Consider the following 72,089-nt stretch of genomic DNA (forward strand, 5'->3'; position numbering starts at 1 on the left):
CAGAGACGTGATAACAAGGACAGAGGCGGCTTTGACAGCGACCGTGTTGTACGCACGGCCAAACACACACAAGCATCCATGCATACTGGTGGATGTCTGAAAGAGAACAATGTTTGCTTGGGTTTGAAGTCAACCCCATGGGGTCAAAACTCTTAAATGGTAAGACAGCCTTCTCATAGTTTTACTGGTTTTCCTTTTGAGCCTCATTTGAAACCAACAAGATTTTCCATTTACTTATAACAAAACACATCTTATTTTTTTTTTTTAGATAAAACAATGCATTTAATCACCCTCGCAAGAATAAAAGGCGATGACACCGACACACAATCCCTTCTATCTCTTTCTTCTTTCCCCCCCCCCCCCCTGTCTGTTGGCATGGGTGGGATATCTGCGTGTATCAGTGCCAGGGGCTCTGAAAACGATATGGTTCAGGTCAGGGAGAAATCGTGAAAGAGAAGTCACGCACAAAACCGGCGGAAAAAAAAAAAAATTGGGGAGAGGAATGTCCAAGTCGTTATGATAACACTCATATACTCATAAACAAGAAAGTCAGAGAAGCGTTATACCAGATACCAGAGCACAGGGACTGAATACAGGGTGTGGCCGGCAGCTACCAGGGTGAGGGGGTATCACAGTTGCTCAGTTTGACATTTTTCTTTCTTTTCTTCACATCGTCGGCCAGTGACAAGTGGCAGAACTAAATAAATTCCTGGCTCCACCAGACCATCAAACTTCTGTTTGTGTGAATGCATGCATACCTTTGGACTGTACAAAATGAACCTGTTTTTAGGCCGTTGAGGGATGTGTAAATTTACAAGAAACCAGCTCTTAGACTTTGACAACGTAAGGATTTTATTAAAAGAATTGTTCTACTAAGCTTTTTTTCCTTCGCCGAGGAATAGGTTAATTGCTTATTTCAGAAACTGGTCCAAGGCTATCTAAGAAACGCTATCAGGGTCCCTCAACAACCTGATCGACTTGAAAGTGTTTCTGCTCCAGAGAGGAAGGAGGGAAATGACATGAACTCCACCGGCGCTAGGACCCGCAGGGAGGCGGCAGCACTGGGAGTCACGCTAAACTTTAGATCACCACAGACTGTAGGAGGCACACAGACTGAAGTGGATGGCCCTAGACCTGGATGCAGAACTTTTTTAAAGCAGGAGCGGGATTTTGACTTTGGGATAATTCTTCTGCAGGTCTGGAAAAAAAAAAGTGAGGAGGACTATAGCTGACTTCCTTTTCAAGTCATACCCAACTGTGGAGAGAGGAGAAGGAGCAATTACAGGGTGGTGAGTTTTGTTCTTCAGAAATTGAAGGTGAAGTAAACATCAGGAGTATGAGTGAAATTTATTTCAGAGACTCTGTTTTTTTACCCCTTCTTTACCTGCTTTTTAGTGAAAGTGAAGTCCTTCTGAGTTAGGATTAAGTTAAGCAACAGGCAATTAGTCCTCCTTTGCTGGAGAGAAAATTCCAGCTGGAAGCAGCACACAGGAGGTGCCATAAAAAAAAAGTTTTACAAGATCACGCTGCTAATATTTGTGGTGTCATGTGCTGTCAGCATTTCTGCATCACACACAGTCGTTTTCTGCGTTGCTTCAAAGAGCCAGAGGGGAGGAACGGGGTTGAGGTCCAGGAGAGCAGAGAGAACAGACGTGAAGGTTAGAGGTAAAGAAAAAGGGGGTTCTTCAAACTTCAATGGGAACTCATTTACTGCTCAGTAAACTCCTGGGACATCAGGTTACCTTGTCCCCCCCCCCCCCCCTCCCCACTTCTTTTTTTTTTCTATCTGTCTTTCTCTCAACTCATGTTACACAACCCTCAAAAGACTTGTAGATTCTGATGAGCTCCAATGTCTAACATGAAGTTACGGAGGTTATCTGTGGGTGGGGCCTGGTGCTTGTATGGGTGTGCTTTTGAATTTGAGAGAAAAAAAATGTAACAGTTGTTTAATATGCAAAATGATATGTCTACGTCTCGAAGCACGTTGGTGAGTTTAACGCAGAAATAATGCCTGCCACTCCTGCATGGAATTCTCTTCGGGCTTTGACAAGGCAGGAATGTCATGACGAACAAACATTTACTCACACAAACCAACGTTAGACACCAAGGGCTTCAGTAGTAACCCAACTGCACAGTTGATTTGGTTTTTAAATAAAAGATAAATCAAATAAAAAAAAATAAATAAATAAATAATATATATATATATATATATATATATATATATATATATATATATATATATATATATATATATATATATATATATATATATATATATATATACATGGAGGGTGTCTTTTACACCCATGCCAAAGCAAATGTAATACAAGAAAGCATATTACTCATACCATTACTTATTTCTGCTTTAATATCAATGTATCTGTGCTGTTAACTTGTTGGGTTATTAAAGAGAATCAAACTTCAGTAGCAAACATAAAGCTGTGAAAGGTAAAAAAAAAAAAAAAAAAAAAAATGTCAGTGATTTTTGCAGCTCGAGTTATCCAAATCAGAAGCTGACAATTTTAAATACTTCTCTTTAGGACACAGACAAAAAGAAAATCAATAGTCTGGTTCATCAAACATCTCCTCAGGTTCACTTTGCCTCTGTTGTTACCACAGCTCGTTACAAATCCATCTTCTAAATAGACTTCCCTTTATTTATTTTTTTCTTGATTTATGAAGTAACGATTAAAAACAAGAAATATGTTTTTGCCCGGGTAAAAGTTTGTGATTGTGAATGGGAGGAAATTTCTTTCCAAATTCCGATTTATTCTTTTCATGTGGTGTAACTCTCCTGTCAGCAGTGTATCATGGCAGCCTCCTGCTGGCATAAATGTTTAGTTTATTGATAAATAGGTTTGAAATATATTATTATAAAGTTGATGTTTCTCTTTTACGTTAAAATGGATGTGCAGCAACTTGTTGCGCTTGCAAAGACTGACATCTGTGCCCAGAACCAGCGCTAAAAACAGCTTCAGCCATATGAACTCGTGTTTCTATGTGTATGGAGGGCAGATGGACAGTGCTGTTTTCCCCCTGCAGACAAAGATGTCTGTGATTATTCATGACCCTCTCAGGTTTCTCTTTGAAGTTGAGTTACTGCTTTCTCTGTGTTAGCACCAGCGTATTTCTGTGTGCATTGTTTATGCATGTATTTTTGTGCATTTGTGTGTGTGTGTGTGGACTATATTGCAAAGATGGAGCGAGGGCCATAAAGAACTCTGGAGCGAGGTGCACAAAATGCTGAAAGGCCTGCATGGTATAGTGAAAAAAGCAATGGCGTTTCCAGATTTGAGGAAAAATATCCACTTGTTACTAACAGTTTCAATTTTTTGGGGTATTTGTCACTTTGAAGTCACACTATTTCTAAGTTCAAAATGTAACAATTTATTTATTTTTTGTTATTTTTAGGTAGGATTAAAAATGGCCCGCTGATAATATAAAAATCTTGCCATTTCTGATATTTTTAGCATTTCGAAATCTAATTCTAGAAATAAGTGTTAGACAACGCTGCTTTCTGAGTGTTTCTTTAATACTTTTTAACAAAACAAAACAAAAAAGTTAGCGTTAGCCTGTTTTCTACTTTTTTGTATCCTAGTTGTTTCCGCCTTTTGAAGTCAGGTAATTATCAAAATAAAAAGCAATTCCCCATCAATTTTGCATCTTGTGTGCAAATTATGATTAGCAACATATCGGCTTGACAACAGGTTTTTGAAATAAATATCCTAAAGGTTTGGGTCTCACTATTAGAAAGTGGTGCTTTTAGTGTTGCAGGGTCAAGTGTTTTATCTGTTTGCTGATTGTTCTGAGGAAATTGCTACCATTCATGGTCATCAGTATGTTATGGAAGTTGCTGATCAATATGTGATTTATACAAATAAAACACAGCTTACAGTCATGGGAAAAAATAGGACACCATCTTTCAATTCTAAGGCTTTAATGCATGAAGGATCTGGCTTTTACTAGGTCTTAAATGTATTATATCACTTAAGTCAGACCTGTAATCTAAATTGTGTGAAAATAAAATAAAAAAACAAGCCAACGATGTTATTTATTAAACAAATAAAAATAAAAATGGTAAAGATGGTGAAGAAGTATGTACATCACTAAAACTCTACTACCAAACCATCTACTTCCTGTGATGTCCTTGTTGAAATTTTAGTTTTTCAAAATGGTAAGAAGGAAAGAAAAATACATACAAAGACATATCATATGGCATTACCATTTAGAATACGATATATTTACCAATGTGCCTTGTTGGCGTTTATACTTTTTAAATAAGCTGCACAGTGCTTGATATTTGATCACTACTGTGTTCATATTATTTCTAAACTAGAAATTATATCTTAAAAATGCAATTTGTTGCAAATCTTCCATCTTTTTAAGGAGGGAAGGTTTATAATTTCACTCATGCTTAAAAAAAAACAACTAGAGACCTGGTCTCTTACAGACTCTTTCCTCCCCGGTTTTACCTTTCATCTGTTTTCACCCATTATTTGGTTGGCCTCCTGTGTCTGAATTAATGACTTAATTCCCCAGTTTTAACTAGCAGTCAGACCCCCAGCAAAGTTAGGCACACAGATCTGGGCCCTTAAAGACAACATAGAATGATTGGAGCTCTCTAGACTGTGCATAGGACGCCTGGGAAGGGACTAGGTTGGGATCGTACACCTGAGGGTCAATATAATATGTGGATTCACTACCTGTCTACACTCAAAGGCCGACATGCACAGAGCATTGTTTTCGTTAGATCAGGTAGCACATGTCAATGCATGTTCCGTATTCAGATATTTTTAGTCTTGGATGTAGAGGGTCCTTAATCACTTTGCACAGATGAATGGGTTTTCCATCAAATGTTGCATTCAGGAGCATAAGTGAAAGTGGAGAAAGGTACAGTGACCGCAGTGCAGGTAAAAACATTTAGATACTGAATGTGTGTTTTTCATGAATGATGCCAGCTGTTCAGTTTCCCATTATCCAAAAGTAATCTGAAATGTGAAAAATGTGACAAATAGTTTAGAGGGAATAGGAAAGAAAAGTGATGATACTTTAATTAATTAATGTAATTATTATTTTTTTGTTTATTATTTGTATATCATACATGCTCTTTAACATTCTGATCTAATCTAAAGCTGAAATAGGAGAATATTCTAACAGACCTCATGGTTGTAATCTTAATGGATCTTTGTTGTCTACTGACTCAGAAGCAGAGTAATCCATAATAGTGCTCATTTAGTTTGTAAACTTAAACTTAGTTTATAAACTCATAAATCTAATTGAAAAATATGCATGATCTCACCGGTGAATGGGACATAGCAACATTTTATCTGAAATGTTGGTGATGGAAATATGAGTTCCAATTTTATACACTGATTCACACTTGTAAGTTTGCATTATAATTTAATATTATGGAAATAGATTAAAATTCATTTGTAAAGTCGTTTTTTTTTTCGCGCACAACATGTGCATTTTCTTAATGCAACTGGATTTCAGATCTCATTTGAAGTTTTAAAAATATCCTTACTGGCTTTTCTAACACATTTGCAAAGGTAAATGATTTGGTCTGGGTAAAATGAGTCTGAGAACACTTCTCTTTTGTTACCAAGTGTTGCAGGTTTTAGAAAAACTGAAAAAAACTGCATTTCATTCAATGAACACACCTCAGATCTCAGCTAATTTGCTTGAGTGGTTGCTGTGAGATAACAGTAAATTGATAATTTTATTGAGCTGCACTGACCAAAATTGTGACTTTGTTGTTGTAGCACATTCCAATTTCTCTTTGATAAATGTAGCAGAAGAAGATATAAACACATAGATCAGACTTCCTGGCCAAAGCTTTCACTATGGATTTCTATTAGAAGTGAAGGAGATGTTGCACCCCTTCCTGTTATCTACCAAAAATCTTGCCCTCCCTCATACCTGGAATGAACTGCAAAAGTGTCTCGCGTCAGTGTACGCTACTTGACAGTTATCTTTCAAATCACTTTGTACGTCTGTATGCTTTCTCTGACTTTATTTTAAAACACCTCACTGATACTGAAAAGAGACTTTTTCATGTAGTAACAGCTTCCACACCATAAAGTGCTGTTGTCAGCATGACCTGTAAGCGCTTGCTGGGAAGGAACTGGGCAGGGAAACTGAGGGAAGACGACTAATTAATACAGAAATAAAAAAAAACAGAGGGAACTAAACGGGACATAACAGGATCTTACTAACTACAACCTAAAGACGAAATCTAAACTAGGAATATGAACCAATACCTAAAGTACAGAACAGAAGAAAGAACTAAGCTTCTCAACACAAAGGAATGAACTATAGGACACCATATCTGATTGAAATCAACAAGCCAAAATAAGCTAAATACTAAAATAACAAAGACCCACACCGTAAGACATTTTTTTGACTTTTGCTTTGGCTGCATGGTATCAGGAAAACATGTAGTGCTTTTGCTGAATATGAATGTGATAGAATATCAGCTATGATTAACCAACATTTGTTTTTCTTTTTTTTTTCTTTTTTTTCCACTACACTGTCCACTACAACGTCAACATTTCCTTATAGCTTTAGCATCTTAACCACCAAAAACATAGTCTGCTGTTAACGTTAAGGGGAGTTAGAGTCCATCCATCTGGCCAAAAATATTATAGGCATGCAGAGTGTGAATGCATGGCACCTAAAATATAATATACAACCAAAATTGCATCCAAGCCATGCATTGCAATTGCAATTTTGCAAACATCAATGTTGTAATGATGATTGTGATGTGGTATGTTGCAGAGATCTGCTGTTGTTTTATTTTTGCAATTTAATTCCAGTCTTAACTGGTGTCTTTTTAGTTTTTATCAGCAACACGCACATAAAAGAAGTTATACATAAACCTAAAACGTGATTTTTTTTTCCTTCATTTTTTAAAACCATTTCATTGTTTTAAGACTGGAATGTCTTCTTAACCGCCGTTATTTTACAATAACGTTTGGTAGTTAACATTTTGCAACCAAAACATTTTCAGGCTGAACAAACTCAAGATTGCACAAAAGTTTACTCTACAAGCAAAGGATGTAATTAAGCAAGGGAAATCTCTCCATCTCTCAGTCTGTAAAAATGTTTGAACATATACAGGAAAAGCATCTATTTACACAAGGTAAGGAGGCGATCATTCATGGCCAAAAATGTATATCGAGCACTTCGGTAATCATTCTGTTCAATGAACACACAGAACATCTGGTGAAACGTAACCACTTGTATGGTCTGTCTGGGCTCCGAGGGAAGGCAAAAGGTCAGAGTTCATCCCTAGGATTTCACGTCTGAGCTTATGGTGGAAAACGGGCATCTGCTGGTCAGGGCAGGTCAGAATCTAAAACCATAAACACAGGAGCTCAGAGCAGAGACTAGGGCAGAGAATAGGAAACATGATCAACACTAAAGCATGAAAACCGGTTCTTTCTGTGATTTTCTTTCCTCATATTTTAACCTGTTCCCTTCTCTTGTGATAAAAAGACAGCTTGTGTTTCATTACCTGGAGATCTTTTTGAAGATTCTTCACTAATATCCATTTTTTCTTCTGCTGTTATTCTTGTAAAGCTATTTTGTTATACGATCTCTTTTGCTGTTTAAAAGTAAGATTGGTTAATAACAGCACAGGTATTCTTTGACATCTAGAACCTTCTGGTTTTGGAGAGACAAGTTTTCTAACACAAGACAGTTTCTTCATCCAGACCTGTTTTTCCGCCTCTTCCCACTGTACAAAAGGACAAAATAACATAGTCCCATGTTTGTATTTTTCCAAACAGAAAAATGAACCCAGGGCTGTTTCTGCGAGTCAGTGTTTGACTTGTCGAAGACCTGACTTTTTCACAGGTGCCGTGACTAAGGTTCCTGTCTGCCTCTGTGTGCTGCTTTTCTTAGGTCTGTGCATGCACATGGGAGCACTGTATATAGTTTAAAAGCGACTACTAAGTGTGCAGACATGTCTGCTCATTCTGCATTAAATGCCTTTCTGGTGCTTAGCTGCGAGTTGCAGTCTTGTCATGCATGTGCAAACACAGTTGCTGATAAATCATCAAAATGTTGAGACCTTTCCCAAAGAAAGAATACCGGTGTAGTGGTGCTAATCTGTTGACTTAGTGAACACGTTCTGTTTTGAATTGTTTCACTGCAACTCTTTTTGTGTGTGTGTGTGTGTGTGTGTGTTTGTGCGTATGTACATTTGGATTGTTTTGATGACACTGTCTTCTGCTCCCTCTCCCTTACCCTTTATCCTGAATGGTAGTTTGGCTGGAGCTTGTCTGGACATGAACCTCTACCTTGTTGCCATCATCATGGTAAAATACTTGCTGCTATACGCGCTGCAATTCATATGCAAAATCTTTATTAACAATCAAGTAGTATTTTTACCTTCACACAGTGACATACATCCATAAATTTCCTCTCTCGTACGCTTCCGGTCAGATGTCAAACAAGTTATAATGGCATAAACTAAAAAGGCATGTCATTTCTTTTCAACAGGTGTGTGAGTTATGCACATGTGTGTACGTGTATGTATGTCTGTCTTTGTGTTGGATACGTATTAAACACATGCACACACCTTAGCCCCAAGGACCAAGGGCGAAGCCACTCACAGCGCACTTATTTGGATTGTTCCGATTGGAGAATGCACAGAATGTAGAGGGATGAGCCACTGGCTAGTTGTTACAGACCGCTCTCTGCCAGCAGACAGATTTAAAATGCCGTTCCCTGCTTACGGTTGTGTCAGCCAGAGAGGATCCCTAAACCCTTAAGACTTCGAGGACTTTACAAGCGCTTTTTTCTTGACCCCTACTTTCAAATTTGCTGATGAAACCGTCCTCTAAGATCTTAGGATGAATGGCTTTTCGTTAAGATTTTTCACTGAACATTTGGATTTTTTTCTGCCCAACCTCTGAAAAAAAAACGTCTTCGAGAAGTCTTGGTTTGTCAAAGATCGCACGCAGAGCCAGAAAACACCAGCAGCTGAACTGGAAAGCAGACGCGTTATCTCTTTCACCAAAACTCCACTCACACACTTAACATGGCATGCTGCTTGCAGACAGAGAGGATGGGCCTGGGAGGTCCCACACAGACAGGTGGTTGACATCAGCTGGAGGGGAGGGAGGAGGGACAGAGAGACACAGAAGCACAGAGAGAGGGGGGGGGGAGAGAGAGAGTGATGACAGAGTGATGTAGAGACCACACAGAACCGAAAATGGTGGGGTCAAGTCTTTAGTAAGCGTTGTGACGGTAGACTGACAAACATCGGGAGTAACATTGGTGGGTTTTTTTTTCATTCTTTAGTTTGGTTGATTGTTCATAGAAGAAAAAAACAGTTTTTCATGCCAAACATGAATTACCAAATTTTTTTACAATTTTGTTTCATATTGACCAGCAAATTTTGAGAGGACATTTTACAATTGGGAGAAAATCTTCTCACTACGGTCTCTGCTTAAAATGGAGAAGAAAAAAGATTATACTACGATACTAATGAAAATGCACAACTCATGTCGCTTCTACTAGAGTAGTTAGCTTCATCTTATTTTATATAATTTATGTCCAGAATAAAACATTATGTGTTGGCAATCCAATAAGCAGAAATGGAAATTCTAACTATATATTAATGCTATTTATATTCAGCAAACAACCAGGATTTTGTTTTAGCAAAGGTATTCTGGGATCTCCGCATCTGGACACAAATTAGAAATACTTTCAATAAAATGTATTTGGCATGTACTTGGAGAAATAATCAAATTGGCTGGCACATAAAAACTGAGACACAATTTCTGTTATGCAACAAGAATAAAAATGTCCAACTAGGGCTTCTACACACTGCTCCTCTGACACATCAACAACATAAACTTAGCATTAGGGTCCAAAAAAATAACCCACCTGTTTTTTTTTTTGTTTTGTTTGTACTGGTATCAAAATGGGCATTCACTTGCTTTACAGAGCTATGTAGGGTCAAGTAAAGCCTGGTGGGCAACCAGGCTAATAATATGGTGGGCGAAACCCAGCTTGTGTCAGGTAGGCACATGGTCAAAGTTTAGCATGAGAGCCTAGTGAGGGAGAACCAGAGAAATAATGGTTTGAAAAGAAATTAAATTGGTTTCAAAGCCGAACACGACAGCTGCAGGGTGGGAGTTTTTTTTGTGTGGATTTAAACCAAATGACGGCACCCTCTTAATTTGGCTGAACCGTTAGGTCGAGAGGATATGCGTTACTATGCCGTTATCACGTTATTGTAAAAAGGTCTTAAATAACAATATGATTAATCGCAATAATTTTTTGAAAGATTTTTCGCCCAGCAAAATTTGTTATGGTGACAGGCCTAAACACAACATAAAAGAGGAAAATAAAAACAACACACAGCAAAGTGATAACATTTAGATATAGTAGTCTTTGGTAATTTCCTGCTTAAATAAGCTTCACTTAATTAGACATTGAATAATCACCATAAAGACAGTTGTAAAGATGTAAACAGCATCTGGCTAATATATGAAGTGATGTGATGGTGCTTCAAAACACAGGCCTGATGCTAGTAGCTTCAATTAGCTACAGAAAGCTTCAAGCTACTAAGCTACAGCTCAAGATAGCGACTGCTCAGGCGATAAGCTAACCCTTAGCCACAGTTAGGTGACACACCTGGAGCTACCGAGGGGCGGCTAACTTGAGACAAAGATGACCCAATGAATGACCTTCAAACATAATCTGCGTGAAAACCAAAAGCAGCGGAAGAGAGAGAGAGGAAAAAAAGTATTAGAACCTAACAATAACGTTCAGTATAATAATGACAGAATCCACAATAATAACCAACCATTGGTGTGGTGGTCTTAAAGGAACCAAATAAAAAGAATTAAAAAAAAGAAGAAAAAAAAGCAAACAGCTAGCTGATTTCAGTGGATCATGATGGAGTAAAAAAGTTAAACGCAGCAAGAGATATTTCCCGTTTCCGTGTAAATACGCCTTCCCCGCCTCCTTCAGTATTGCAGATCGGGCAAAACAAGCCAACCCCCAGACAGAGATTCTGCAGCAGTTGTTCAGGTCTAGGTTCAGCAACAGTATGAGCTCAAAGAATGAGGTCAGCTGACTACCTGAAAATACTGAATGATCAGGTTATTCCATGTATGGATTTTTTTTCTTCCCTGATGGCACGGGCATATTCCAAGATGACAATGACAGGATTCATCGGACTCGAATTGTGAAAGAGTTGTTCACGGAGCATGAGACATCATTTTCACACATAGATTGGCCACAACAGAGTCCAGACCTTAAACCATTGAGAATCTTTGGGATGTGCTGGAGAAGGTTTTGGGCAGCAAGCAGACTCTACCATCATCAATTCAAGATCTTGGTGGAAAAAAAAAAAACACTGGGTGGAAATAAATTTTGTGTAATTGCAGAAGCTTATCGAAACAATGCTTCAGCAGATGAGTGTCATAATCAAAGCTAGAGACAGTCCAACGAAATATTGGTGTGTGACCTTTTTTTTGGTGGCAACTTTTTTTTTTTTTTTGGCCAGGTAGTGTTTTTCTAAATGAAATTTCTGCCCAGGCAAATATCACTTTCTATATAACAAATGGAAGGTGGTCTTTCCTGGTCTTGCTCCCAGACTGGAGAATCGTCAGATCTTAACTTGACTCTTTATCGCGGCGGCGTTGGAGATGCGTTGCTCGCCCGGTTTGCGCAGGGATGATTCTAGCGGTCTCTGTGAACTGCTCGGCCAAAAACATAAAAAGATGACGCCTTGTTTGTTGACAGAAAGTGGGAAGAAACTCCTCGTTCATCATTAGTTCAGTGCTCCAACCTAATTAAACTTCCAAGACCTCTCTTACCAATCACACAACAAGGGGTAAGGTGATGTTCAGCTTTGTCCAGCAATGTGTCGACCACCGGTTCAACACGTCTCCAAACGTGAAGGATTCTCAGCTGATGACTTTGAAGTAGCCGGGCTGTGTTTGCACAATGGTTTTATCACCTTGGAGGTGTGGTCTCAAGCCGTGTTGCCTGCTGGGAGCCATAGTCTGATCGGCTATTTTATGGCATAACACTATTAAAGTGAAAGTGTTGGATCCCCTTTATGAAAATCACATTGATCTAGTCCTTCTATTTTTATAATGAATAAATGTTCAGTCACTTGTGTGTCAATCACTTGTAATTAACATACTGTGATCTTGACAGCATGTAATTTCCATGCTCATATGCAACTTAAGGCCACAAGGCTAAAAATAGTTCAAGCCAAAAACAATTAGTACAAGAATTTACAGTGGAATGCATGACATAACCTAGAGTTAACTTACAGTACCTTGATTTTGGAGATTAAAAACAGCATACACAGATGGAAATGCTGATTACCACAAAGTGTCAAAAAGGGATTTCAATCGATTATTTTTTTACTTTAAACAGCCCACTAGACTTAAAGATTAGCAGTTTAACTGTATAGTTAAAACTATAGATTTACAAAATATTGTTTAAATATCCTAATTTACAATACTGCAATATATATATATATATATATATATATATATATATATATATATATTCATTTATTTATTTTTGTCTACAGAACCACACCCGTGCTCGTGGCACCAAGACAACAGCTAAGTAGGGAAACGGCACAATGGAAAGTTTTGGGCGTTTGAGCGAGCACATCAATCTCTTTACGCCCATGTTTGACGTGCATATTTTACCATCATTGTGGATGCTGTGAGACATCATTAAAGCACCGATATATAGGAAAATGAGCCAAGTTCAACTCGGGATCGGTGATCTGCGTGACTCACCCTTAGTCAGCGATCTATATCAGAAACCCAGCTAAGATTTTTTTCATGGAATTACTAACATTCAAATTAGACTTGTTGGATTTATGTTAGTGAGAAGAATCTTGAAACATAAAACATTTCTCTGTCAAATTTTTTTGGGTAGAAAAATTGTGCTCAAACTCAAACCTGGCCTCTATCCAGGAGTGCTTCCTAACTCCCTGTAAGGTCCTCTAATTGTGCCCTTAACCTATATCTCGGTCACCCTAAAACCAATTCCACTTTTTTATGCTGTTGTGCTATTAAGCCATGAGGAAAAATCAGACTGAGTTGTAAGCAAAATAAGTTTGACACTCTCACAGGCACCAAGAAACTGCCCCCCTCAGCAGGCTGCTGTTGCTATAAGGGCTTGCTGCCCACAAACAATCATCCTCATTCCCGCTGTTTCATTGGAACGGCATTGGGGGGTAACACCCTTCTCTTCTTGCCTGTGTACATCATAATCAAATCAGTGGTGGTCTGTCTAAGCTGTGCAAGAGAGAGCTGACTCGAGACGGTGCAGAGCGGTCTCCTTTCCTCGCCAGGCCAGGCTGAGATGAGTTGCTGATCTGAATTTGCCCGCTGCAGTGCTGAGTTGCACATGCCAGAGACCCGACTACGACCTGGGGCCGCCTTCTAACACCTACGTTTCGGCTAGCCCATAGCCGCATGCCTGTTGCTGAGTTAAGCGGCCTTCCCTTGGAGTACTTCAGCTCCTTCCACCTGGATGCCCAAAGTGAACCGACCTGACATGGAGGAACCGACAGGTTTGGCAGAGAAATAAACAGTTAAATGGTTTTCACTGTGTTTTTAAAACACCTGGAGCTAACAGACGTAGCTCCCGCTAGCTTCTTCAAAACCACCCCATGCTGATATAATTCAAGTGTGTTTTTACAATTATGACCAACGTTATTTATACATTGATGGGATATTAATGTTTGTGTTATCCAGTCTGCTCATTACGACCAAAACTAAGCTGAAGCTTTTTGAAATTAGCACCGAATATCCGCTAGCCTAATGCTATTAGCTTCCAGATAACATTTGCTCTTCCCGGATATGCGACTGCGGTTCGTTTCAAACATAAGGTTTTTTTTGTTTTGCTCCACCATAGTTCTATAGTGCTATTAGCCTTATTACCGCGGTATTATGAGTATTAATGCCGATTTAATGGTGTTTTTATATAACTTTAGGATTAACCAATTTTAGCAACCGATTGCTACAGCGACCCCTAGCTTCCCAGAGGTATAATCGCATTAATAAAGTCAAGCATTCTAAAGTTTACATATTTTTACTGAGCAAATCATTTAAATCATTTAAAATGTTATTTCATCAAATAATGTTTGCTTAACTCAGGATTTGCATTGTGAATGTGTTGAAACACATACCAAATGTTGTTGTAAATTAGTTAAGCTAATTTAACCTCATTCCACTTTCTTTAAGATGAACTTTGGTTCTTTAACTTAGATCTGCAGTGAACCAGGATTCACTGAATTATTTTGATGATGATGAACAATCACTTTATTTTGTCTTTTTGTTTCTTTTGCGTGTACATAGTTCCTTAGCTTCATTTTTATCTTCATTTTGCTTATTAGTTTTAGTTTCACTAGCCTAGTAGAGAGGATTTGTTGATTGAAATATAGTGTTAATTCAGATGAACAGCATTCTATAGTGATGTTTTCTGGATGTTCATTTTATTTCTGTTAATAAATGATTGAACTTACAGAGACGTTGTCACTCCTTTATTCTATATGTGTGCAGAGTTTACTATTAAAAGAACGCCAATGCTCAAATCATCCCTTTCAACTATTGTTCCAATATCAGCCCTTGGGGCTGATATTCAGCGTACAATACCTAACAGACAGAGAGTTATTTATTAAACGTTAAATAACTTTAAACAGTGTGTAATAGTACAACATTGCTATTCCCAGTGCAGTACTGTATTCCCCATCTCTATCCCCCCTTATAACCTGTTGACTCACTCCATCCACTGATGTCTTTGACTTCTTCCTCCCCATCCTTCCAACTTTATCCTTGTCTCTGGCCAAACAGGCATTCTTGCATCTGGCCCTCTTCCCTCTTCAATGCTGTGGGATTTTAGTTTTTCTCCAGGAGGAGGAGTTATTGCTATGGCAATGCTAAAAGATTAACCACTTGTCATGAGAAGATTGTTGAATGTCAAGGACATAAAAGCTAGGGGTCTGGAAAACATGTTAATCATTTTGTTCATCCTGCCTTCAAGGCCTGGAGAACAGGACTCCCACGTCTGCTGGTCCACTTCAGGGAGAGGGTGGGTTTACTGGGGCTGTGCCCAATTATAGTGACGGGGGGAAGGGGAGAGAACAAGGCCTTCCTCTGATAGAACTGGGATGCTGTAGCTGTGATTGTCTTATTGTCCAAAGAAACATACCCCTAAATGTAGACCATTGCTTAAAACAGGAAGCAATTGTGACTGACAGTATTGCATCATTTAAACTCAATTGCCTTTGAGGAGCTCTGATTTAGTGAAAGGGTACATAATTATTTCCATTTTTTTATTACAGATATTTCCAAGCTTAAAACTCACACTAGTTAGGTGTCATTCATAATTCTCTCAACATTTTCAAAAGTGCACAAAACATCCTCTAATTAGTTGTGTTTTGGAAGTCGACGTGCATGCTCATTTCTTTTCTAAAGAAACTTCAGCCATCAGCTAAGCAGTTTTTCTGAACTTTTTCTGAGTTTTTCTGTTATGTTTTGTTAAACTTGATCAAAATAATATGATACAAATACTCGCCTATTGATTTTATTTTGGGACCTTTTGCAATGTGCCGGTAGAGAAGGTGGCCGAAGCAGCTCCACAGAAGCTGGGAATAAGGCTACTCTCTGAACAGACAGTGCAGTGAATGGATCACTAGACATTTTAAGGTAGAGCAGCAGAATGGGCCAGTGTCTGTGCTGAAATTAGCCTTTAATACAACTACATACCACAAAGTTTTGATATTTCTTCGACCCAAACTCTTTTTCAGAAATATATAACTTTAGGCCAGTTAGACTACGTTTACATTTCAAAAGAAAAAGTCCAACAAATTTTCTTTAAATCAATTCAAGACAGACCTCAAATGGTCCTAAACCTATAATGAAAAAAATACACTGGAAGAAAATGACTCTGGACAAAGAAATGCCCTCATTGTTTTTACTTTATCCAAATGCAATTACTCTTGAAATGAAAGTTAGAAGAAAATGTTTATTTTGGAGTTCTTCAGATGCCACAATGTGATACTGCTATGTTTGTTTTGGTTTCCATTCACGAAACAATAACTCAATCCTACTGTTAAAATGATTCATTGTTAAACTTACTGTAAGACAGTGCCTTGAGGTTGTGTGTGTGTGTGTGTGTGTGTGTGTGTGTGTGTGTGTGTGTGTGTGTGTGTGTGTGTGTGTGTGTGTGTGTGTGTGTGTGTGTGTACTTTGAACCAACGTTGCTGTTTAAAAACCCACAACTCTGGAGTAGTAAATTACCTCTAGGATTTTTTTTTTTTTTACATTAAACAGCAGATGAAAATCGGATTTAAAAAAACAAACTTCAGGCCAGAGATGCATGGATTCCTGGAAGAGTATGTGCTTGTTTTCAAAAAATAATCTTATTTTATTGTGAAATTAAACATGAAATTTCCAATCAAAAGGAATGTGACTTATAGTTCACATGTCCATTATTTTGCTCTTAAATGACATAGTAGCATGCAATTAGGCATGGAATAGTTACTGATATCAAGATCCCCCAAGGTCCTAAAAAGCTAGTTTCAAAACTCCTAAAATGTTCTGCTTTACTGTTCCTCTCATTTAAATTCATTTCCTTATGATGCCAAAACTAAGTGTTTTCAGCTGGCCGAAAGAAGACTACCAGTACTATCTTTTTTTTCTTACTTACAAGTAATTACTTTTCAGATTATTAACATCGAAAAACACAAAAAAAAGTTATTTTGTGTAAAACAAAGTTACAACACCAGTTCTCAAGAGCCAATGTACAGCAACTTTTAGAAGAATCCCAGCGCCAACACACCTGAATCAAATGACTGAATCACATCCTTGGTATGTTCTGCACAGGCCTGCAGTAGATTAAGAAACCACAGTTTGGATCATTCTTTTTATGCTAAAAGGTAAAATCGCATAACGTAGTCCGACAACCCCAAAGCGCTTTACACTACAATCAGTCATTCACCCATTAACACACACATTCACGCCGTGACGGTGGTGAGCTTTGTTAGTAGCTACAGCTGCCCTGGGGAAGACTAACAGAAGCGAGGCTGCCTTACATCGACGGGTTGGGGGATTGAACCGGCAACCCGCCAATAGCATCTGCGCTACTGTAGTCCATTTGTTCTTATACTTAACAACTTTTTCCAACTCACTCTGGTCAATAGCTTGTTTAAGATAAGTTTTTAGCCGATTGATATACTGTGGAAAATTAAACAAGCACAAACACATGTAGAGAATATTTGGAGTGCACCGGGTTACTTTACACACATTGTGACGGTTAACAGCTGATCGCGCCTACGTCAAGAGGATACTTCTCAAAGCAGAGAATAAAGCAGGCAACACCTGTGTTAGTCAGTGTCATGCTGTACAATGCCATGGAGAAAGACCAATGTTTTCTGATTTGGACAAAAAAGCAATTATACTTATTTTAACCCAACAACATTCTTTACATTTTTTCACCAAATCATTCTTAGATAATGAGATTTCACCTCTCCAGTTTTGCTCATTTTGAGCACATTTAAAATGCGTCCCCCCCCCCCCCAAACTTAATGTTTTCACTCGCTCTTTAAACACGTGAAAACGGCTGCAGACGCAGATGCACAACGGTACAGGCGTACATCTTTGATCCTGAGTCAGAGAAGTTTACAGAAGTGTAGACTCCTACACTGCAAGCAAGGATCAGCCCATTCAAAACAAAATTAATAAATTCACACATACAATAATATCACAGGACAGTTTCCTGTGCTTGCGCTCTGCTCTTTTATTTCTTGTTTTTTAAAGGCAGCCGTCACTCGGCTCTCCTTTAATGGCACGCTCAGCTATCGCAACAACAGTTGTCATGTCAAACATAACACTCAAGACAAACCATTAGGTACTTGCATCTCTGTCATCTGCAGATTTCCAGGAAACAGGAGGGACAGAATTTTCCGTCAGTAGAATCCTTTTGGTAAAATCCTGCCATGTACTGTCAGTAGTTTTCAAAACAGTCCTTCCTTGGCAATGTCAAGGAAGGTTGTCTCTGGCTGGGTCATTGCCATCAAAAATAAAATGAAGCCACGCTGTGCACAGACACATTGCTGCCAACATAAAAACATTTGTCCTCTCCATTGTGCAGTCAATGTGCTCCTCTACTAAACTTGGAGGAGTTCGTTGAGGGGAAGTGCCCATGCCTATTGTGATGCAATAATCAGGAGGTGTATAAAGCAGCTTATTTTTAGGCACCAACAGAACATTTACGTATGGCCAAAAAATGGCTGGATGTTTTGTTTTTGTTTTTTTCTTAGCACTTGGACTGTTTCTAGAAGCACTGGAGACCCAAATGGAAGTATAAAAATGTGCAAAAAGTAAATTTTTCATTAAAGGTACTCTTTAACATACTAATTAAGCTGTATTTATGCACATTACCAGAAGTGTAGTCTCAACAACACAGATGTCTTGAAAATGCTTAGGAGATACATTGTAGGATACAAACTGTCTTATAACGTTGTCTTTAAAGAGGTCTCTTTAAAACCTCTAAGGCAGGCAGAAATCATTTCTTCCCCATCTTAGTTAGGTTCTCATGGTGAGGGACACATAATCTAACCTTGAATAAGCAGACTTCTGGATTTCTATCAGACACATTGACTATGTAGCTTTCCTCAGAGACGAGACAAGGCACTCTCCACCTGCACACATGAACTTGAGCGGTTCAGAAATCTGTTCTCTGTTAGACACACAATCTGCTATGTACTCAGGAAATAACCTCTGGCTTATAACTGTGAGCAGTAGGTCAGATTCCAGGAGCAAAAAGTGGGAAGACAGATAAATGAGAGACAGGCAAAGTATGAAAGCAAAGACTGAAGACATTTCTTTTGAAGATTTTTTTTTTTTTTTACAATCCCTTGCTTTTATTTTCCACACTCTAAGGCTGCTCTGATTCTCTCAAGATGTCGCTCAAATACACTTTTGTTCACTTTTCTACAACTAAATATGTAAAAAAAAATGTAACTGATTGTTTATAATCATTACAAACCTTTCTCAACCTAATAATCAGAGTCTCAACTTCCTTTGTTGAAATAAGGACTTTATTGCATGAATTTATAATTGTTTTTGTTAGGGGCAATGAGATTGCAGAGACTGGACTGCAAAGTCGGTTACCATGGAAATTATTTAGAGTTGGTTAAAGAAAGCTGCGATAGACTGGCGACCTGTCCAGGGTGTATCCCACCTCTCGCCCATTGACAGCTGGAGATAGGCAGCAGCACCCCTCGCGACCCCACAAGGGATAGACATGTTAAAAAATGGATGGGTGGATGGTTAAAGAAAAATTTAACTTGCTTAAGAAGTACATTGGCAGAATACAGTTGAATTGAGAAGCCTTCAGATAAAATGTCACACCTGCGTGCTTAACTAGATGTCAGCAGAGATTCAAATAAAGATCCATCTTTTTGACATTTAATTGAAAAATACATTCTAAGGTCTGAAATCCAGTACCTGTGGGCTACAAAGTTTAGGAATGTTGTAGAGCCCCACACAGTAAATCCATCAAGTTAATACAAGTTGATGTACAGAACTGGTGTCACACTGTTTTTTTCTTCCTTTGGAGCGGTTTGACTCTATAGCACTTTGGATAGTAAATGTTGCTTTGTACTGCAGAAGTTGCATTCTTTGACATTTCAAAGGGGAATAAAGTGCTTTAGCAGGAAATGTGTGTCTGTCTAGTTGACACTGGTTGTCTCATTCTTCCGGTGTCCAGGACTTCATGGCAGAAAATGTAATGTTTCCAGTATTTCTGGTTCATAACAGGTCACTTGAGTCGCCCACCTTTTAAACAAAAAGACATGGGGATAAAGATTTAAACATGAAATATATTAAAATTCTCTTAAAATAGGTTTGTTATAGGCTCAATTACCAGGAGCCCATGAATCCAATGTCCTGACCATTGTGATGCACCCAAGTAAAGATTTTCAACAAACATACAGATTTACACGTTGACTTCCTTTGCATTCTCACCCAGTAGCAAACAGACTTTGATCACAAGCATTTGGCACTGACCATGTGTTACATGTCAGAAATCTGCTGAAGAATCACGGTAACAGAAATTCAAACATCAAAGCAAGGACCAGAGGCTGAGATTACATAATCTCAGGATGTGCTGCTGTTACCAAGCAGTAAATAAAGGATGCCTCCTAGGGCCAGACCTATCATTGTTGGTACCATAGCGACCACATGCTAGTGACTCACAATGTGTTTAACACAATGTAAAGTCATGGTTTAAAAAAAAATGTGTGATTCACATTCAATTTTTTAATACCTTATTACCAATTAAAATTGTTATAGCTACAAAATATTTGATACTGAAACTGGTGTTAACAGGTCTTATTTGGCTGTTTATGCCTGTTGCTATACACATTATTGAAATCAAAGAATCTTTATAGTTCATGAAAGTGATTTGCTTTAAATAAGATAAACTTATACATGATACATTTAGTACATAGCAATGGAAGTTGTGTTTTGACTTTTTTAAATACAAAAAGCTTGCTGAAATTCTCATCAGTGTGTTAGGAGTCAGAAAATCATTCATTTATCCAGCTTTACAGTATTGCCTTCCGTAACTCAACCAATATTTATTTGAGTTAACTGCATAGATAAATGCTATTTTCCAGATTGATTTATCATAATATTGTTTCATAGAAAGTTTATGTTCTTCTCTTTGGGAATCATCTACACATTATATAAATGCTCAAGTACCTGAATATTTTTTGACAAATGCATAACAAAAGTTTAGTCTAAGGCTTCTAAAGTGACCAATTTACGTATTAAATACGTAATTGATAAAGAAAATTATTTTGGAATGTATCCGTCCATCCTCTTCCGCTTACTATATGTAACTAAAAATGTACATGTTAAGAAAACACACTGAAGTTACATACAATTTAAATCTCAAGATTAATAAACAAATCCCAGAGACTACTTAGCTGACATTACCATATCAGCCTGAGGAGATGCTGAGGCTGGCTATGAAAAAATGATGACACTTTTAGCTGAAATCTCATTCATCTGGATCTGCCGCTGCACGTCTGTCAGGCTACATGTGTCTTTAATTTACTGTTGGCTTTTAAACCTACTCTTCCAGACTTTTCTATACAAAAAGGCATCACATAAACATCCATATAGTTTGAAGATATAATCCATTGAGCATGGAAGATACAATATTTTGTCTACTGGTTGCTCTCGTTTAACCATAAAGGCCTGTGACTAAATTTAGATGACTTTTTTTATCCAAGTTCTTTAGTCCATCCATCTTTCTATTTTCCAAACTCCCTTTGTCTTGTTCAGGGTTGTAAAAGTCTGGAGCCATTGCCAGCTGTCATCAGGCGATAAGGAGGGAACATCCATAACAGGTCAGCAGTCCATCACAGGAAAAGCAAAAACATGAGCCTCATCCAGACCATAGTTCCAAAATTAGCACTGAACTACCAACCGGCCTTTAAGGATTATTTTGTCGTTTACATCATGCAAGTCAATCCAGCAATGTTACAAGGTTGTGTGTGCTTTCACGACATGCAGCTGGGAATGTTGACTCGAAAGGCCGTGGTCTATAACTCATTAGCCCCGACACGACAACATGCGTGTGTATCGGGCATTTCTCCTGGTAATATCTAGCTGGGATATGACTCATTATTCCCATGGCAGCAGTCCAAACACATCCAATGCTTTATGCAAAGTTCTACCATCTGCATATTTTTTTTTCTGCTTTTGGTTCTGTGTATCACTGGAGGATCAAGTTGCACAACTCTCTGCCTGCACCTGCAGACTGCGCTGCTGCTAATTGTGTGTGTTTGTATCATATCACGACAGGCACTTTTACAAAACATGGCGGTCATAAAGCGTCAATGACAAGCCCCTCGTAAAGCAGCCTCTGTTCATTCATACATCCCATTAGATGTGAGCTACCATAAATAAAAATGGCTCGGCAGAGCCTGAAAGAATTGCAGAGTGTTACCCAGTTGGGTAAGTATAGACAGGAGTATTGCATATGAAATGTGGGCTGAATATCTGCCTCTCCAAGGAGTCAGATACACCTGCTGTTGTTTCGTTCTCTTCACAGTCATGACCACTTCTGAAGGAACTACCTTAAGCTGATGTGCAGTGATTTTTTTTGTTTACCTTAAGCTACTTAACTTCAACTGACAAATGGGAGTTAATGGCAATAACTTTTTTTGAATGACACATTGCGCTATTGCCATCACTCGTATATTTTTGCCTTACACTCCCTGTGACTATTTTGTTTGGCAGCTCCATGACACAAACGCACAAAGAAAACACCCAAAAATGGCAAAAAGGCTTCTCAGTCTTGAATTTTAGTGTTTTATTGGAGATCCTTACATCCTATTGTTTTTATTTTTTTTATTTTGTCTTACCTTTATTTCTCATGGCCGTCATGGCTACCTCCCAAAGTGGATTAGCGGTAAAACAAGGGTGCATCAACTTTGGCGCCCCATTCTGTGTTCAGAACAGCAGAACATACGTAGACTTACACTTATCTTTATTGTTATCCATCATCAAATACATGCTGTATCTGGAGGAGATTTTGTTTCAATGGTTCTGGAAAGAGGCAGTAAACAAAAACAATGGTGCCATTTCAAATTGCAACAAAATTAGCTCTAAAACAGGGAAAATGTGTATGAAAAATATAAATAATGTCCAAAATATTAAGAATACTACATGTTGCACTTTGTGAAATCATTGTGAAGCAGTTTTTTAGAAGTATCCTCTAAAGAAGGTCTTGCAAGCTCATATTTATTAAATAAATATCAATAAAATGAAGACATGTGTTTTTTTTAATAAGCAGTATGATATTGTAGTTGTGGTGGGATAGTAAATGGCTCCAGTTCTCTTCCCAAGTAGGTAATTGTGTTTTAATTTGTTAATCTTTGTGAAATGGGAATTGAATGCAAACATTGAATCTATATAATTTTATGCAAAACTAAGCATTTTATATGTTTTAAAAAATTATAATTGAGATTTTTAGCAAAGATGTTTATAATAGTTTTTTTTTTCTTTTTTTCCCAGGTGTTTGTTAAACAGAAATACTAAATCAGGTTTCCCTTTTGGTTTTACCTAAGTTTGTTTGAGATTCAGCTCCTGCACCTGAAGAAGGACACCTAGTGGTTATTCAGTGCTTTATATCAGATTATTAATTCTGAAAAACATTTCTTTACTATACTGTAGGCTGTCGATCCACTTGTCTAGAAACTATTTTAAATGTGTCAGAAGATATTCACAAGCAATAAAACAGCCTTTAAGGAAGCCTTGTGTCTATCGAAGAGACTTGTTCTTGCACTAGCATTGGACTCCATTACTTTTTCAGGGTCAGAACTTAGGTGTGAAAAAGATGGCATACCCAGGTGAAGAGTTGCAGTGGGAGTTCAAAATCCAGGGACATTTTCATATGTGAAAACCAGCATATTATCAGCAACAAGGGTTTAATAAATGTTTATAGCAATCTATTTTTCAGCATTCAAACAGTTGCGACACTGGCAAACAGTTTCTAGAGAAAAAACTGTAGGAATTGATAGGATACAAACCATCAGAAGTGCCTACTCACAGTTTATCACTGCAGATTTCACTAAAGTTTGTATAATTTCTTTTTTGAATTTTATTTAGTCTGAATTGGTGAGAAAACTCCTTTTTGCCTACTTGGAATGCTAGATTGAAGAGAAATTCCAAGTATAAACAGAAGGCCCCATACAGCCTTTGTTTTTGTAAGGTTGTGAAACTCAACTTTGTTGGATGATCACCGCAAAACAATGAATGAATGAATGAATAGCTTGCAAACAGTCCCAAAAAATCAATGTTCACACTTTAACAATGCTCAGCATTTGAAAAAAAAAAAAACACAATTGTTTGCACATTCTTAAAGATTTCATTGCACCTATTGTTATTAAAGATTTGTTTTAGCAGTATGGCAGCTCAGTAAAGGCCTATGCCTGGTTCCTAGAGCAGAGTGCTATAAAATAAGTGATATAGTTCAATTTGGGACTTTTAATGCTTGCATGCTTGCTTTTTATTCCTTTTAAATGTATAGAAAATTCCTTTTTCACAGAGAAAAACATTGTTTCTTAACATTACAATCATGAACACAACAATTGCACTTCTACACCCTAACAACAGGAAATATGGACCTGGAGCTCATCTCTAGCTTAATGTTATTTCAATATATAGAGCCTTGGATCCATATAAATTATTTTTCAGTTGCCATTTCAATTATTTATTACATTTTTACCTTACTAACTAAAGTAGTCCTGCAGTAACTATCCATTGATTATGACTCATATGTCTGAAGTTCTTTACAAGGAATGAGACAAAGAACTGCACAGTGAACGTTTTACTGAAACATTTGAAATTTGCAAATGAAAACACTCCTAATTTAGAGGTCACAAATGACCTTATTTTCTTGTAGGCTTTAAACAAAGAAATCACCATTTGATGAACATTAGTGTATAAAGCTTTAAACATCACTGGTATTGGTTTATTTATAAATAACCCATTTGAAATGTAAAACTTAGCAAAAGTGGACAAATATTGTCAGATTACTGGAAATATTTTTTTGTAAATTTCATGCAAACCTAGAAAAAATATTTTTGTGGCATGTTAAGCCTTTGAAAAACTGTTGTTAAAATGTTACCTTTTAACTAAGTCATTACATGGCATCACGTATGAACACTAACATTTATCTTCAGGTTGGCCGTTTTTTACCGTCTGCCTCTCATACCTTAAATGTGCGCACACCATATGGCATCGTGTTACGTGACAAAAACTGGATTTGCAGCAGCCTCTTGGTGATTGAACTGAATTTGCACGCCTGCTTATCCAACTGAGAATTCATTTCCAGAAATGAAAAGCTCTCATCACAAAGGACCGTGAAACACTAAATAGATAATAATTACAGCAGTAACATTTAATTTGAAATGAGGGCTTTTGTTTCCAATAAAACAATCCTCATAAGTCAGCCTAACTTATGTGAAAGGGAGCAAGCTGACCTGGCAGTCATCCCGCTCAGTGATTATTTCCAGTGGTTGACAGCGGGAGGAAATGCACTACACTGAGTTGTTGAGAGATTCAGGAGAACTGTTTACCTTTCTCACTTTTTCCTCTGCAAGCCTCCCTCTTCATCCTCTTCGCTCTTCCTCTCACCGCCTCTGCTGCTGTCAGTCTCTCCTTCTCACCCGCTCATAATCTGATGCTGTTGTCATCACGCCGACAGATGCGTGTGTTTTGTTTGAGCGGACCGTTGACACAACTCTCCTGCTCATCTTTTAACAGGGACTTGTTACTGATGAATAATGCATCCCACAGATAGAGGGAATCCGTCGCTTACGGTAAACTAGCCTCGAACTGATGGAAAGTGATGCTCGCCTTCCATGGTTTGGGCCACCTGGGTTTCCTTAACCTTTTGCCTCAGCCAAATGTTGTAATGTGACGCACCATGAGCGCAAGAGCCTCATCCGTAGATCTTTTTTGCTGACTGGCTGGCAAAACAAAAAAGTGCTGCCGGCAAACACTCTGTTGTGGGGTACCAGTAACACTGTGGCTGTGCTCCAATGCTGCTGGCTGAGTGATACATCTCTGTCTGAAGTGTTTCCGTCTCCTGCTTTCCAGGGCGTTTTTTATTATTATAACTATTATTTTATTTTAACAACCACGCAGCTGTGAAACCTGTGACTTTTCCCAAGTTACATAAACTTTGATCATTAGAGGGAACCCTTTCCAGCCTGAACAAGAGCTTGTTTATCCTGGTGGTGCCTTATCAAGCTTATGTCATTGTAGCATTTGAAAAGGAGAAATTACACAATGAAAGTGCTTTTGATTCACTGGCTGGCAAAGCATTGCATGGAGCCCATTGTGAAAAGGGAGTCTCCTCACTTTCCAGTAAACTACGCAGGCCCGCTTCTGCACAGAAATCATCCTTGGAGGCTCCCGCTTATTGTGTGATTCATGACAACCTATTAAACAACTGCTTTTTTGAATCACTGCGTGAGCCATGAATCACACGCAGTTGTTTCTGTTGCTGTAAGGGTTTTGGAATTCCTTTGTCATTATTTCGACACAAATAGCGTTCCTATTCTTTCAAGGCAAGGCAAGGCAAGGCAAGGCAAATTTATTTGTATAGCCCATTTCAGTACAGAGACAATGCAAAGTGCTTTACATGATTCAAATACAGGGGGAAAATACAGAATAAAAGCAAGTAAGAATAAAATGTGGATACAAAATAGAAAGGCATCAAGGCATCTCCCATTGTGTGGTGTACAAATGAATGATGCCTTTACAAGAAAGAAGAATAATTTAATTTGTGATAATGGGTATGGGATGTTACACTCAGCACAACTTTGAAAGTTATCATTTAAATTGTTGTGCCACATGTCATTGCAAATTTGACACCCGATAAAAATGAGTTCAAATAAGTAAATGTTGCTGAAATAAATAAAATAATAATATAGTCTCAGGTGAGCCGTAATATTTCTCAGTTTAAACATCTTTAGATATTTAACTAGTCTTTTTTTAGAAAGCAGGATTGGCTAACAAAGCTAGAAGACCTTGGTTCATACATGTCGCTCTTAAACTCCGACCAAAGGATTTAAATCAGATGCAAATATGAACTCTTACTGGTCATTGCACCACACGGTTTGATTTCTTTTGCTCTGCTCGGGATGTTTTAGGTGCTGAGTGAGCCGTTTTCAGCCAGCTTTCAACAGTGAGACTAAGAAGTGTGGAAAAGGTTGACAATAGTTCACTATTAAGAAAAAAAACGTATGTTTCTGCAAGTCTGTAAATGCAAAAAATAGAAAAGAAAAGGAAATCTTTTCCACATTTAAAAACAGAATCCCATGCTTTGCTGTAATCCACATTTGTTAGCCTGCGTACAGTATCATTGTGAGAGGGTCAGTCGTATAATCAGAAAACTTTTGAGCAAGTCCCGAGGTAATCCTATAACTCAGAGGTGTTCTGTAAACCTCTATGACCCCTGTGCTCCTGGGATGCAGTGTTTACGCTGGCTCCGCCGGCATTAAACACACACCACATATTTTTAACATTAGGATCCTCCAGGCTCACCTCGGGCTGTGTAAATAGCCGGCTGCCCGTCAGCCTGGATCTTTCAACTTGCTGCATGTTTGGACCACCTCCTGATGTGTATACTATGCGAAGCTGAGTGTGTTTGATTGTGTTTATTGAAGTCAAAAGATATCACTGTTTAATCATGTTGTCAAAACATGATTAAACACCCAAGATTACTTGATTGTTTTGCAGAAACAATGCAAACTGACCTTCCGAGTTTCAGTACATATTTACGTTGCTCAAGACATTAACAGAGTCGGAAGGAATTTGGATACCGATTCCTTGCAATTTAAAGTTATTCTTGAGGAAAATACTACAGGATATTTCCAAAGGAAAGCAACAGGATGTAAAGGCCTGAGACAGTGGTCAAGAGTTTTGACCACTAATCATTATTACCTTGGACTAAAAAACACTGTTTCTTTCATAATTGAAGTAGGGCGATAAATGTACTTAATTATTTAATTAAAAATTTAAATAAACTACTTTAATACATTTACACTAGAACTTTGCACAATTTTCTACATTACAATAACAAACTGCATTGTATTTTATTGGGAACTGCTTATTAAAGACCAATGTACAGCAGTGTATAGTTGTGAAGTGGAAGGGAAATCATACATGGTTCTTAAAATTAGTATATATATATATATATATATATATATATATATATATATATGGATATATATATATATAAAATATATGAAAAGTGTGACCGGCATTTGAATTCAGTCCCCTTTCTTATGATACCTCTAAATAAAATCCAGTGCAGCCATATCCCTTCTGAAGTTAACTTACTAGTAGAAAACACTGTGGAGAAGTTTAAATGAGGATTGGCTCTGAAATAATATCTTAAGTTTTCAACATATCACTGACCAGGATTCAACCTGTCATTCCAAAACAGCATGGCAGCAAAAAAAAAAAAAAAAAAAGAGTATAGCATGAGCCACGAATGGGACGCAGCGCACATGTGGAAGATCTGCCCTGGCCAGATGAGACCAAAACTGAAAACACTGCGAATGGCAGAAGACTAACTCTGCACGTTACTGTGAGTGGCATAAAGAGGACTACAAATGCACTTAATGCTTTTCTTATTTTTATTTGGGGGGAAAAGGGTAACTAAGTTGCTCTATGACAAAGTTCTGCTAAAATGCGCTGAAGGTGGTTGAAAATACAAAGGACCAGAACTCGCTGTATACCAATTCAGCCAAAAGGCCAAATTACTCACATTAAACATAAATTAGACACACAGAGAGTGCTGGCCCTGAATATTTTCGATTTCCTAAAAAGAAAAACAGCGCACCCATCATCAAGTTTTAAACTTTAGCACTTTTGTGTGCTTGTCATCTTTATTTGTATTCTTTATCTTCATTATCATCTTTATTCAAATGCGTGGCTGTAATGCGACAAAATCTGAAAAAGTCTTACCAGTTGTACCTAACTGCCTCGTCAATGACCAAATGGGGGAATTTTGGTTCAAAGAAGAAGAAAAAAGTCCTCATAGCCTTGAACAATATTAGCTTGTGGGAAAATTCCAGAGCAGGAGATTAAAATGCCAAATTTCTCCACTCTAGCCCAGTTAAGATTTCTGAAGGGAACAGAGCCAGTGACATTTTGATACGTCTCAGCTGCCTGTCTTTGCAAGCTGATGTACACGATGCAGGCAGTTCTAATACCTAATGGATCTTGCTGCATAGCAGAAGAAGATTTTCCAGAGGACCTCTGTGCCTCAGAAGGTGAAATTAAAAACACGAGTGTCCGTGTTTTTCCAAAGAAATATACCATTGACCACTAACTGCTTACAGAGCTTTGCTATATCCAACCAGAAGGCTGCAACCTTCACAACAAGGCAATAACATTAAACTTCTAGAGGTAAATATTTGCAGCACCCGTAAACTTTGTGGTATTCCAACACTGTCTCTGCAACAGCATGATGGATGCAACAAATGCAGCGTAGATAAGTCCTGACAGCTCAGCTTCAACTCACCCCGGTAACCTCCTGGATGTTTGCATGTGTGCAAGAAATACATTTGCAAACATCGCAATATCTAAATATGCAAACTATTCCTACAAATATCCACGCACGCATTCCTGCATGCACATGCATGGGCTGTATGCCGGTGGGGGGATGACAGCATTTGAATGCGTGTGTTCATTTCCTTTGAGCGGCGCAAGTTGAAAGCCTGTACGATAAATATAGGACGTAGCATTTAATGAGGTGTGAAATGCCACAGATACCAATGAAGTGATAAGTCTTAGCTTTACAAATTAAAAATCTGCGAGTGCGTGTACTTAGATTGCATTGGATCAATGTATGAAAATTGTACTTTTAGTTTTCCTGCTTTTCTAAATTCTATTCAGCTCTAGGCAGCTTGTTATTTTGAGGCCTAAATGTTGAAAAAGGTGACAACTAGGTTACTTATCCATGGTGTGTTTTGCTTTCGACTGAAAATTAATGATTGTAAGATTTAAGAGATTTAAAGATATAGACACAGTTGTTATGTAATTGTGCTATATTTGTTTAAAAATTCCAACTGAATTGTTCTCTTATTTTAAAAAAATCTAAATTTCCCTTCTTTATTCTGTGTATGTGTATCATAGAGCCGCCGTTCGGAGGGTCCAGATGGCAGGTATGAGGGGCCCAGACTTCGTTGGAGTTTGGCTCTAGAGTCCACAGGAGCTTCCACTTCAACCGGACACATTCCACAGGTACACATATACGCCTAGCACAGCGACACACACACAGCAAGACACAACAACAGCAGAGACAGAGCTGTTGTGGTGTTAGCCCAACAGTTCTAGCCTGCTGATTAAGTTCTCATCTCTGTCTATCTGTAAATTATGTATCCACATAAATAGTCTAGTCTAGTCTTAAAGTTCCTTGCAGATGCATTCAAACCCCTGGATCCTTTCCACATGGATCTATTTTACTGGGATTGTGACAAATCAACACAAAGTGCCGGACCACTGTGAAGCGGATGGAAAATCAGACATGGTTTTCGAATTGGTGTTGCACGATCAAACCTGATCAGTGTTGTTGTACCTCACCTTACATCTGCTATGTCCACCAAATGGCACATGGTAAACTGTAAACAGAACTGTGTTTTCAGCAATAACCATCTGCTTGCCACTTTTGCATAACGTCCTTGTTTGTGGAGTGCACAGATTATTCCACATCTGCTGTGCATCTCTTGAACGCTTCAAGAATTACAATAGGCCTCTTGGGTCCCTCCCTAGCCTGCCAGTTTAAGTGGACGGCCAAGACTTAGTAGGTGTGGAGTTGTCAAACACGCTTCGGCTTTACAACTTTATCCCTGACCTATCTGGTGCGTTTCTTGGTCTTCATGATGTGTTTGTTGTTCACCAGTGGTCTTTAACAAAATTAGAACCTCAGAACACCTGTACACACTTTTTCCATCAGTGTTTTTGTTTTGTGTCGATGTGTTATGTGTGCATCCAGAGCCAACATCTCACCTAATTGTCATTAGAGCTGCATAATGACAATAAACGTTTATTGACATATACTACTAAGAATTAAACAGGTGATTTAGATTTACTAATTAGGTCACTTCTAAAGGCATTGGATTTTATTCAAGTTTATCATAGTAAAAGGGCACAGGATCCTCATTTTTCTTTTTATTTTGTAAAACCTTTTTGAAATAGATAATTTTCCTTTCACTTCAAAATTATTTAGTATTTTTTGTTAGTCTAAGAAAAAACTAAAAATGAAATGCATAGTTTTTGGGTAGCACATGATGGAATAGAAAAAATGTTCAAGGGGGTTCAAATAAATAAATGTAATCCCTTTAATAAAATATATTAGAGACAGTTGTTAAATAAAAAGCTATATATTCTGATAAAATGCCTTTTAGGGGGGAAAAAAATATACGATCTCAGCAGTAATACATTTACAGTTAACCCGTTTTTGTATCTTTGACCCAGGACTTGTGCCCATGAGGTCGTCACCACTGGTCCTGCTGCTGCTGATTGGTGTCCAGGCTGTACTGAACATGGGAGGTGGATTGGCCCGAAGCCCTGGAGCAGCCAATCACAGAGCAGGGCAGCAGGAGACAGCAACAGCCAGGGGACACCTTTCTCAGGACCACACTTCAAAGCAGCATCAGAGGACCACCCATCACAGGACCAAGAGGTCACATCGCGCAGCCTCGAACATGCACAACAGGAGCCCCGTCATGGGGCGCTCTCCGGCAGGCTCCTCCGCAGACCCCTTCAGCCCAGTGGTGGACCCGAAGCTCTTCTCCAAGAGGCATTACCGTCCCTCGCCCCGCGTCGTCTTCAGCGAGGTGACCCCCTCGCACGACGTCCTGGACAGCGAGGATTATGACATTGAAGGGTCGAGGGGGGTGAGAGTAAAGCGCAGGGCGGGCTCACACACCATGCATCGAGGAGAGTACTCTGTGTGTGACAGCATAAACACCTGGGTGAAAAACAAGACAAGAGCCACAGACATATCTGGAAATGAAGTGACAGTACTCTCCAACGTTACAATCAACAACAAGGTAAAGAAACAGCTTTTTTACGAGACCACCTGCCGGTCCCCGACACACAGGGGCCCTGGAATCGCTCGCGGGGGGCGGCCTGGGGGACGGGGCGGAAAGCAGGGCTCCAAGTCGGGCAACTCGGGTTGTCTCGGCATTGACAGCCGCCACTGGAACTCCTACTGCACCAACACACACATATTTGTAAGCGCCCTGACCGTCTTCAAGGAACAGACAGCCTGGCGTTTCATCCGCATCAACGCTGCGTGCGTGTGCGTTCTCAGCCGGAAGTCTTGGGCAGGGAAACTGAAGCCCTGACAGAGGAGGACCCCTCTTCACCACTGGACTATGAAAGCAAATGCATTTCTGCGAAACAGCCACTGCAGCTTCCTTGCCAATTCTTCTAACACACACTCCCACTTATCACGGCATTCAGCAAACACACAAACGACACACACACACACACACATCCAAAGGCATTTCTTCATTCAGCTTCTTGTTCCCTAACCCTACCTCAGTCAAAGAAGTCCTAGTAGTTTTAAGTTATGAGAACCGCATGTCATATTTATGGTTTATACAGTCAAATATGAAAGTATATACAGTTTGTGTATAAATACAAAATGATTTCAAGTTTTTAAATATTGATGTTATTATTATTGTTGTTGTTGTTGTTGTGCTGTCCATGCTGTTATTTATTAAACACCTCAGTACTTGCATGCCTGGTTGTGCCTTTTTGATGCCTTTTGGACTTTGAGCCATTCTGCTATGACAATCATCGCCCACTTTTATTTACAGAGCGATGAAAAAAATATCTGCCTGCTTCTAGATTTCTCCCCTATTTTGCATTTTTGTCACAGTTAAATGTGTAAAGATCGTCAAACTGTTTTTTTATTGCAGAAAAAAAAGATACAAAACACTAATTCTAAACGAGGATTTTCCTTAGTAACTGGAAAAACAAACTAATCTGCCCTAAGGTTAAAAAGAAGTTGCCTAAAACTAACAACATGATTGTGCCTTGCTTGATGGCAATGGACAGTCAACAAAACGTTAAGACTATTATATCAGCGTTCGTGGATTGTCAACTCCTTGCAGAATTGTTTCAGTTTAGCCACTTGAGGTTCAGGTCAGGAAGTGATGGTTTATATTCCCCTTTAGGATTTTGTGGTAGAGAGCAGAACCTGTGGCTCCATCATTCCCAGAACGTCGTCCATAGCAAATCAGCCCCGGACCATCAGACTACAGTCACAGTGTTTGACCTTAAGATGTTTTCTTCTTTTTATAAAGCCAAATGCAGCAGTTGGCACACACTCTAAAAATTGCACTTCTTTCTCACAGAAGACTCCAACCCTCTCAGACTGATAGATCTTATTGACGCTGTTTCTCATCTCATCTGATTTTTTTTTGTAGATTGGGAAAGGATGATTTTTGTGACCATATAGCCTACTACTTGTTGTCTTGTGAAGGTCTAGCAGTATTCAGGCCTGTGAGTTGCTAATGGAATTGATCAAAAAATGAGGTTGACTACAGTTAATTCATAAATTAACATGGAGGGGGGGGGGGGGGTAAGTTTCAATACAGAGTCAGGTTAGTTTGTATAGGCTGAAATAAACCAGAAATTAAAAATGAATGCATTGATGTCATTGTATTTACAAAGATCATCCTTGTCTGATATTAACATTTGTTTGATGACAAACATTTAAGTGAGACAAAAAGTTAAAATTGACTAACTTCTTTGTTTCCAAACCCAAAAAGAAATGACAGTTGTCCACAGTACCTGCTGATTATCAAAGGTCGGGTAATGCAAACTCAAGTATAGCGTCTAAAAATGCACAGAGAAGATCAATTGAAAAATATAACCAAGTTTGTCCTTATGTGGTTATGTTTTCTTTTCAAAATTTTTATCTTTGTTTTTATATGAAATACGATTTAGCTTTCACATCCTCTGTTTAAGCAGCTGAAAAACTTCACCATTTTTAGAGTTATTTATTCAAAATAAACTTTTATTGGCAGAAAAGAATAGTCGACTAAAGATTTACACAGTCAGTCCAATAACTATTCAATCTGTGATTGGACATACATTACTAATTTAGTTGGAGCATGCATGCAAATTCATAGATTTAAGTATTTTTATACATTAAAAAGCTCACATAAACTTTTAAAATTTAGCAGATGCTTCCAAGGCCACTAGTCTAACATCAAAAATATGGTTATCTCTATCACAAAATGTTTTTTTCTTACTTTTTTAGAGACAATTATTGAATGGAAAAGTATTCTTCAAACAATAATTTCATTTATATGTTTATATTAAGAAAATAACCTCCCCTTAATAACAGAATGTTAATGTTAAAATTAAACTAGTGCCTCAGGAACCGGAGATGGCCATAAAAAGCACTTTAAATGTGAGGATTTCCACTCTATAAACTGTCCCTGAGAAATGGAAAATGTTTCACAGTGGAAGCCATTAAGGTCTGTAAGACGGGGGGAAAAAAACGTTCAGGTAAAACTGCTCATCTGTATGCAGCGAGACGTGTGAGCAGAGCAGCAGAGACACATTTTAAAGGGCTTATATGCAAAGAAATCAGAGCAGGATTTGACCTTATCTCAAAGGTAAACACTGAAATATCTAGATTAGATACAGTTGTTTTGGAAACGTACCCGAGGAACCTGGGCCGAGCAAATTAAAGGAAGGGGGCAAAGCTAAATAAGATTTTAAGAAGCGATATCTACACCAGGAGAGTAGTCCGGTGAATACTGAGTATCTGTAACAAACTGAAGAGAACAAAACTTTACACATGCAGCATTAACATTTATATACATACATAAATAAATACATACATACATACATACATACATACATACATACATACATACATATATAGTTTGTTTTTAAGTTTCTGTTTATAGGTAGATCTAAAATGTCATAATCTAGACAGGTTGCTGATTTACCAGTAAGATTTTAGACAACACTCTTTTAATTTGTTATGTGGGTTTGAACTTACATAAATCACATATTTTTTAACCTGTCTTCTACTGGTAAACTCATGTTTAACCAGGTTTTTGAATCATTTGAGTCCTTGCAACAGAACCACACGTTAGCCAGAGTTGGTTCACCATGTTTTATCAAGAAAGAGTATAACATTTAGGAATAAGCTTTAAGGGGATGCTGATTTCAATTTTCAACTGAAGGGCACCTGGAAACCATGCCAAAGAAACCAAAACCTGGTTTAATGACCTTGCTGGACCTAAACTCCAGAGAATCTGTAGATTGCTGTCAAGAGAAAGGTAGACAGAATCCTCAACAATACTAACAAATAAAGGTGTAGTATGAAAGCAACCAGGGGTTCCTCAACACCTCAGCAGCACCATAGGCCGGTTGCCTCCACGCCACCTTTGTGATATTCTAATTTGTCTAAGAACTTTGGGTTTTTGTGAGCAGTCAGCACTGATCATCAACATTAATTGCAATAAAAGCTTGACATGTATCACTCTGAATCTACTGAAACTATATGAATCTCACATTTTGAATTTAAATGCTAAACTTAACTTTTCAACAACGTTTTAATATATGGCGATGCAACTGTTTATTAGAAGAAGATTTTACGTTTCATTCACATAAAGCACATGTGTCAAACTCAAGGCCCGTGGGCCAAATCTGGCCCGTCAAGGCAATTTATCCGGCCCTCAAGAGCCAAAAAAGGCATATTATTTCATAAAGTAGAGGCATATGTCCTTTTAAATTGTGTAAAGTGGCTAAAACTGTGCCTCCTGTAGCAAATGTTGATTTTTTTAACTGTGTAGTAACAGTATCCTGCCACTAGATGCCATTTTTTCCACAACACTTTAAAACAACCCAGAAATGTCCAAAAAGAGAAAAAGTGATGCAAAATGATGAGAGTTTAAAATGCAACTTACCCCAATATCAATTTTTGTTTTACAGATAAACTGTATAAACTGGACCTAAGGGTGCTACTTTTATGTTACTGTGCATGTTTTATATTTCTATGTGAACTGGAAAGAATATTTGAAATCAAAAGTATCATTTATACACGTGCAACCGGCCCTTTTAATGACTTCATCAGAATCAGAATCAGAATCAAGTTTATTGCCAAGTAGGTTTGCACTTACAAGGAATTTGACTTGGTGTTGATGGTGCAGACAAAAAATAAAATAAAATAAAAAATAAAAAAATAAAATGGATATATATACAGAAGCTATATACACTCAGTAAACTGTGCGTTAATGTAACGCAGAACCTTCATGATGCCAAAGGGGCCCAATATAGAAATTAGTTTGACACCCCTGATGTAAAGCATCACTTTCTGATTAGACAATGCTGCCCTCTTGTGGTGAGAAACAGAATAGAGTTCCCTCCCTGGGTCTCCCACTGTGTTTTTTTCCCCTGACCTCTGCTTTCATCACCAGATGAAAGTTGGATTTTATTTGGGACATTTGTTTGTTTGTTTTTTCAGAAACAGACTCAAGATAACTTATTCGTTTGGCAGAAGCTGCAACAGCCATTGAGAGTTACTAACATAGCAAAGGCTCCTTAGGATCCCACAAAAGCAGCTGTAATGCTACACAAGGCATTAATGTTCGTGAAAAGAGGGAGATAAAGCAGAATTTACAGAAAAGATGTAAACGATTGGTTGTAGATTAAGTTCTATCATAAACTCTGTCACTGTTTCCATGTTCAAGGCTATTTTTATAACAATGTAACTAAGAAAACCCTCCTTTCATATCACAGAAATAATGACTTATTACTTAAACATACCTTCTTTACCTTTATTTTTGTACCATTGAACCAATCAGTGTTAAACATGATGGTGAATAAGTGGTTCACTTCCTGTGATGAATCATAGCCCTTCATCATATACAGCGTTCCACATGTTAATGGTCAATTTTATGCAAGGAAATGTCTAAGAAAAGTTGTTTCTTTAGGTTTAAATAAAAAAACATAATGGATTTCTATTAAATGCGGCCCATTTCAACTTTCTTTTCTTTCCGATGAGATTTCAAAGAAAAGTATTTGATGAAAGTTTCATTAAAATCCAGCCAATGTCCATATCCGTGCAGAGACACAGCTGTCTATCTCCAATGGTCATTGGCCGAGAGGCACACTCTGGACAGGTTGCCAGTTTATCACAGGGCAACACAGAGACAAACAGCCAAGCACACACACACACACACACACTCACGCCTAGGGGCAATATGGAGAGGCCTATTAACCTAAGACGGATGTTTTTGGACTGTGGGAGGAAGCCAGAGCACCAGGAGGGAACCCACACATGCACAGGGAGGACATGCAAACTCCATGAGGAAAGACCTCAGGCTGGGATCTGAACCCAGGCCCTTCTAGCTGCAAGGCAACGGTGCTACCAACCACACAGCCTAGATTTGTTAAAATGTCAAGCTATTTATAACACAAATTCAACTGGGGGATCTTCGAGCCACATCCATTTAAACATTGGAGCAGGAAAAACAGCAGAGATGCCCTTCTTATTAGGAAAAACAACGTACCTTTAGGGGCTTTTTAGTGGTTGGTAACAGTTGGGAACAAATGTCTCTGAATAATGTTGAATACAACCTGCAGATATAGATCTCAGAATCATGGAAATTCACTAAATGGGATCTATCTGACAATCTAAAGTAGGCTAAAAGACATCATAATGTAAGTCATCCTGCCCCGATACGAATATATATATATATAAAAAATAGGTTGGAAAGTTACAAAGTCTTTTGTGAGGCTTTGGTTCTCGAGTTAACCACAGTGAGAGTGATTAGGCACATATGGAGAAAATATAGAACAGAGAGGAACCTCTCCGGGAGTAGACACCAATCCAAAATACTACAAAACTCATCCAGAACAAAGTACCCAGAAACAACATCAAAAATACTGAAAAACTCACCTATCTTTTTTAAGGCTCAATAGCATAATTTTATTCTAAAGATTAGAAGATGTGCTTCTTAAAAACCCAAAAGGTTATTAGTTTGTGATAAGCTTAATACAAGCTTCATACAATACAATACAATACAATTTTATTCATTAAGTGTCTTAAAAATAACACGGTTGAGTAAACGCAAACAGGCTTAAACTGGAACCAACTGGACTTTCGCTCTGAATCAACCATGAGAAATAACAACATGGCAGAGGCAGAGGCAGAAAAACTTAGGATTAAGGTCACAGCGGCACTCTATAGTGCAAAAATGCCCACTTCGAACATCACGCCACAGGAATGTATGGCTGTTACATCCCTCAACAAAGACTGTAACATCACAATTCTGAAAGCAAAAGTCTGGTTGCCTCCGATTTAAGCCTGTTTGCTGTTGCGATGACCCGGATAAGGGAGAATTTGCACAGGCACTATTGAGCAAAGTGTTGTAGACTTAAAATACAAACGAATAAAATCAAACAGTGGAAGCAACAAAACAAATAATACCATAAAAGAATACGAACAATAAAAGCCAACATCTCAAACTGAGTAAAAAGCCAAAGCATAAAAAATTAGTTTTAATAGATCATATAAAAACAGGACACAAGTTGGCCTGTCTGGTCTGCAAAAGCAAATCGTTCCACAGCTTGGGGGCAGCGACTGAAAATGCACGGTCATCTCTTAAGCTCCCTTTTGACCTCATGACCACCAGCCGTAACTTATCTGCCGACCTGAGAGTGTCACAATCTCTAGAGCAGGGGTCACCAACATGGTGCCCGCGGGCACCAGGTAGCCACCAAGGGCCATATGTGGTGCCCTCAAGCCTGTTTAAAAAAAAACACAACCCTAAAGTAAACTGCATCTAAAATGTTATTTAAATTAGTTGCTCTTCCTTTTTTATCATACTTGTATTTACATAGATTTAAAAATGATAAAAGTATTAAACACATGTTTATATTACATAAAGTTAAGGTGAGCTCTGACTCATGTTTTGCTAAGGATTGTGGGATTCCTTATGGCTCCTTGGTGCCGGTAAGGTACATTGCGAGGTTCCTATGCTCTATAAGGGTGTTCAGATTGAGCCCTTCAGTTTCTTTTCATTTCACTCCTCAGCTCCTCTATATTTATTAGTTTCAGCTATTTCCCACTGCTCTCCTTTCACTCAGTCCCAGTTGTTTCTCATCCCTCTTGATTTTTCTACCTGTCTCATCTTCTGTTTATGTTCTCTCTGTTTCTCTGTTTTCCCCGCTGGCTCTTCTGCTTAGCCCCATGGACCTTTACGCCTCCTGCCACCCTGTTCCTCTGTGCTCTTTGCATCCAGTTCCTGTGAGTCCTGTTTGATCTTTTAAAATAGTTTTGTAAGTGTAATTTTTGTAATTATTAAACCTTTTGCCAATACCTCATCCTCCGTTGGGTCCTCCCTTAACTACACCATGACAGAGAGCATAAGGGAATTTACAGCTGGGGCAGGTCAGACAGATGCTGTGGGGTGTGACCATGGAGGCTTTCAAAAACTAAAAGAACTTTAAAATCCATCTGGGGGGGAAAAAAAGCCATGCAGCAGCAGTTTAAACCAACTGGAGTTGAGAGTGTGTGTGACTGCACTGCAGTAGTCTGAATGAGTCAAGATAAAAGCATGGATTAAAATCTCAGTGACATGACAGAAATGGTTTAACCCGGGTCGGTTATGTGAAATGAATTAAACTCAATTAAATTTTATTTATAGAGCAGCAATTCACAATCCATGTCATCTCAAGGCACTTTACAAAGTCAAATTCAATCAAATCCTCCAGACGGATTGGTCAAAAAGTTTCATATCTAAGGAAATTGAGTTTTGATAAGCAGCATTCACTCCTCCAGAAAGAGCGTAGAGCCCCAGTGGACTGCCGTCTGCATTGCCGATGGCTTTGCAGCAATTCCTCATACTGAGCATGCATGAAGCGACAGTAGAGAGGAATACTCCCCTTTAATAGGGAGGAAAACCTTCAGCAGAACCAGGCTCAGTGTCAACGTCTATCTGCCTCCACTGACTGGGGGTTAGAGAAGACAGAGTAGAGAAACAAAAAAGCACAGAAGTACACATTGAGCCAGGAATCCTCTCTATGTTATATGGTAATGGCAGATTATCTGCCTCCCCTGGATTATGTCACAGCTAACAGAACGCCAGACCAGGTGCATCTACTACGAAGAGAGAAAAGACAGAGAGAACAAAAAGTTAAATAACAACAAACAATGCAAATTGGAGAACAGTGGGAGAAATCATCAGAGTGAGGAAAACGGATCTTGATGTCCTAAACAGCACCTGAGATTAAACTTTAACTAAAAAGGTTGGACTTGACCACTGATTTAACCTGAGCATCAACCTTAAGGTCTCTCTCTCTAGCCTCCCACCCAGGTCCATTACTGTTTAACTAGGCCACCACCAGATGGCGGTACACTGACGCATTTTGAAAGTCTCCTTCACATCCAAAAGTATCCCAAAAGACTGCTGTTGGCTTATTGAACGAGAATGTCAAATACATCTGAAGTGGCTGAGAAGCTGAAGTAGATAGGGGTGAAGCAGCGAAAGCTATGATATAAATATGATCTCAGCACATTTGCAATAACTTCCATCTATTTCTTCTAAGGTATAAGTCAACTTGAAATATGTGCTATAAATGGTCCAGCCCCTCTATTTAGATCTAGCTATTCCCATACAGACTATGAATTATTTCCCCCCGCATACTTAGATCGACATAGCAACTGAACCACCATTAGCACAACAAACAAGCTGGGACCCATTGGTCTTATCAGCCTGTCCTTTAACTCTGGGCCACATCCAACCCAAACGTTCCTGTTCCCCGACCATCCTCCGCAATTCCTCCACTGGGTCTAAGAGCACAAACTTGCACTCTGAACTAAAATAGGTCCAGGGCAGAACAGCACAAAAGTAACATGGATCATTAATCTCTTCTATAGAAGATTGAGGGCCTGTTTGTACAAGCCTCTCAGTCTGTCCCCTCTTTATCACACCCTCCCTGGCCAACTACGCCCACCTTCCATCAATCAGAGCGCTTTGTTACTCAATAAGGACATTTTCTAGTCATGGCCTGATTGCCACTGATAAAACGGCGGTGCCCTTTCGGATGTTCGTCCCACTGTTCTCTGTGGTCGTGTGGAAAATATTTATGCTAAACATACTCGCCGTGCTCCATCAGAGTCACATCTCTTTTCATGTTAGCAGTCCGTGCAAGTTAGTTTGTACCTTCCCTGTGCTTAGCAACGCGGTGGGCTGGAGTAAGTTGGAAAACCCATTAACACTGATATGGAAAAAGGGCAAACCCAACTCAGGCGGAGAGCGCTGTAATGGATTAGCTCTGATCAACATCCGAAAAAAAACGAACCAAGACAGAACCCTTACACAGTTAAACAGTTGCTGTAGTGTTAAAAACCAGATGTGCCAGAGTGGCTGGAGTTTGGCTGCCAGTCGTTTAATTACAACTGTCCTCTACTACTTATGATTTCATCCATGTATCTGTCTAGCTAGCTGTCTACCTACCCACCTGTTTATCTATCTCAGCATGCTTATTAGCCACAGTTAAGGCTGAGATTTTAGGAAAATCCAACCTTTAATTTCAGTGTAGTTCTTCAGTGACAGTAAAATAATTTTCAACAAAAACACCAGCCGCACAATTATATCAATCCCCTTGAATCAAAGTAACCAAAGCATTTATTTATTTACACTTGACTTCAAAAAATAAAAATAAAAGCTGACCAGAGTCAAGAGGACTCCAATGTTTGTATCTACCTGTCAGTCTTGGATCAGGTAGTGGTATTACTGCACATGTATCTGACTAAATAATAGCTAAAAGTGTATGAAAAGGTTGTTCAAGTGTTGCTTTAAAAAGCATGTTTTTGGTTTGAGATTAAATGAAGTAAATCCTATTATTTGTCCATGCCATTACATAACTTGACTGGATTAACTGGGGTTGCTGAAATCTGAAGTCTTTCCTGGAGTTTTCCCTGTTTTGTCAACACACCAAGGTCAAATCTATTTGTGGAGCACGTTTTAAACCCACCGAAGCTCGCCCAAATGCTTCACAATTCGGCCAAATGAGCAATAAAACATATAGTACAGAACAGCGAGTAAAACGAGGTCATACAGAATTAAATAATCACAAAATGAAATGAAATAACGCTTCAGGGTTTTATGCTAAGTGAAAGAAAACAGATGAGTTGTGTTTATATTTCTTTAAAATTTTCCAATCTTAAAATGCATTTTATTTATTTATTTATTTATTTATTTATTTATTTATTTATTTATTTATTTATTTGGGGGGGGGGGGTATCCGATCTTCGTTATATGGGCTACAAACAGGTCCGGTGTGCTTTTCAAAAGCAAACGGCAGTGGCGCAAAAACAGACCAGAAACGCGCTTGTGAAACGTGTTTTTAGCATTAGCCTACAGACGGTCACAAACTGAATCAAAAGGAAGTTGTGCCATTTTAATATACGAGGCCATTTAAGGCAAGATTTCTTTTTTTTTTTTTTTGATGGGAACACATCTCTGTGGAACAACCAACAACAAAGTCTCCATCGCGTAGTTTCAACCCCCCCTCTGTGCCACCCTGGGCTGTATTGAAAGGGGCGGTCTGGAAAGATTAAGCGGATCCTGCGGTGTTTTGTGCAGCAGCGCTGTGCATGAGTGGGGAAGTGTATGAGAGAGAGAGAGAGAGAGAGAGAGAGAGAGAGAGAGAGAGAGAGAGAGAGAGAGAGAGAGAGAGATAGAGAGATAGAGAGATAGAGAGAGAGAGAGGAGAGCGAGCGCTTTCTAAGTGCTTTCGGTCCGTTACAGCTGTCACAGTTTGTTCAACAGTGTGAGCATTTAATTTTTTTTTTTATTATCATTATTTTTCCACGGATAAATACCAACATCCAGCCGACATGGGGAAGGTAGAAGGAGGAATGAAATGCGTCAAGTACCTTTTGTTCGTCTTCAACTTTATATTCTGGGTGAGTGCCTGACTCGTGTTTGCTGGGCAGCGGGATGAAAGAGATGCGAGTTGAAGCAAGTGCAGCAGAGCAGAATAGCGGCTTCTCTCACCAGACGCTCGGGAGTTTTGGCAGATGCTTTAACTACGCGCCGCGGTGGTGGAGTTGCGCCCTGCGCGGCGCAGGAAGGGTGACCGTCTGAGAGAGTTTTTTTTTTCTTTCCTCAGTTTTGGCTCACCGGGCATAAATCAGATTTTCCACAGAGGAAAAGAAGGGAGAAAAAAAACGTCCCTCCTTTTTCCCCGGGAAGCGTGTTTTTGAAATGAAGGCTGAATGAAAAGCCAGAGGGAGAGAGAGAGAGAGACTGAGACAAGGCATGGAAAACAAACCGCTGGCCTTCCGCGCCACGTTGCTTCATTAACAAACTCCGCAAAGCTCTCTGACGTGACGGCTACAACGCTTCCTGTTTCAAATGTTTCTATTTTTTTGATCCAAGGCTCTCGGGTGAAGGGCACGCTATAGCTATTTTATCAAAAACAGGTGATCCTGAAGACACAATTATCCTCCCCTCTTGATGACGTCCACGTGTTCCCGTACAACCTGTCGTTAATTAATATGCTGTGCGCGTTAAAGCCCATATGTATGCATACCCCTGGCAGATTTAGGATATGACGTAATCCTTTAAATGTACCAACGTGTTTTAGCATGTTGGAAGTAATATTAACATTTCGGATCGGCCCAGCTAGAGTCCAGACTTAAATCTGACAGAGAACCTGTGAAGGGTGCTGAAATAAGGGTGATGGCAGGGAGGCCTGCCGACCTCAAATAGCTCCCACTTGGAGCTTATCGTCAAAGATAAATCATAAAAAAATACCAGTGGAAACATGCAAAAAGGGTTACATATTGTTGTAATGCCAATCAAGATCTTGCCATTGGGTAGTCAGTATATGACACATATGACAAGGTAACATACATATATGGGTCTACACTGCAAAAAGAGACCTAAAATAAGTAAAATATTCTTGAAATAAATGTATTTGCCCTTGATTTGAGCAGGTAAATAAGATTTTTTGCCAATGGGATGAGTATTTTTACCCTTAAAACAAGATAATTAGATATACTGCACTTGAAATAAGATAACAGAGATGAATTGTTCCTATTTTAAGTGCAAAAATCTTATTCCATTGGCAAATAGTCCTATTTACTTGCTCAAATCAAGGAAAAATAGTTTCATTTCAAGAAAAAATGTCTTATTTCTGGGTCTATTTTTGCAGTGTACAAGTGAAATGTGCAACTGTTTACGCATTTCTTCCTGACGGGGACATACCTTTTTGTGGATCTGTTTGTTTGGGTGTGAGAGCGAGCTCGTCCAACTAGTGTCTACAGAGTGGACGGGGTGGCTGAGTGCACTCTGATTGAATCCATTGTGACAAAAGGACAATAGCATAATATCAATAAGGTGCTTCAGCTCTGCTTACCAGCAGCAGCACCTGTCAGAGCCATGAATGCGGCAGTCCTCAGCAGTTGTTCCACTGACTTTTCCCGTCTCCACACACAAGCTATAGGTTTTGGTTTAACCATGTCTGAGCGTTGACACGCGGGCAGCAGTTCTGGGAGATATACAAGGTGAACAACTGTCGGATAGGGAAAAGGTGGATTCGTCACAAACTCCAGGGGGTGAGGACAGCGATGGAGAGAGGGAAATAAAGAGGGTCAGTAGGAGATTGAGAGGGATATTGATGTGCGTGTTTGCGCGCGCACAGGGAGAACAGGGACAGTTGGCAGGAATTTGACCCAGATACGGATAAAACAGATCAGTATGATAATACAGTTGCATTCCATAGGGTCATGTTGTTGTTGTTGGTGGGGTTTTTTTATTCAATATTACCAGTGGATAAGCATTGGCATTCTTAACTTTCTTCTCCAGTATTTTCAGCAAGGTATTCTACAAAAAAAAGATTAAAAAAAAATAAATACCATGTTTTTCCAAAGCATACTTTGTCACGTTTGGATTTCCCCTGAAGATAGGCACTTGTTGTCAGGAAGTAAAAATTACTGTGTCATTAGTGCTCAACTTAAAGGCACAGTTAGGCTTTTTTAAGTGAGCTGCCTTTTAAAATTTTACAAACTTTTTGTCTTTTCTGCAGTTAATAACTTTCAAAGTGTCTTTATTTCAAATAAATCTAATTAATTGTTCCTGGGGGTGTAGATATTAGAGTAGTCACGGTACGAAAAACTCACACTCAAACCTGTTACTTCGAAAAATATTGATTTAATTTTTAATGCTGCAGCAACAGGCACTCTGACTAATAACACTTTACGTGTTTTATTCTTAGCAGCGGTTTCACACCGGATGATCTCTGGTGGGACATTGATTGAAGGCAAAGTGTTCTTTTAGAGTTAAGAGGAAAATATAGGAACTTCATTATGACAAACTTTTATCTTCCTTATCGAGGGCAAACCCAATAAGTATGGCACAACTCAACCCTGGTTTAGATAAATATATAATTTAAGTGTAACTTCCCTGTTTGGCAAAACATCTGGCAGCTGCCGGAAGGGGCAGGACCAAGTGACAATTTGGGTAATAAAGAATTGCATCGATTTCCATGCAGATGAGTATCTTTGAATAATACGTCTTTAGGTATCGATTACATGAAAATATTGATTATTTTGACAACCCTAGAAGATACTGGCTGCTTCGAGAGAAGCCAAAACCCGAGTGACAATGTCAAAAGAGTTTATGCAAATGCTATTTTATTTACCACTGAGCGCTTCAGAAAAAGAACATTAGGTCACTTATTTACAAAGATGCTGATGGATTTCGACATCATAAATTGAGAAAGGAGGCATTGTCCCACCAGTGATCCTCCTGTTTGAAACACCTGCTAAGATAAGAACATGGTAAATTGACTGAACTTATATAACACTTTTCCAGTCATACTGACCACCCAAAGCGCTGCACACTAGAGCCCCATTCACACATTCATACACCGATACGCAGCTCAGTAGGCAACTTGGGCATTTAACCAAGGGGCACATCGACACGTGACAAGGGGAAGCTGGAATCCAACCCACAACCTTCCGATTGCAAGACCCATCGAGCCACAGTCACCCACATCTAGCATTATTAGTCAGAGTGTTAAAAGCTACCGCACCGTGTCGGCGGTGAAACCCCTTTGGTGGCCCCAGCTCTTTTCCCCTAGGGCGACCCCATTTGTACTTTAGAGTGTTTTCAATATACAACGCCTGAAACAGAAAACTATACTTTAACTGGTTTAATCTGGAAAAGTCCGAGAAATGTTTACAGACACATCAGCGCTGACGGGCTCCCGACCGAACACGACGCTAGGAAAATGAACGTAGCAAGAGCCCCGACTGGTCCTTCCTCAAGCGTTATAAAGAAGTCTAGGTACACGCCCATGCAGGGGCTGTATACTTCATAACATGTCGTCAATAAAATAATGTGTTATTATGTTAATGTGTCTGGCACAAAAGTAAATCATGAGAAATTTATAAAAGTGGTTTTACAGAATTACGTTATAATTTATTTTAAGCCAAAATGGTCATTCTTGCTTAAAAAAAATACTTTCCATGTTCCATCATGGGTGGCACACATCCTCCTACTTCTCATTTCTGTGTATATCATCATAAGCATGACAGGAAAGTCTATTTTGGTCTAGGCCTCTCAGGGTAGTTTCAACCAACAGCACCAACTCCTCTTCATTTGTACTAAATGGAAACACCACAAGAGCTATCTGCGGCAGATAAGATATGAACCCCTTATAACCTTTTAACAGGACGTCACATCACAGCTCTCTTTAAAAACACCATTGTACAGAAAGGTTGCAGTCAGCCCTTTAATAAAAGGAATTTGGGTGACTTGGGGAAATAACACAGTGAATACAACAAATATCTATATATACACCAATGTTCATCTAAAATAACATCTTCTGGTATCTTGCACTAAAGTTGTTCTAATTCCATCAGTGTTTTCAGCCACATTTTACCTTTAAACACCCAGCACACATGATTGCAACATCCCAGCCCCTGTTTGGCTGCAGCTGTACTCTTTCTGGTTGTGGAGTGAGAGGCGATAAGGTGTTTGTGATGTCAAATGAAGGTAAATAAAAGTGGATTTCTCTCACTCTTCCTTGTGAGAGTCTGACAAGTTGTTATTCGGATAAACTGTCCGCAGATGCATAGCTCCCCTAAACTTTCAACACAAGGACACCTTAGAGGTGAAGGGCGACGTAGCGTGTGGTTAATGATTGCCTTCATGTTACACAGAGCCTCTAACATGACTAAAATGACCTGGTAAAATGGCACGTGTTTTGCCAGCGCTGTGCTGTTGTGACATTCCTCTAGAGGTCGGTGAGAAAAGCTGCTGAAACAAAGCAGATCTGTTTTATAGTTGGGCTGCATCAATATGTCTCCCTTGCTAAGGCTGCACGGCTTTTATTGATCTCTTGAGCCAAACATTAAAACCCGTGTGGTAAACAAGCCGAGAACATTTCCTCAGTGCATTGTGCTCGAAAGCTGCAGAAGCAGCTTTTTCATGATTTACCCTCAAGGTGTTTGTGATACGTTTCGTAAGGAGAACGTTAACTGTTTGTTTATTAAATAATCATTTGTTTTGTTTACATTGGACCAGTGAAATTTATTAGGTATCGCAAGAAAAAAAATCAGGAATATATCAGGGGAAAATAGACTTTCTTGTTAAAGAACCCTGTCTTTCATATGGCACTAGAATTAAATGTAGTATATAGAACTATTTATTTCATGATGAAAACATTTTTTTTTTTTTGCTAGTGTCGATGTAAAGTGAGGTTTAGGAGGATGTTAATCCCATGTTGGCGAAGATTCTCAGTCATCCAGGTCATGATCAATCCAAAAAAGGTTAAAAAATAAAACTGCTATTCTGAAGCTGAAGACGTTTCACTTCCCATCCAGGGAGCTTTCACATGCAAATTCACCTGGAACTGGTCGCCCCACCAGTTCCAGGTGAATTTGCATGTGAATAAGCTCCTACGAGGCCTCGCCTGCAGGTCTATTAAGCTTGCAACTCCTCACTACTCCGGAAAGCCTCCTGGATGGGAAGCAAAACGTCTTAAGCTTCAGAATACAAGTCCAGTTGTTTTATTTTTTAACCTTTTTTGGAACGTTAACCCCATAACGTTATTTGAACAAAAGACTTTTACATTTGTTTTGTTTTTAATTCAACACAACCATGTCCATAAAACAATAAACTAACCCGAGTGTTCCTCTAATGTGTTTAAAGTCTGTTAAGGGCTAAGGAGCCACTGGGTATTAGCCAAGCAGCAACAGTGATAAACCTGTCTTTATTTCACTTGCACTGAAATGAAATATCTATGTCACAATGTAAAGGTGCCATTTCCTTTTTGTTCAGCTATTTTGCATCAGCATTCTGTATGTGAAGTCCAAAGGGCGGGGTTTGATGTTGCTCCGTCTCGCTGACCGACAAGAGTTATTCAGAGTGAAAGTTATGGCTGTGCTTGTGCTTGTAAGATCAGGCACAATAAAACATGTCACGCTGGACACCAACATTGTTGTTGAGTCTTTGATTTGGCAAAGTAGGGTAAGTGTTTGTGAAAGCACACAGCGAGATAGTGACATCCTCACTCCATTTAGACAGCGTTGAAGCGCAAACGACGAGCAACAGCTGTTGCCCCCTTCTCGGTGGCAACACCGCCCAATCTCTGTGAAATGATGAGCCATGAACACACTTACATGAAGGATTCCTTCCACTAAGTATTTTCCTAAAAATGTCACATATTTTAAAAACACTGGAGATTCTGAATTTGGAAAGTGGTTGGTAAATATAATGTTTGTTCATAAGGCTCTCCTTTAGAATTATTTTTTTTGTAATTATACGTTTTGTGTATTGCTTTGGCGCATTGCTGAAGAACGTTTTGCTATGATCTGTGTGGGGTACGCTGTTTTAGAGCTTCTCTCCTGAAAAGAGTAGTTTGATCTGATTTGGACGATTACTTTTTAAACAGGAAACGGTAAAAGGCAGCCACTCAATCTTGCTTTTGATCAGCTAAAGTAGCTACTGCGCAATGTGTTGTATAAATCTCATTGTTATGAAGCAGGGGTGTAACCATACAGCCTGGTCACGAAACAAAACAGTCCTCGACTTTGGGTTTACAGGATGGGACAAAACTAAGAAATAGATTTTTTTAGTTTTGTTTTTGCAACTGTTTTCTCAAACCACAAACTAGGTTTTAGAGAATTTGGCATCCACATATTGCTGGCCATTTGTTTGTCCATATCTTGAGGTACGTATCCTTGTCTAATGTAAATATACTCCCGTTTTTTTTGTTTTCTTGAGTAGATTAAAGGCTTTATTTTGCAGATTTTGAACTAGAGTTGATAAAATTTAGACCAATTTCAATTGATAAAAACCTGTAAAATAGCTTTGCAAGGTATATTCACATCTGCCACATTTCATCCGCTTTAAATGGACCAGAGTTAGTCTCCACCCTTGATCCGGACTTTGTGTGCAGGTGTTAATACACTCCAGTGAACCCTGGTCGGGACCAAACAACTGGACCGAGACCCACTTTTTGAGGTGGTCTCTGAAATGGACTCTGGTGCGGTTTGCGTCTGGTATGAATCCAAAATGGCTTCGATCTGAATTAGCCACAGAAAACATACGTCTCTTTGAACTTAACAAACCAACGAAGTAGAACGTAGTATTCAAAGAGTAGCTGCCGGCATCTGTAGCTGCTACCAGCATGCTGTGGGACTCCTTCGGTTTCCAAGATGCGTTCCCCGACGTGTTCCAGAATTAGAAATGAAATGTCCCGAAACCTGCGGTGATTGAGCTGCGTTTGACACTCACAATGATTGTTTTAATAACGGCACAAATATGCAAAATGGAGGTACTGCACGCAGGATGTCTATAGTAGTTTTGCTTCATTTCCTGCTCTGTGCTCAACAGAAATATAGAAATATAATATTTACAAGTTATAGATGACGTGCAAAAAAGTACAATATGAATGCCACAGAGCCCATGAGAGGGACATGGAGAAAAAACAAAATGTATCCCAACTTACTTTTTGGTGAGCTCTCGCAAAAACACCCGATTGACATTTTTGTGAAAGAACTGTATTTGTGGATTATAATACACTGGGGGAAAACCTGGAATTTTAAACTTACATAGAACAAATTGTCAAGCTTAAATCCCTCACCAGGGCTCATAACACAATCTTTGACTCAATTGACCTGAGGAAGTCATACACTGAGGGCATATAGACGATGCTTCACGAGACATATTACACGTAGAGAAACATCATGATGTGCAAATGGTAATTATTATCGTATCACTACTGTCAATTGAAAGAAGAAAATCCAAAATGTCTGCAAGACATTTCCTTTTATTTCCCCTTTCTACATTTTCAAGCTTAAATATTCCCAAAAGCTCTGAAAAAAAAAAAAAAACATCCAAAAATGTACAGCTCTGGTTGAAACAATATCCTTCCAAAACACCTCTACATTCTGCATTGAAAATAATTTATAACTATTGTGCTAAATTAATAGAACACATACAGACCAAACACCCATGACATGAGCACTGCTGAATCTGAGCAATTCAAGTATTAGCTGAAAGGGGCAGGATAAAAATAATAACAGTGTGCAGCTCAACTAGTAAGTTATTACCTTCAAGAATCAAAACTGAACCTGCTGGTTAAAATTCATTCCTCCCAGAAATTCTGGGTAAATGTTTATTGGAGAGGGGAAAACATATAATGCAGTGCAGCCACAGTCACTGTAAAGGATAGTGGCTCAGGTTTCTCGCCGTGGGGATGTTTCTCGTGCTGTGGTGTCAGGTTGCAATCATATCGGCAATCATGGATGTTTGAATACGTCTCAAGAGGTTGAGTTGCACAATGCTGAAATGGAGATGGCCTTAAAATGGGTGTTTCAAAGCCAACAACCCCAAACACGCCAGAGGGTTTCTTGCTTCCAACCAGACCCGATTGACGGTATGGAAAGGCCAGCCAAATCCCCGGTTCTTAATCCAGTAGAAAACCTGAGGGGTGATGTCAAACATGCCGTTTCAGAGGCAAAACAGAGGAGCAGAGATGAATGGTGTAATGTAGTTACTGAGCTGGAATACCTGCTCATAGCCGTCAGAAGCAACACGGATGTGAGCAGTTCTCAGAAACGGTGGTCATCCAGCTGGAGATTAATTCAGAGAAAAGCTTTGTGCTCACTTTCTGTGGAGTGATAATAAGTTAGATTTTTATAAATGTTTTTGCTTTAGGATAGAATGTGTTCCCAGTGCATTTGCGTTTGTGGAAATAAAAGCTACTATAAGGTTTTTGAGCATTACTTGCTTGTTTTTAATTTATTTTTTTAAACAGACTATATTTTAAACACGACTGTAAATTCAAAGATCATTGCGAAACGCACCTTGGGACTCTTTGAACTCACCCGCTTCTCTTGTGGTTTGATTCAGAACAGTACAAAGTTAGACCTGGCACACTTAAGTTAATTAATAGCTTGAATGATCTAACTACTCAAAGACCAAAATATATGACCCTGCTGCTGTTTTCCATGCTACAATGTTGTCCAGTGTTCGTAGTTCATGCTGTCACAGCATTCATGTTGCTCATACTTGGCCCATCATTACCATAAATTGGATTGCAGACAGTGTGTATTCACTGACGTTCTAATTATTGCTGGAGCTAAACGCCGCCCTCCAAACAGGCAGAGCTGCATGGAGGCCAGTGTGAGCCTTTGCCCTGTCTGTCACCGGGTACAATGGGATTTACTCCCCCCCCCCCCACACACACACACACACACATAATTATCTCATCTCTATTTACATTCTCCATCTGCCCATCGTTTTTTAATATGCCGCCGCATTGGTTTCCCCCAGACATGTACGAATGAGACACAGGACTATTTTTGACACGCTTCAATCCCTCACTAATTACTGCATAATGTTGAAAAGATCTGTTCAGCTGTGTCACTTTAATTTACAGTAAAGCTTGTTCCTTTTTTTTCCAGCCACAGATTTTATTTTGACCAAGACCACAGTCCTGTCTCAACTCTACCTTCCCCCCCCCCCCCCCCCACACACACACACACACACGTTCTCATGGAGATTCCCCTAACAACAAAACAAACTGAACTGCCACATTAAAACCAATGCTTTAAACTGTGAAAAAAACTCCAATAAAGCTTCAGCTGACAGATTTCCATCTCCACCTTGTAATATTAAGACATAGAATGGGGACAGAGCTTAGGTTTTGGTACAGAAAGATGCTTGTGTCTGCAGGCCGGGGCATAAAAGATGACGGGCTCCGTAATGAGTTACTTTTTTTTCCTCTCTATCTTCCCTCCCTATTTCATATTCTACTTCATTGTGTCTATCTCTTTCGCTCCCGTTGTGCGCTAAAGCGTGCAAGTCAGAGGGAGACAGTGGGTCTTTGTCCTCTGGGGAGATTGGGAGGAAGGGCCACAAATGAGGTGGTGTAAATGGAGGGGGAGGCATGGTGTTGTCAGGCGACGGAGGGAGGGGTGTGCGAGGTTAAAGTGGGGTGGGGCGGCAGGGTCCGATAGCAGAGCCGGGTGTTAATGGGACCTCTGGGATAGTCAGGCTCCTGAGTGGTAGAGTTGAGGATGCATTTAGTAATTCACTTCTTTGGCTGTTGAAAAAAGCTTTTAACAATAATTCCAATTACGTCCGCTTGTGTCCGGGGTTTTCAACAAGCATGTACTGACTAGATGCTAAATAACACGAACATGGTCAACAATGTGCAGTATAGTAGTCGGTAACAAGTCTCACTATTAGGTTTTCTTGGGCAAATCCAGACTCTTTCTCGACACTAATCCAACGTGCTCTGTAAATCTACAGATCCTCGGCCTTTGCTTCACTATGCTTTATCACTTTGGACCCGATAATCCGATGCGCCAGGAGCTCAGCCTTCCCATACATCACCCCGCATGACACTAAATCCTTGGTTTGGGAGGACCGCCTTCCCAACACCTGTCCTCTTCTGATGCTTTACAACTAAGCTACTGGCGTTGCTTCAGAAAAAAAAAAAACGCCCCGTGAGTTATTACCTGTGGATCTGGACCAGCGGCAGGGGAAGGATTGCGGACAGCGAAAAGATGAAAGACATGAGACAAAAACATAGAAAAGTAAAATTCAAGGACCAGACCAAACCAGGGCATGCCGAGTCAACAAGAGATGTCAAAGCAAAATCCCTTCGGTGGAGTTTTCCTTGACGTTGTTTCTCTTAAATATATTAACAGAGCGGGAAGACTGCCAAGCAAGCAGTCACACAAACAGCGGTTTACCTAAATTTTAGATCTGGGACATGGACATATCATGTGACAGCCACTTCTGAATGCTCTCCATTTATAGTCGTTTTCTAAACAAGTTACTTCTCTGTGCGCAGAGAGGCAGCCTGTTGTTTGAAAGTTCAGCTTGAAGGGCTTTTTTAGTCTTGATTATCCTCCGGGGCTGTTAAGTGATTACTAAAACCTCACAATGTTGATCTATCTGAGGGCGCAGCTGATGAGGCCGCTGTAAGCTTCTCAGATCAATAAAAAACATCTTTTCGCAGTGGAATAATGTACGAAAAGTACTTTCAGCCTTTAGTCAAACTGTAGAGTAAAACGGTTTTCGATGGAGAATTTGAAAAAGAGGAAAATTGCATCGCCAACCAAGCCGGATAGTCTGTTTTGAGCTTTAGCTGAGACAACAAGGGGATCATCTTGTCCATGCTGGGAAGCCAGAGATCAGTTTTCTTTCAGCTGCTTGTTTGCAGGGCTCCAAACAGGCTGCTCCTGTTTATTTAAAGGATATTTTACACCAACACACTCTTAACAAGAGGGCTCTGGTCTACAATTCAGATGCTCCTGAATGCAACACAAACTAAGCATTAAAAACACCGGTGACCAAGCTTTTGTTAGGACTGAGGCCTTTCTGTAAACCAAGGGAAGGATGCAGATAAAAACTGCTCAAAACAGTTTTTATAAAAACTCTAGCCCATATTTTTAGTAGGGTTGACAACCTGATGTAATCTTGTCTATTTTGTATTTAAAGATAAGACAAAACTGTAGAGTTGAAAGTCATGAGCCCCATTTCCTTTGAATTACAAATGCAAAAATAATGTAATTATTTTTACCTGCTCAACAATAAACTCAGTACACCATATTTCAACAGACAAGCAAATTAGTCAGATTTCTGTAGCAAATGAATCTGTAAATCATGGCAGATCGGAAACATAAAAATGGTCTCTTATGTTGGCCCTGTTTGGGGGAAAAAAGGACAAAAGAAGCAGAATGTCCCTTTCTTTTCTTCATCTGCATTTTTTTTTATTCATTCACAGTAACAAGAACAGGATGTGGGTCACTCTTTCTTCAAACACTTTTCTTTTTTTGCCAACTTTAATAGACGGGTGTGCCCAAGTCTGCTTTTGTATAAATGTCACTGGATGTTTGTGGTCTTATTTATTATCAAATTGAATTAAAAGCAAACACCATGGCTAGTAAAGGATGAAATGTTTGTGCTTAAGGGTTAGGGTGAGTTATGGGTTAGGGTTAGACGTAGACAAATTAAAACATGTCTGTGTCATTTTTGAGGCCTGGCTTCAGTGAAAAGTTTACCCTGATTTTCTCAAATTGTGGTCCAGTGGCTGCAGAAACGTAGACACCGCTTATTCACAATGTTTCAACACAATAACTTTATACAACTCTTGGTTATTGTGACTTTTTAAAACATTGGTGTACCTTATTACTGTACCTGTAACCTGCCTATGCCTACTCTATGCAGCCATAGTCATCCTGTAAAATATTATTTCACCAAGCGGACTAGTACAAAAACTGTTTAGAGAGAAGTAGGGAAAAAAGTCATTGCAGAACTAGTGATAGAAAAATTATATTTATATTCATTGTTGAGCTTTAGATGTATACAGTCAATCCTCATTTATCTCAAGGTTTATGTTCCAAAAAGAAGAAGTAGTCAGCTTTATTTTTTTTTTATAAATACAGCATTTCTGCACATAACCAGAGTCAAACAATCTTTTTTGGGCCTTAAATGCCAGGGATTTGGCTTCTTCCTGCACAATAAAGGTGCGAGAGGGCATTCGTTTCCAAAATAAGCCTGTCTCATCCATATTTAAAACTTGTTCAGGCTTATATCCCACATCCTCAATGATCGCTTTAAATTTGTTGTTCACGTATGCCTTTGCTCCAGCGGTACTCCGCTCCATGCAAAGAAACATTTTTAAGTCCAAAGCATTTCCGAACGTTTCGTCGAGATTGTGGGATTTGTGTGGGAGAAAATTTGCAAACGTAAATTTGGCAAGCTGAACGCATTCTGTACTGTACAGAGACGAGGTACAAAGGAGATTGGTTGACATTGGTCTACAGTCCCTTAGCCAATCATGAGACAAAACACAATGTGCATTCATACACTGTAAAAAAAAAAAAGAGAGAAGAAAAAAAAAAAACTGCACTAAAAAATCAGCAAAGTCGCGAAAGGTGAACCGCGTTATAGCGAGGGTTCACTGTATAGAGATATTTGGAGCACTATTGGGAGATTTGATAAACAGAAAAGGCTCAGAAAGCAAGGCTATATTTACAATTTAACACCTAAATACCTGAGCCAAGCATGTTTAGACGCCAACTTTTGCACGTTTCTGTGACAGACCTGTCTTGCGGCTTAACAGATTTCTCCTTTTCTTTTCAGTTAATGGGCTCATTTGTTCTGGCGGTGGGACTTTGGCTGCGTTTTGACCCAGAGACTGTTTCTCTTCTCAGTGGCAACAAGGCTCCAGATACCTTTTTCCTTGGTGAGTTCCAGAGTAAACCGTAATCTTATCTAGACAATGCAGGGATTTTAACTCAACATATGTTGAACAATGTACAACAATTTGCTCCTCTTTTTGACGTCCCCCTAATGTTATAACACATGGTATGGACTTTGACTTGTTCTCACTTGGTTTGCTAATAAAATCCACTGCTTTTATTTAGATTATTTATATATGAAGGAAAGAAAGATATCGGTATCCATCCATCCATTTTCCTACACGCTTATCCCAGTTGGAGTTGTGAGGAGTGCTGGTGCCTATCTCCAGCTGTCAATGGGCGAGAGGCGGGGTACACCCTGGACAGTTCGCCAGTCTGTTGCAGGGCAGATTTTGGTATATTTTAAAATATATACAGTGCCCTGAAAAGTGTTCATAACCCTTTGATCTTTTTGAGGCATTATTTTATTTTTTATTTGTTCAAGTATACAAATATTCCTAATACTCCTAATTAAAATCTTGTTAAATCAAGACCAAGGAACATACCAGGGATAAAGTTATGACGTTTAAAGTAGGGTTAGGATATGAAACAGCATCCTAAGCTGTGAGCATCTCATGCAGGACCGCTTAATCCATCATCTGGAAAAGGAAAAAAAGTATGGCACAACTGCAAACCACCAAGAGATGGTTATCCCCTTATACTAATAGGCCGGACAAAGAGAGTGTTCATCAGATCCATTTATGCACTATGTGTTTGTGTATCATTCCCAAAATCATCCCCCCCCCCCCCCAAACTACATTGAAGTTTGTGGCTGTAACTTGTCAAAGTATGGAAAATTTCATTGGATATGAATGCACTCCATTACATCATTCCACGCCCAGATCCTCAAATCAAACCAACAACTAGCCAAATAAGGCTTTGTTGCTTTTTATGTTGTGTTTTTTTGATTCACTGAACATCGCAAACTCTGTTTTTTTTTTTTTATGCACCGATGTATTTTTTTTTTTTTACAGTTTTAGATTATTAAACTTTTATGCAGAAGATGAGTGTGAAACCAGGGAGAGCGAGTGCTGCAGACACTGACAGAGAATCCATGAGGGAAACCACAGGCCTGCACACCACCTTTCAAGCTGCGTCTGCCCAGACGGAAAGAAGGAGACAGACAGCAGAACAGCCATTAAATATCCATGGAAAATAAGAAAAAAAAATCCTTGAAGCAAAAGCAAAGCAGGACGTAGCACGGAATGAAGGGATAAGCAAAGAAGTAAAAATGAAAGAATTGCAGAAGGAGAACTAGATGGCCCGTCAGCATTTAGTGTTGCTCTGGGAAGGAAAAAAAAAAAAAAAAAAAAACTGCTCTGAATTTTTAGATTTGGAATAAAACCTTCCATAATATCAGTCATTTCAGCCGTCTAAAAAATAAAAAGGAATCTTCTTTTCCTGACTGGTATTTTACATTATGTAAATGTAAACTATTCCAGCTTAGTGAGCTCAGAATGTAAAGATGTGTATACCCTGCTGTCTGTGTGAGCAATGTCCAAACAATTTAATGGAAGATGCATGGCCCTGATTATGTTTTCCTAGATTATAGTGCTACACCCAGCTTGGACAGGGAGTGGGCTGTTCCCCGAGGCACTGATGAGAGTGCTTCACAGTTGCTATGCCTCATTGCCTCAGTGTTGAACTCCCCACGGACTTTTTCGGGCCCATAAAATTAAAATTAAAATCAATTATTTTAAGAATGTGGAGATCTATAAAATAATCTTGTTTGCTTCTATGCATTTGTTTTCTAATGAGTGGATCACTAGGACATTTGGGCGTTAAAAGGCTGAAAGAAAATTAAACTTCCTGCAAATCAGACACACATCTGGTTAAGAAAACGTGCTATTGTTGAATAAAGTCCTTAAAAGGCGTCTGGCAGAGCAGCAACATTAATAGCAAATGGCAGTTTTAAGGCCTGGTTCGGATCTTGGAAGAAGTGATACTGACAGCACTAGTTTGCATGTTTAACCCTGTGCTGCCCTCTGCTGTTGACTTTGGTAAACACGTTTACCAAAAGATTATTGAACATAAAAATCAGGGTTGAAGGTGATTTAAACCCATCCTCTCAGAGAAAACACTTGAAAAGTGGTCGGTTTGACAGGTTTTTCCATCAGACATTTCCAAAATTATACTGACGAGCCACTTCATTAGGTACACCTTGGTAGGACCAGGTTTGCCCCTCTTCTGCCTTTAGACGTGCCTTTATTCCTCACGGCAGATTCAGCAAGGTGTAAGAAGCATTCCTCAGAGATTTTGGTCCATATTGACATGAAAGAATCTCTCAGTTGCCGGTTTGTCGCTGCAGATTCATGATGCCAACCTCTCGTTCCACCACATGTTAGATTATGGTTCTGGTTATTGTGAGGTAACGTGAGTAGGGGAGACCAGGGATCTTTGCAAAAGGGGATGGTTGCAACATGTCATTTTTCTCTGATCAGAAACAAGCTAGAGTGATGACACTCATACCGCAAATGCTCAGTTAGGTCCCCGGGTTGCAACATCTGACTGCATTCAGATGCGGAATATGTGCTTTCTTGAATCAGCTTTAAATGTTTTTGACTATGAACAGACAGATGTAAGCTTATTTTATAAAAAAAAAAAAAAAAAAAAAGTGTTGCCACTGTCTCTGGTCTCCCCTACAGTGAACGTAATGAATGTAATGTTCATTTGACCAATTTGAACAAATCTAAGCATTGTGACATGCTCTTCCGCTTTTGTAGCTCACCGTCATCAAGGCCAAATATCTTATTGGTTCGGATGCTGTCCACATACCTTCATTGTAACCACATGTTATTTGAGGTGCTGTTGAATTGTTATTATTTTGAGCCAGTTTGCCTATTCACACCAGCCATCTGATATTAACAAGGCATTTTCATCGCTGGATGCTGGGTATTTTATGTATTATTCAACCATTTTCAGTTACCCTGAGAGATGGTTGTGCATGGTAATCCTGATAGATCACCAGTTTATGAAATCCTCAGACCAGTCCGTCTGACCCCAGCAACAATGGCACAGTTAAAGCCACTTAAAGGCCTTAACTACCGGTATGCACCGATTTGTGGTTAAAAATAAAATTTTGGCTCTAGTTAAACTGCTGGTCTGCTGATGTGTATGTATATAAAAAGACAGCATAGAGTCTCCTCCTGGAGCAGCGCTGGTATTTACCACATGCTCTTAAATTCTGCCCTTTTGTGATTACACGTCTAACAGCAGTGGGCTGTTGACCTTGGTAGATTTATTTATATATATATATATTTTTTATAATAAGACTGATTAAAGTGAAATTAACAGGGCAACAGGCTGTAGCCATCAGCCAGCACAGTTAATACCAAAGCCGATATGCAGCTTTTTGTTAAATCACCCCATTGTCCCTTCATTCTTAATATTTAGACGGAGTAAAACAGAACGATTTCATATCTGCAAATATGCTTAAAGCAAATTTGTCTGCATATCATGGTTGTGGGGCATCAAAATGAACAATTTCTTTTATTATTTATTTATTTTTTTGGATACTAATGAAAAAAATCTCAACCCCTCCCATCAGTGAGTGTGTACTGACCTGTCATTTGTATAATTACGTGGTGTCTGAATCACATTCTTTCAAACTACAAGGCCTGTTTATGGAGTCTTAGCATTACTATTCTTTATTCTTCTACCTTTGCAGGTGTGTACATACTAATTGGTGCTGGCAGTCTGATAATGCTGGTTGGATTCTTCGGCTGTTGTGGAGCTGTTAGAGAATCTCAGTGCCTGCTGGGTTCAGTGAGTGCAAAGGCGGCATTAGTATGGCTCATCATAGCCCCGTGTTATAAATTATACTACAAGGTTTTCTCTTTTCTTTCAGTTCTTTGCTTGTCTGCTGATCATTTTTGGGGCTGAGGTAGCAGCAGGAGTTTTTGGATTCTTGAATAAAGATAAGGTAGATTTCTGCACAGCTTCAGCCAAATATAAGAGGCTTTGCAAACGTGGCGGGGGCATGACTCTTCTCTTTTCTCACGCAGATAATTGAAGATGTACAGAACTTCTACACAAAAACATACAACGAAAACAGCAACGGCACACTGATCTCGTCCTACCAGAAAGTGGTATGTTTTTTTGTTTTGTTTTTTTAAACTTGTGTTTAGGCCAAGTTTTCTCTGCTTGATTAGCGGTCTTGATAGTTTCTGATGTTTTGCTTCCTGTTTTTAGTTGAACTGTTGTGGAAGCAAGTCGAGCCCATGTGCGGAACCTGAAACTAAGGTCCGTCATCTGCTCCTGAATCCCTAACGAATGAGTGTTGATTAAATGCAAAACCTCCTAATAGTGCTCCAAGGCAACATTGCTTTACTGTCCTCATCTGTACTCTGCAGGACTGTGAGACAGGAATCAAAGAGTTTTTCGACAGTAAGCTCTTCATCATCGGTTATGTGGGCATTGGCATTGCTGGAGTCATGGTGAGTCAGAACACAAGAAATGTCATAGATACTTGTACACGCTTCAGAAATAACCAGATTTCTGCTTCTGGTTCTCAGATCATTGGGATGATTTTCAGCATGGTGCTCTGCTGTGCCATTCGCAACAGCAGGGAGGTCATCTAAGTTTCATCTTCTACGCTCTCCATCCCCTAAAGCACTTCGGATAAGATGTCAGCTTCTGTCACCCATCCCAGAACACCAAGGCATAGAATAGGTTTCTTAATATCCTTTCTACCTTGGTGCTCTGCTTCTGTGTTTTTTTTTTTTTTTTTTTTTCTGTTTTGATACCTAGTCACAACCAAATAGAATAATGGCATTCGTAACTCTCTGTTAGGACAGTTTATGTTGACCTGACAATCTCACAATTTTCCTCCCAACCATTTGGACACTGCTAGAGATTTTAACCCGCATACTGTCACAGCGGTGTCAGTGCTTTTTCGCACACCCTTGACATTGACCCCTCGGGCTGTGGGAAACTGGAGCCTTAGAGAGCAACCCTGAGGTTAAAACAGCTGAGTTTGCTTATGTGTGACACAGAAGCACACGCATACTAACACGCCAATGTCATGCTATGTGAGACCACAACCATGGAAAAAAAAAAAAACGGACCACTAAGTCCTGACTGCTGGTGAGACCAAAATGAGCTGCTTCAATCCCAAACAGTTCTTTCTTCAAAAAAACTGCTCTAAAAGTTAAGAGATATTTTTAGATTTTGTGAATTTTATTCATTTGGTTTGTCAAAGAATTTTTGGTGAAACCATTGATGCTTAATTCAATTCTGTCCTCTGAATTTGATTTTTTTTTTGTTGTTCTTTACACGGTTCTGGACAAAAAAAATGGTACTAGAAGGGTTTTTTTGTCTGTTTTTGCTTTGCACAGTCTAAAAACAGTCTCTGTACAAATTTAGACCCATAATTGCTAATGTACTTATCTATTTGATAAATCAACCAAGTAGAACACTTCTTAATTAATGTTCATCAATCAGGCAGGATGCCCTTATGCTTAAGGGTGTTTTCACACAGGAGGTGCTTAGTCTGTTTAAAAGGAACTCTGTTTCCCCTTTAGTGTGGTTCATTTGTGTAGATGTGAATATAGCAATTGGACTAGGGTGCAGACCAAAGCAACCGCACCAAGACTCCTTGGAGGAGGTGATTTTGCTATGGCTCCAAATTAATTCTTGAACGCATCGCTTGCGGCGTGAACGTCATCTGGCCTCGATCCGACACAGGTGCCAGGTGTACGCTGCAAGCTTGAGTCATACGTCTTCCTGTAGCCACGTTTGCTTTGCATTTTGGGATGTGGTAAAGTAAGAATAACAATAAACAAAGGCCGTGCAACTTTTTCAGAGAAGCACAGAGCCTTGTGCAACTTTCAAAATCTCTTCTCAAACTCATTCAGTATTCTTCCCAGACTATTTTGCCTAAAAAAATAATGACCAAAAACAACATAATTATGTAATTAAATGATCTTTGTAACAGCCAAGAACACAGCTTCTGCTTACCGTATTAAAATTCTGTATTCCCGCCCTCATCTGCACAATACTGGATGTTAGCGCGTGGTTTGTAAAGACAGGTTTTGGTTCACTTGCAGTTTTCGGCGTAAAATGAAACCAAACCACGGGAAAAATGTTACAAGCTGACAAATAAGTTATTATAGGAATTCAGACCCCATTCACTGCAAACAAATGTGGCAATAAAAATCACCCAGAATGGTCAGAACACTGATGGTCTCGAGAGCATCTGTCTAGAGGCTAGAGCCTTCTGGGCGGCATCAACATATACATATAATTACGCATAAGAGTTCATTGAATGTTTTCAGCAAAACTTCCACTTTAACATTGTCGTGGTTCCTTATGGTGGTGGTAGCATGTCAACCTTATCTCACTGACATCGGGCTAACAGTGGTTCTAGCATTTCAATGGAACTGTTTTGGCACCAGGGCTTCTATGCACGTTGTGCCGTTGATTGTTGTGCAACCAAAAAAAATCTCACTAAGCAATGGGTCTCCACACAAACACATAAATGCAGTGCAAATGATCAAAGCCTTTGAACACAAAGTGATATGCACTTATACTCCTTGTGGAACATGGCTGCCAGCTGATGAAAGGTTTGCACTCCAAGTAGCTCCCAGACTGTTCAGTCAAAGGTAATTGGAAGGTTTTCAGGCTGCAGTTCAAATGCAAAATTTGACAAAGAAACAAACTGGAATTGTATTTAGAGATGAACAGGGAGGGGATAAATAGGAGCAAAAGTATAAGAAGGTAAAAAAAAAACGAGCAGCGGATCATAGAGTTTTCATTGGAATTATGAAGTTACAGTCTAAATTGTGAAAAATTGAGCTTTAAAGCCTTTATGTGACAAAGAAATTGTTGAACAATACACAGATTGAAGATTTTTGATTCTGAGTACACTCACTGGGATGTGCACACTGGTGGTGTGCAGCACTCTGTACAGTAATCTCTCACATGCATCCTCTCATGCTGCTGATGAGCTAATGAAAGTCCCGATGATCTTGGCTCCTCAACAGCATGTCCAAAACTTATGGTGAAGGTGCAGAAACCTCTTATGTGCGTAGGACATTCCCATTGCATGTAAACATACAGACACGATACCTGTGTTAAGACAGCCGGGGAGCGCTGTTTTGTCTCGATCCAACAACAGTCTTGTTCCATTGGGAAGGGAGGCTCACATGCAGAAAGACAGCATTTTATTTTTCTTCCGTAAATACATGTAAGAATACACACACAGAACATTTACACATGCATCTACACATCCTCTTAAATATACAGTAGAGAAAGTGGAAATTAGTACTTCTGAAAGATATGGAGAACACGTAGTTCATTTACTGAGCTAAAATGAATAGAGATGTTCCTTTTAGTCAGAAAAGGTACTTTTGTGAAGCTTAAAGGTTTTACCCAGACGCTGAAGCAGAGTGTCTCAGCGGGTTAACCGAGAACTTCAATTGACATCTCATCTCAATTTAATCTCGTTTGTGCCTTATAAATTCATCTCTCAAACAAAAACGACAAAAAAAAACATTTAAATAATCTGTCCTAATTAATTAAATGCATTCAATCTAATTCAGTGGGGAATTATTTATGTTTAGCAGAGTCGAATTAAGCCGCTGTAACTGCTGTTGCAGTAATTTCGAGCATCAGGATTCCAATATGTAAATATGTTTTTTGTTCTTTCTTTTTTTCTTTTTTTTTTTTACTAGTTGTAAATTATTTGTGGTGGATGTGGTAGTTACTATTTAACATGTTGTATGTCGACACGTGTTTGGTGTAGTTGTACAGAGATATAGTAAAGTCAGTTTTAACAATTCAGAAGGAGAATTAACTCATTCAAAATGTATTAATGTGCCTTGCCTTGATCAGACAGATATCATGTATTTAAAGAGCTGCAGGCTGTCTGAATGTCGGAAATAAATGTAGCAAAGTGTGCAAATGTGTGTAGAGTTGAACTGCTAATGCAGTAGTTGTTGCTCAAATTCGATGAGTGGTTCAAAGTGTTTGGCTCTTCAATCTTCCCTCATTTGAATTGGTAAAGGTTTTAAAATCAAGCCCGTTCCTAATGACCATATTAAAAGCTTTTTGATTCCCATAAACAAGTCTGACTCAGAACACCCTGCTTGAGGGTGATTAAGGTCAAATTTATCTGGTGTTGTTAGACAAACGCACCAATCTATTGGTGTCTTTGCCTTCATGTGAGTGAAGAATGTGACTCAAATATAAGAACTGAAAGGCTTACGCTCTCCTTCAGGATGCCAGTTGGCAGTGTTTACTCTCACGATTCAGGCGACAAACAAGAGAGCCACTAAAGTGCCATTTGGTTCAGCAGAGTTTCAGTGTTTACTGCTATTCACTCCAAAAGCTGTTGCTGTATTTCTCAGTAAATTTAGAGCTGTGACACAGTGTGAACCTTTAAAAATGAAACTATGCACACGCTCATAGATGACGGTCTGGTAATCCATTTTAGTCCCCTGTCAGATCTCTCAGGAATGTAGTTGTCTGAGGTTTTAATAAAGTTTTTACACGATATCCTTTGTCTACTCAGTTTATTATATATATATATATATATATAGAGAGAGATAGAGAGAGAGAGAGAGAGAGAGAGAGAGAGAAGAGAGGGATGGAGGGAGGAGGGAGGGAGGGAGGGAGAGAGAGAGAGAGAAGAGAGAGAGAGAGAGAGAGAGAGAGAGAGAGAGAGAGAGAGAGAGAGAGAGAGAGAGAGAGAGAGAGAGAGAGAGAGAGAGAGAGAGAGAGAGAGAGAGAGAGAGAGAGAGAGAGAGATAGGAGAGAGAGATAGATAGATGTGTATATATATAGAGATATATCTGTGTATATATATATATATATCTCTATATGTGTATATATATATATATATATATATATATATATATATATCTATATATATATGTATATGTATATATATGTGTATATATATATATATATAATATATATATATATATATATATATATATATATATATATGTATATGTATATATATGTGTGTGTGTGTGTGTAATCACACATTAAACTCTGGTTATGTTTTGTAAAAACTGAAGTCATACATAGTTGAAGGTATTTTGAGTCTTCTTGGAGAACTTTTTGTCCTGTTTGTTGATGGTGGATGGACCCAAGCACAGATGCAGAGTAGACAGAAATGCTGATTTAGTCAAGAAGTAAAGAAACTTACAAAACATCACAATCCAGGAACTTAAACAGAGGGATGAGGAAGCGGGAGGGGGGGGACCACAATTCAGCACTGAATGAGAGGAAGCCCGGAATATAAATATACAGGATGGAGTGGACAGATGAGTGAGAAGCCAGGTGAAAACACATTGCTTTAAAATTTTATTTTTAGAAATGACCTAAAACGTGAAGTCTGCCATTCGTTTGTATTCAGTCCACTTCAATCAAAATGTTTTAGAAATACGTTTTCTACAGTTACAGCTGTGAGTCGAATGTGGTGATTCTCTAACTGCTTTGCACATCTCCAGCTATGGTTAAAATAAATTATATAACTGGAGGATTTAAAGTAATTTTCATTCAATCATGTTCTTTGTCTCATAGAAAACAAGAATGTCATCTCTCAAGACATGTTCAAATTGTAAAAGAAGTACTAGTTTGTAGGGAATAAGAATTACCTGTTTTGTTCACATTTAATTTTTTTAAAAGTGGCATCTCAAAAATATTCAAGAGGTCAGTGGGGAAAAAATTGCATTACAAATATCAAACCATTCTTCCAAGTTTTGATTTTGTATTTTTGACGTCTCCTGTTTAGTGATGAGCTTTCTTTGATGCTGGAAGGCCTCTTTGCCATAACCCTAATCTTTAGTTCCTTCCACAGATTCTCAGGTTCAAGCCAGGGCTCTGGCCAGTCCCCTCCACAACATGAATGTTACATCCATTCGGAAGAAACAAAAATTAAAAGAATACTTTACAACTAAAGCTGTCATCATTTTCTGCCCAGTTGTATCGACTGAGAATTTTGGGAATTCTTTTTTGCAAAATTGCTTGAGCTCATTAAGACCGGAATTCTGTCTGTAAAATTATACCAAAGATATATGAAGTTTTTTTTTTAATTAACCACAAATACACATGTTGTAAACAGTGGGCCGCCTCTGTGCGCTGTAACGCTGGTTCATTGTAAAGAAGGGAGTTCGACCAAGAAACGGAAGGCCTGACGGATGTAGATCCATCACTAAACGAAAACCCAGCTGAATTTTTTTCAACCTGGATCATCTTGGTTAAATTTCAGTATGTTTGAGTTATCTTTGGAGTCACTGTGACTTTTTCTTCTGTTCACCATCCAGGCTTCCAGTAAGCTTTTTGTTTTGCCTTTGTGCATTTGTGGTAAAGGGGGAAAAAATTCCAGTTTATAAGATTATTTAGCTGCGATAGACTGGTGACCTGTCCAGGGTGTACCGCGCCTCTCGGCCATTGACAGATAGAGATAGGCACCAGCACCCCTCGGGACGCCACAAGGGATAGACGTGTTAGAAAATGGATGGATGGAAGATTATTTAGTTTGCACAGTTACAGTTCAGTCCTGAAGCCCAACAAGACAAACTATCAAGACATTCAGATTGTACCGCAGAACCAACTACCTCCCAGCCTCAGTGTGACCTCCAGATGTAGAGAGAGCAACTGTGAAGCCAAAGCTAACAACCCATCCAGGTAAAAGAGAAAGAAAAGCGGCTGAGAGCCGATGAAACCTGCATCAGATGACCATGTTGAGTTGAGAGCCAACTCAGAACCTCACTGGCGTTCCTACTTTTAAATAAATACCTCCTCTATCCAAACTTTCTTTAAAGTTAGGTATTAAGAAATAAAAATTATATATGAGTTTACCTATCAGAACAAAAAAAAAAAAAAAAAAAACAGCAATGGATCTCTACTCAAGTTTATAGACTTCATGTCTTTGATTATGTTTTGTTCTAGCCTCTTTCATTATATTAATTATTGAAATGCATATCAGTGTGATTACTGATAATATTACAGATTGCTTCTATAAGCAACTGGATCCAATATAACCATTTAATGTCAACTGAAGTGTTAAACTGTGATTCTGAGTATATTTTCATTATAATCCATTCATTTTATTTCTATAATGAATGCAATTAAGGCTCCTTGACAGAGACAATAAATATATTAATATTGATTTTTGAAACTGACATATGAAAAATAAAATTAATAAAAGTCATTCTTGATACATGAATATTATTAAGCAGCCAGCTGCAGTAAATAATCAGCCAGTAATTGGTTTCTCCCTACACCACGACTAACAGCTTAGGATCCATGCAGCTCCTCCGGATTTGCCATGGGGCTTTTGTAAATAAATATTTAGAAAACAATTGCTTATCCAAGACTAAATCAGTCATATCTGTTTTAATAATGTTTGTTGCCTCTTCATGTCCGTGGCTCCCCTTTCTGCGCTTGAGTTCAAAGAACAGCTGAAGACTTAGTCGAAGGGATAGTCATGTGTGTAATGCAGCAGAGGCTCCAGGATTACCTAAGCTAGAGTTTCCCAACACTGCAACATGAGCACTTTTACTGCCAAAAACTTAATGCATGTGGTGCGAGCTTGGAGGATTAATGTAACACCTATCAAGGTTGCATCAGAAATAAAGGAGTCTAAATTTAGTCTGTAGTAGGCTATATTATGTAATAACTCACTGCAAAAAAAAAAAAGAAATTCAACAAAAACACTGCATTCATAATTTTGTTTAGCATATTGACAGTTTATTTATTCGCGTGACTCTTTCATAAACTTGAAAAATTCAAGTTTCCGTTTCACTTGGACAGATTGTGAACAGTAAAAATACAGGACACATGAGTCACTGCTCCCAGATTTGGCATTTGACGACAAAACAACGTATATCCGCACATGAAATCAACAGAACATTTCAGTCTGAGATCCTCCGTGCACAGGGAAAGTACACAGCTATAACTCTTCTTGAACTTAACACAACAAAAACCGTCCTGTGTGAGTTTGTGTAAGAAAACATTTTGGACAAAGTTCTCTCCAAAAGCCCCTTAGAGCCATTAAAAGTAAACTGGTGAATGGAGGCCCCAAATGTTTATTTCTTTGCAAGCTGTGACCCCTTAAACAATCTGCTTTCCTCATTTTTCCTTGTCAGGTTATTTAAAGGACACCAGTAAAGAAATATCTTGTGGCAGAAGTTATGTGAAAAACAGTCAACTTTAAATATACAATATATACAAAGACCAGGATCGAGCACCAGACCTAACCTTTAAAAAAAAAAAAAAAAAAGATGAAAGTAAGATTTCAGTTTTATGCTTGCAGTTTTTTTTTTGAAACGCTGTTCCAAGACATCACTTGATGGTTGCCAAGAGAATACAGCTGATATGGTATGCAGGTTAGGGTTACAGTAAGGGGTAAATGGTGTGGGGGTATATTTAGAGGTATGGCTCAAATCTAAAAACAGGGGGAAAGGTCTGGTTTCTTCTGGGCAAAACATTCATCGCACAATATAGTCCCTCAGTGAGGGAAGCAGGAAGCTCCACTGAAGCCCATAGACTTGGAAGTACCAACTTTAGTCTTCTCAAAGTTAAAGTTGCAAAACACAAGCAAGACGAAGGCACAGTGAACAGCATATTTGTGGTCCCTTTAGCATTGATCTCTAGACCTCTACAAATAAAGAGTTTAGACGGCTGTAGAGAGCTGGGCCCATCACCCAGATTGCAACACTCGCAGTTTAATAAGCCTCCATAAAGGCCCAGAGACAGACTTTTTTATGCAGAGTAGATGTTGTAGGGGCTATAACCCAGCAGGAACTCGCCAACTCCGACACAGTAAACAACTTGGGCAATGCCAAAGAGTGGGGCAATGACCAACGCCCGGCAACTGGCTCCTTTAAGGAAAGCTCTGGGACCCTCTTTTCTCAGGATCTTTCTGCAAAAAAACAAACAAAAAAAGAAAATGCTGTGATTAGAGAATGTATTCTAACTCAGAGGAGCTGTGGAAAGCTCAGTAATTAAGAAATAAGTACCTGATACAGTCCACCACTCCGTTGTAGGTCTCCTCATTGGGTCCCTTCTTGAGCGACTGCAACCTTGTCTTCACAACTATTGAACACATGCAAAACACATTTCATTGCATACATTTAGGCATAGATCATTTTTGTAACCTTCCCAAATTTCTGTAGATCTGACCATTGCTTGCTACTTTCACAAAATCCTCAAACATTTTTTTTGCAAACACCTCACCATCACAAGGGCTGACGGCTACAGCGGCAACGGATCCAGCCAAGCATCCAGACATAAAGGACCAATAGAAAGGCACAGATGAATTTTCTGATGAATGTTGACCAAGTTGTTGCAAATGGGCAAACAGAGGGAAGTACACAACAGAGAACGGGATGTCCCTAAAAACAAAGTAAGAAACCCTGTTAGTGATCTAATTAACCACAGTGATAATGCATAAAAAAATAAAACAAATGAACCAAATACTCCAGTCACCTCATCAGTGTGGCCCCAAGACCCCTGTATAAACCTGCAACTCCTTTGGTCCTCAGCAGCTCTCTGGTTATTTCTATGGCAGACATACGCATGACCCGAGGCTTAGGGGCGGTGTTGTAAGAACGACTGAGAACAGCGCTGGTCCCCCCCATCTTCAGCGTCGTCACAACGCTGGGCATCACCCTCTGCTGAGCCACTGGAAGAAACACCAAACATTGCATATTCAACCCAAGCTGCAGGGATTTCAAAGAGGTTACCAATTTATAACCGATTGTATCAAGAAGCAGCTAGAGATTACATATTTTACCCAGCCTGCCAGCATCTTGCAGCTGTATCTTAAGCATCTCCATTGGCGTTGTGATGATGACTTGGCACATTCCTGCACAACATCCCGCCAGCATCTCTTTGAAAACCGTAAGCTTGCCACTAAAGGGATTGACAGGTTGGGATACAATAACCCAAGAATAAACAATAATGAAAAAAAAAAAATCGTATTGGAAGTAGTCTTATTCATCTACTCACGCGTTGTTGCTCAACTGGTGGCGAAAGAAGTCATTAGCAGCTAGTTTTATGGCCTTCTCTGGGGTTACCAAGGTAAGATTTACAGCAGCACCTGTGACAGGAGGACAGGACTCATTTTAAAAATGTAACTCTCTCTCATTGTTTTCGTCTAACATTACCCACACAAAAGGAAATAATATTTTCTTAAGGCATCTATTGAGACGGGAAAGTTTAGTTTAAGCTACAACCCAATTAATTTGTGTGAATTTTGAACACATTCAAACTGTTTACACCTTGGTCTCAAAGTTAATTAGCTTGACAACATATGATCGTGTCTGCAACATGTCTTACTCAAAAGTCTGCTAAGACTCACCTCTGTACATGCCAAAGTACCCTTCAGATTTGACAGTTTTAATAAGGCAATCCATCCTGAAATGAAAGCACGTGAAACTGATTAGGAAAAGGTTGTCAGATATATTTGCCTACATCGCGTCAACTCAAAGAGTCGGGCTCTCATTCTTTGGGCAGTTTTCTCTTACATGTTCTTGTACAGTTGCTGCCCATTGCGCTGGTTCTGCAGGCGGGTCTTGGCCAGATCTATTGGGAAGACACAGGTGACTCCAACCATGCCTGCAATCCCTCCATTGATTAGTTTGGCAGGAAGGCTGCACAAGAGCAAGTCACAACAGCTGTTTACAAAAGTGGGGCTTAGTGATTGTTGGGTGATTCTACAAAGTAATAAACGAGGGTAATGTCAAATACACGCCTAAAAGGTAACTTAAAACAATAGCAATGATAAAATGATATTTAGTCAATAGGAAGGCTTTTCTTTACGCTTCTTCTGTCTATGGGTTGTGTGTCAGGGTGTATTTCAAAGATGTTTCTGGGAAACCCGGTCATCCAAAAATAACTTGTTGACAGGGGAAGCACAAAACCTACATACTGGTATAAAAACTCTTACGCTTCTCGAGGACAGTTTTTTTTTTTTTATTAACATGAATTGTCAAATTCACGTATTTTATATTTAAAAAATTTTTTTGATGCTTTTTTTTTTTTTTGTCTGCACACAGCCTACAGTGGATAAGGTTCATACCTAATCTGCTGTTGCTGGGCCATGGTTCTTGGTTGTTGGCGCATGCAAAGGTTGGTCAGAGCGATAAAGCAGGCCGCAGATGGAGAGCTGGCTGAGAGTCCCTGAGAGACGCGGAGCAAGGCAAGAGTTGATACAAGGGCATAGTTATATATAGGGAAGGGAAGCCCAGCCCCCCCTAGCTTTAGGATAAATCTAACATCAAGCTCCACCCACATCCTCTACAGCCAGGAAACAGAGCCAGGGTGTTTTTGTAACCTCAGCAAGATCCACACCACTTTACCAGATACACTTTCACACTGATCTGTTTCCGGTTTCATGAAGAAAAAAAAAAGTCTTCCTAATGTGCAACATGATGTTTCCGTTCAGTATTATCTACGTATTTAAAAATGCATACCGTATAAGTAACAATATTACTTCCCCTAAAAGCAACAACAACAACAACAATAATAATAATAATAATAATAATAATAATAATAATAATAATAATAATAATAATGTTTTAAGCATCACATATATTTATAATCCCCTTTTTATATCTTGATTTAAACCATTTAATGTTTGGGGATTGCTTAAGCACCACATTCAGACTATTCCAAAGCTTCAACCTACACACAGAAATCTAAAAAGTTTCTTGTTGATTTAAACCTCTTAACTCATAAGCTCTTTGCTCTCTTGTTAAACAGTTTCTAAATGTTTTCTTGTAGCTGGTTATATTGAGCTCTGAATATAATCAGTGCCTTTTGTAGTGAGACTACAGTATATCCATGTATTTTACTAATTTTAAATGCATAAATAGTTGGTTAGTGTGTTCTAGGTTTCCAAGTCTTATTAGTCAGTCTTATTATTTTTTAAATGGCTCTAGTGCAGTTTTGCGAATTGTTTCTCCAAATCTATGCACAGTGACTGAAATAAAGTGAAGCGTAGAAACATCACAGAATATGAAGCACTTTCTTATCTAATACATGTTTGGCTTTGTGCAACATAGATACCCCATCGTACTAACTGAAGCACAGGGTAGTAGCATCATGTTCTTTAGGTGTTTTGGGGATTGCACTTCACTAAGTAGATCACATTAGTTTAACCGGACTCTTCTCTTCTCTTGGAAGAAATTAACCAACATTACACCGAATTATTGTAAAGGCTGTAGTCGTGGTTCTCAACAGGAAAAAGTTGGACTGCTTCAGTCTCTGCCTCAAGATGGGAAGTTTAGGTCTCTTGGTGTAGTGTTCACCAGTGATAGCAGGATGGAGTTGGAAACGGATAGACAGATTTGTTCCTCGGCTCAAATGTGGTGAAGAAAAACCTGAGCTTAAAAGTGTAGCTCTCAATTTACTGCCTTGTCTGCATTCTGAGTCTCACTCATGGGTCATGAGCACCCCAGAGAGGCCGGGTTCTCTGCATCCTCTGCCTCAAACGAAGAGACTCCACCATCTGACCAGGATGCCTCCTGGGCATCCCCGTTTGGAGGTTTCATGGTACAATCTTTACAGACTGAGCTCACACCTCATATGGTGACATCCCTGCCATATATAGAATACTTTCCTCTGCAGGACACTGGGCCCCAGAGATACTGCTACAAAGGAATGAAAAGTCTTAAATCATAAGCTGGTGTTGCACTTGTAGGAAAACCTACACAATACTGCGCAGATTTTCATGAAGGTATGATCGAGCCGCGTCCGAACCAAAC

General features: G+C 39.1%; 3 protein-coding genes across 6 annotated transcripts; 2 read left to right on the forward strand and 1 right to left on the reverse strand.

Annotated features, from left to right (window-relative positions):
• The first annotated feature begins 1,088 nt into the window (after positions 1–1,088).
• Positions 1,089–32,497, forward strand: ngfa (nerve growth factor a (beta polypeptide)). Of its 3 annotated transcripts, XM_036138219.1 has the most exons (4): positions 1,089–1,289; positions 21,357–21,421; positions 29,736–29,843; positions 31,077–32,497. In XM_036138219.1, the coding sequence occupies exon 4, from the start codon at positions 31,088–31,090 to the stop codon at positions 31,949–31,951; it is 864 nt and encodes a 287-aa protein (XP_035994112.1). In that variant the 5' UTR covers positions 1,089–1,289; positions 21,357–21,421; positions 29,736–29,843; positions 31,077–31,087; the 3' UTR covers positions 31,952–32,497. The 3 variants fall into 3 exon arrangements, with proteins under 3 accessions (XP_035994112.1, XP_012731911.1, XP_021179217.1); XM_012876457.3 differs by lacking the exon at positions 21,357–21,421; XM_021323542.2 differs by lacking the exons at positions 1,089–1,289; positions 21,357–21,421 and adding an exon at positions 1,304–1,665.
• A 9,845-nt stretch (positions 32,498–42,342) lies between these two features.
• Positions 42,343–60,502, forward strand: LOC105935885 (tetraspanin-2). The gene is made up of 8 exons (XM_012876488.3): positions 42,343–42,555; positions 55,268–55,370; positions 59,033–59,130; positions 59,213–59,287; positions 59,370–59,453; positions 59,557–59,607; positions 59,718–59,801; positions 59,880–60,502. The coding sequence occupies exons 1-8, from the start codon at positions 42,487–42,489 to the stop codon at positions 59,943–59,945; spliced, it is 630 nt and encodes a 209-aa protein (XP_012731942.1). The 5' UTR covers positions 42,343–42,486; the 3' UTR covers positions 59,946–60,502.
• A 6,544-nt stretch (positions 60,503–67,046) lies between these two features.
• On the reverse strand, positions 67,047–70,537 carry LOC105935863 (mitochondrial glutamate carrier 1). Of its 2 annotated transcripts, none has more exons than XM_012876459.3 (9): positions 70,403–70,537; positions 69,849–69,974; positions 69,683–69,738; positions 69,331–69,421; positions 69,116–69,234; positions 68,809–69,004; positions 68,557–68,714; positions 68,340–68,415; positions 67,047–68,242 (listed from the first exon to the last, which is right to left on the reverse strand). In XM_012876459.3, exons 1-9 carry the CDS (start codon positions 70,444–70,446, stop codon positions 68,083–68,085), a joined length of 1,026 nt encoding a protein of 341 aa, XP_012731913.2. In that variant the 5' UTR covers positions 70,447–70,537; the 3' UTR covers positions 67,047–68,082. The 2 variants fall into 2 exon arrangements, with proteins under 2 accessions (XP_012731913.2, XP_021179233.2); XM_021323558.2 differs by having other exon boundaries at positions 69,849–69,906; positions 70,403–70,536.
• Positions 70,538–72,089: the final 1,552 nt, after the last annotated feature.

The sequence above is a fragment of the Fundulus heteroclitus genome, chromosome 1 (genome assembly GCF_011125445.2).
Source record: "Fundulus heteroclitus isolate FHET01 chromosome 1, MU-UCD_Fhet_4.1, whole genome shotgun sequence".
NCBI classification, from domain to species: Eukaryota; Metazoa; Chordata; class Actinopteri; order Cyprinodontiformes; family Fundulidae; genus Fundulus; species Fundulus heteroclitus.

Coding starts and splice junctions, on each gene's coding strand:
- LOC105935885 (XM_012876488.3), top strand. CDS start 42,487: ATGGGGAAGGTAGAAGGAGGAATGAAATGCGTCAAGTACCTTTTGTTC. Junction 42,556..55,267: donor TCTTCAACTTTATATTCTGG/GTGAGTGCCTGA, acceptor TTTTCTTTTCAG/TTAATGGGCTCATTTGTTCT. Junction 59,131..59,212: donor CTCAGTGCCTGCTGGGTTCA/GTGAGTGCAAAG, acceptor CTTTTCTTTCAG/TTCTTTGCTTGTCTGCTGAT.
- ngfa (XM_036138219.1), top strand. CDS start 31,088: ATGAGGTCGTCACCACTGGTCCTGCTGCTGCTGATTGGTGTCCAGGCT.
- LOC105935863 (XM_012876459.3), bottom strand. CDS start 70,446: ATGCGCCAACAACCAAGAACCATGGCCCAGCAACAGCAGATTAG. Junction 69,975..70,402: donor GCCCAGCAACAGCAGATTAG/GTATGAACCTTA, acceptor GCTCTTGTGCAG/CCTTCCTGCCAAACTAATCA. Junction 69,235..69,330: donor CACCAGTTGAGCAACAACGC/GTGAGTAGATGA, acceptor CAATCCCTTTAG/TGGCAAGCTTACGGTTTTCA.